This window comes from Ictalurus furcatus, chromosome 5, assembly GCF_023375685.1.
Source record: "Ictalurus furcatus strain D&B chromosome 5, Billie_1.0, whole genome shotgun sequence".
Taxonomy (NCBI): domain Eukaryota; kingdom Metazoa; phylum Chordata; class Actinopteri; order Siluriformes; family Ictaluridae; genus Ictalurus; species Ictalurus furcatus.
Window position 1 is genome coordinate 12,117,248 of NC_071259.1, and position 72,089 is coordinate 12,189,336.

The following is a 72,089-nucleotide window of genomic DNA, read 5'->3' on the forward strand; positions in this document are numbered from 1 at the left end:
TTGGGTATCATAGCCACACTGATTGATAATGACAATGTATTCATTTTAACTCAACCCAGATTTTCATTGGTGTTCCTCTCTGCCAGGTTACTGCCTGCACCAATGAATGCAGTAATTTAGAGAACATATAATATTTCAATCTAAAGCCTTGTATTTATGATTACACCACAATCATTAGACTTTGTTTAGTGCTCTACTTTTACTTTTACTTATATTCACCCTAACTCAATCCTAAAAAGCCCCCAACCAAATCCTTCCAACTGAAGACAGTAGGAGGCTCAGCTGTTTGCATAGCTGAATAGAAGTGCATGCTACCACGTTGGGGCCAGTGCAGAGAAGAGTCTGCTTGCTATTTCTAAAATCAAATTGGTTACTATATCTATATAATATATATAGTAACCAATAATATATAATATATAATCTACATATCGTATACATATTTTCCAAATTTGTAACAAATATAAACTCTAATAAATGTGATGAATGATTTGCTTTGATTTGATTCAGTACTGGTTTAATAATGATTCCTTTTTGATTTAGTACTTCCAAATGTCTACATTTCACTGCTTTGTTCACCTACATCAAAGTGCAGTGTCTTAAATTAAATATGGAGCAAAAGGGACAGGAGTAATGCAGTTACACATATCCTCTGTATGAAGTTACATATATTCTCTGTGACGAAGGCCTTGACATTCAATAGTGTCATGTATGAGGCTGAAACTCCAGAATTTGCAGACTACACCTCCTCAGCCTGTCGCCCACGACTTCATCATGACGTCCAGTTACATGACTTCCAATCAAGCATCTATGCTTCGCTATTTACAGTCACCTGATTGCTAATGACACTTACCTTTTTGCAGTCACATTACTCCCTTTAAATAACCCTGGACTGGCAGTGTTACTTTGTGAAGTCACAATCAAGCAGTCTCTATGGCAATACATTTGGATTACTGCATGACTTGTTGAGCTTTTGGCCATAACCTGCTTCATGTTTACCAAGTTATTCTTGTCTAATAGTTTATGCTTGCTTGATGAGCGCCTGTCCATTTACCTGCTTCATGTTTCTGACCATATGCTCAGGTCCTCCGGTACAGCTTTACAGATGGGAACAGATCTCTCATTGTTAGGGCACCCTGATGCAGGAAAATATATTCTTTGTAATTACTGTCATATTTGGTGGATCTTTATATATCTCTATATTTTTTCCCTTATGTGTCTTGATTCTTGACATTTGGGATTACAGTTATGCAGTCAAAAACACTACAAAAGGCTATACAGAATATCCTATGAGGGTGAGTCAAATAAAATTATTAAAGAGCAACATAAATTAGTGGCATCTAATCAAATAAAATTTCAAATCAAGGAACTTTTGCTGAGATTGCCCCAACAATCAGAACATGTAATAAATACTATACCCCCCCCCCCCCAAACTAATGTACTTTATTTACAGAGACCTCAGATGAGATTCCAAAGACCAGGTACAGTTGCCTTATATTGGAATATATCCTCTCCTGCCATGTTTAAACTTGCATATACCTGTGCTGTAAGTGGCTACTACTCAATTTATTGTTAATAATATCAGTGTTCAATATTTTAATACTTTTGTATTGCAGTATAATATAGAGAAAAAGAGTTAAATTTTTACTGCTGAAAAATAAAAAAATACTACCAATTATTTTTCACTATTAAATAAAAACCAATACTTTTTGTGCAGAAGACCCAAGATCACTCAGGCCTCCAAATATTTACAGTAAATGGTCTCGAACATCTAGTCTCAAAACTTCTTTGTAGTTCTTAATCTAAAAACAGAGTCATTACCTTTAGTAAATGTAGTACTGTAATAACATTTACAAGGGTGTGCATTTAAGTACTGAAATTATACTGGAAGTATAATACAGAATCACTACTTAATATACTTTCCATGTATTAGTTCCATACTTGCTTTTTACTAAATTAGACAATGTATTTGTAAGTAAACCTATTGCATGTTGTAAATTTACTTTTACTAATTACTACTAGTAAACTAGCCACATATACTGTACTTAGGCTTATTAATGAATATACCTTACTTGAAAAGGAGTGTTAGCTCACAGAAGCAAAAATACTGTATACACACTGCAGTCCATGTTTTCAGGACAAAAACAAAGACTGTGCTTTGCTATTCATGCATTCTGACATTTTACGTATTTTCCTTATTTCCTTAAGAAGTAGATTACTGAGAACGTTAATGAACTATAAGAGTCAGGAGAAACAGAGTTTATTCATTATACCAACAAACTTTGGTAATTTAGCAGTGTTCACATTGGGGAATGCATTTTGTCAATGTTTATGGGCAGGGTTTCTCAGCTTCCATTTTGACAATCAACTGAACTGCACAGCATTCCAACATTTCCTTGCTGCCAACACACCTGATCCAGCTGATGAAGGAAATCCTCACACCAGGTCAGTGAGTCCCCAGGACTGTTTGAGAAGCCCTGGTTTTGGGCTTATAACAAATAAATAGCACACATTTGCTGATGGACACATCTAAGCTGAAAAGGGGGATATATTTAATTGTTAAATGATATACATGTGAGCTGTGATAATAATGCCTGAACTACTTGATGTGGTTTTCTCCTTTTTAAATAAAGCTTTTCAATTACTTAAGTACCTTCAAGAGCATGGTTTAGTTAAATAAATAGAATGTTCTCCATTTGAACATGCACAGCTGATTTGTTCAGGAAACATATATTTACACAAGGATAGAGCTTTTGCTGTCTGTCTCTTACTGTCTTTCAATCTATAATGCGCTGAAGCACAACACACATACAGAGAGGTGACTACATCAAACACGCACACATTCATACACACACAGACACACCCTCTCTCTCTCAGCCCCCCCCCCCACACTCACTTAACACTATACATTCCTCTTCTGTCTACAAATTCTAACTCCACTTTCATAGCTAAAAACCTATTAAAGTGAGAAAAATGCAATGCTGAACATAACAAAAAAAATGAGAGTCCAAACATCACATTTAAACATCTCAACAACACAAGATTTTTTTTCAGCTATTTTCTATAGATTTTCTTTTTCAATGCCATGTTCACAAAGAATATGATTTCATGCATTGTGAGATTTATGTCTTGATCTTCAGCCTTCCTTGGCAGGATGCTGTGGACTGAGGTTTGTGGCTTCAGGGCTTTCAACTGTACATCTTTTGTACCATAGGTGGATGCTGACAATCCGTGCTACTTCTGTGAAAGTATTGTACAAACATATCTATAAAAAGTCTGTCAGCCTCAGAAAACCAGTTGTCCTGAGCTGCATTTTTCACTACTGAATATCAAGGACGCTTGTTTTCAAGTTCTATGATTTTCATATTCTTTTTTTTTTTTGGGCCCTTTATCCATAGTAGAGGTCTTTGCTGAGAGTTCTTGGTTCCGAGGCATGTAATAAAGGGAGCAGTGGGTTGCAGTAAGTGAACCCACATTTGGTTATCCCTGTCCATGCTGGCTTTCATGATGCAAAATAAGAGCTCTGCATGGAGTAAAGTCGGTCAATGGGGTTTCCCACACGTGCCTGCAGTGAGCCTGCTTCTGAAGAAGCCATGAAGCAGTCACTAAGGCTGGTCAAGGAGGTGTCGCTGTCGATGTCATGGAATATGGAGTCATTTCCTGTGGAAAATGACAAGAGATTAACTGATGGAGTTTAATAAATTCAAGTATGATTAAATGAAGCTCTAAACCTTTTCATGGTTAATTATCAACCTTTTCTCCCTATATTATTATCATAGACTTTCGTTGCCAGTTTATTTAATACAATTCTGTCACTAATTGTAAGTATGCCATTAAAACAACAAGCATTCAACTACTAATAAAATGTGTTTAAACAAAAAATAATCAAACAAATGCACAAGGTTATGTTGGCTTCTGTGCTAATCTTCTGTTTTTGCCATTTTACTTGTGGGCATAGTTAGGCTTAATACTCAGTTCCAATCTTAATGACACCATTACACAAGACAGTGACAGGTTGATGGGCTATGGTTTTTTAATGAGCTGGCAATAATGCCTGTTTCCTGTTGTTACACCATAAACCCTGAGCTGGAGTGTGATGAAACTGGGGATTGGGGCCCTGCCATTAAAGGGAATGGATGACAAGGCACCTGGGACCTCTTCATTGCCTATCTATGACCAAACATACATGAGCAACACTCATCATGGAGTTAATAATATTTAGCACATTGGCCATAAAAGTATTACAGGAACTTCTCTGTGGTATTATGAGCTTATGTATTATGTCCATGTTGACAAAAAATGCACACTAGTTTTACAATGCTTGTAATTCTCCAAAATATCAGTGTTTTTTATTGGATGATTTTTTGCAAATGGATCTATATATTTTTGGCCTGCCTGACTAGACTGTCACCCATCATGATTAACCAATGTTGACCACAGATTATAGTAGGATACAAAGTATAATAGGACACGTTATCCTCAAACACATGGTGATGGCTGAGATGATTGTTGATGTGGGAACTGGACAAGAAGGTCCATAGTAAGGAGCACAGATCATGCTGACTTCAATTAATTAGTTTTTTTTTTTTATAATTAACTGGCCCGTAACTGCATTTGTGTGAATTTATTGTAGTGGGGATTAGACTCGTATTTGTGTGCTATCATGGGTTTCTTGAAGTGGTATGTTAAGGTTGCTGGATTTCTATTATTTGTGGAGTTCATATTCCTGTTACAGAAAATGTCCATGCTATGGTTGCATTTTTAAGGGGTGTAGAGCAGATCCATGCTGAGCTATGGTCTAAATACATGGTGTACTACTAACCATATGGGTTCATGTGGTCACCAGGCATCTGAGGTGGGGTGAGGCCCTGCTGGAAGGCATCAGTGGTGTAGCCGTTTTCCATGGCAACCATCTGCTGCTGTGCAGAGGCCAATGGTGTGTAGGAGTTCATCATGTTCTCCATCCTATTGGACATCACCTCTGGAATCAGATAGGACAATAACATAAGCATGTGCTAAGAATGGTATTAGATTGATCAAAACCAAGAGGAAAACTGTTTATGTAGGTATACTTAAAAAACAAACAAAGAAAAAAAAACATGCCCAGTTACTGCAGATAATACAAAAAATGTTTGTCAGGAAAGAGATTTTCAACAGAATTAAGTATAATGATAGTATCTGCCCTCAAAATCAAGCTGAGCTCCATGAAACACTACCAAACAAGAAACATGATTGTGCTGGAGCACAACAAGATACTCCCATGAAAATCCAACTGAGAAATTCTCCATGAGTCCCTCCAAGAGTTAAGGGCTAAGAGTCTTGTGGCTTTAAACAAGAGCCTGCCATCTCAGATCTTTTATTTAGAGTGGTGAGCTCTTGCAAGAATGTCTGAAATTCATTTCTAAAGATCACCACAATGTTCCATTACATGTTTCTTGTTTCTGGTGCAAGGGTATTTGATGTTGGAAGTTTCCTGCATATCAGGATGTACATAGGAACAGTTTGCTGAGGGTAGTTTACATTGTACTGCAAGGCAGTGGTTTTAGGAGTACTATGAATGTTTTACTAAGCATTCTACTGTCCCAAATGACAAGATCAGCTCCCCCCAAAGCTACTTTTTCTGTTCATGTTCCACCGTGTCTCTAAGAAAACAGTACTACTGGATTTAGGAATTGCTTATTGAACAGTAAGAGAGATCACTGTCCACCCAAATTACATGAATGATCCAAGTGAAGTGACGACAGTCTGCAGAACTGCTGAATGACATATCTGTCAGAGTTTGGAAATGTGGAACTATGAACTTGTGTGAATGTGATGACTTTATATATATATATATATATATATATATATATATATATATATATATATATAAAAGCTGAGTTTGTGATAAAGCCTTATAACTGGATGCACCATGAGGATAGTCTAACATTGGTCTATAAAATAAAAGTATTATTACTCTTGGTTTATAGCTGAAGATGATTCAATGATCTCCGGATTATGAGTTTCCAGCGGAGAAGGTACAAGGGGGTCTGCTCAGCAGTTAAATGTCAATATTAGCTTTGGGATTTCCCCAAAGTAAAGAGAGAAAGAACTGTTCTCATGTTGTACAACAGAAATGCATGCTTCTTACCTTATCTTTATAGGGATCTTAAATCTAAATTTACTTTATGCTGATGCCTTTAATTATGTTTTGCTTTAGAGTAAAACAAGTTTGCCAACATGACCAGTGTTTACCACTTTAGTGTAATTAGTCACATGTATTTATGAAATGTCAATATCATAGCCCAGTAGTAACACTGACAACATTAAATTCACCACTAAAATCAGACTTTCTGTAATTCTGCAGACTTGGAGAAGCTGCTGGAATGATTGGATTTTAAGCTCTCCAAATTTACCAAATTGTTTTCTTGACAGGGAAGACTTCTTAACTGTGGTTAAGAAAAAAATAAGAAAGCAACAAATGCAATGGCTATTTTAACAACATAACCGTAAATACTTCATTCAGAATTAATACTCATTTGCACTGTGTTTGGAATAATATTCTTTATCTCTACTGAGTTCTTAAAGGATCTGATCAACTATCAAGGGGGTTTAAATGTACTGTACATGGTGGCACAAGGTAGTGTGCCACCATATTTCCAGCTTTTGGACTACTTAACGTGGAATAAATGAGTCAAAGGGGGACTTTTTGACCTGAAATAGCTTGCCATAGTAATGTGAGGACAGCAAGATGTGTAACAGTACTAAAGCAATCAGTGTCCAAATCAGAAATAGAGAATAGCTTGTCCTCTATGCTTGACCGATTAGAAACATGAGATAACAGTCTGTCAAAAAGGGGATGCAAGGTTGTTTTCAGTTGAGAGGGAAGAAGGTGGGTCAAGATGCAGGCAAATTTAATGTGCTTGTATTGTAAATGAATCTGCCACCTCCACGGACACTCCTGCATATCCCTGTTTGAACAGTTTTTTTCCCCCCTTGTGTGATTCTTAGCTGACAGAGCTCAGAATTTCCTCAGTTTGAGATTGGACACCACAAACATTGCATCAGGCAACACAAAATGAAAAGTCAGTAAGAATGACCAATTATGTAACCATACAGTATATTATGGCAGTGTATTGGTCTGAGATGCTGGTGGAGACATGAACAGTAACATACCAATGAAAACCACCCAATCATTTAGCTAGTAAGGTTGCACAAATCTTGAAACACTTGCATTAAAAAGCTGTGCTTTTGTTTTTTTCAGACAGACAAGTTTACAGTGAAGTTCATATTGGGACACTGTACCTTGGCCCAGCCTTTGGGAGTTTTGCTGCTCCTGTTGCTGCTGCTGTCTTCGGGCCAACTTCTTCATCTGAAAAAACACAGATAAAGGCACAATCAGAACACTTTGGGACATCCCGAACTCTGTCTTTTTCTCAATTCTAACTCAAAAAAATGTGATGCTCCTTGTTGTTCACCTCTACTTGAACTACACAGCCGTCTATCTGAATACATTATATTATCCTGGGGCTTTTGAAGATAGCATCAGAGCTAGAAGGTGGGTTTCAGACACTAACATAAGAATGCGATGGATGTGAGCGCATCACTCTTTCCCTTGCAGGGAGTTTTTTGTGGAATGCAGTGAGAGGTTAAGCCTGAGGCAGATTACGGCTGAGATTTGCTGTCTCTATCCCCACTAGCACTCTCCCTTTTGGCAGTGTCTGTGGAGGGCTTTGCTTTAGCACCGTGGTGTGAGGATTACTCGTAGATTGTGGTGTTATCTGTTCTCAGGCTATACATCACTCAGTTCATGTAGGTACATTGTGATGGATTGGCAGAGTTCATGCTATGAGGGCTCACCTTGGCTCTCTGGTTCTGGAACCACACTTGAACCACACGTACACTCAGGCCTGTTTCAGCAGCCAGGGTTTCTCTCACCTGCATATGAAGACATCAAAATGACTAAGCCTCAAATATCTATAAGGTTAAGGTAGCAATGTTAACCATCATGTTCTGTTCACCGTTTAACAATGGATATCCCACTGACTCTCGTTATCTTTTAAGCACTTGTAGCTATAATTACAAAAAAACTGTCATTTAAATATATACACATGTAGCTGTGTACAAGTACACTGATCCAAGACTTTTCTGCTACTTATTAGAATTTACCAAGTCCTCTGTAAGTACATTTCGATCAGTCATCACTCAGGCCCCCTACCAAGAGATTTATGATGGTGTATGCTATTGCTGCATTCTCTACTTTTAAATGAGTTTATAGCAGTATTGGCTTTAGATCAGTTAATATACAGACACAGTGCTTGGTTAAATCTACAATACTGATCATACTAGCCGCTGTTTTGAAAAGGTAATCGACATTAGTGTTATCACTAATGTTAGCCGGCTAGCTCATTGCTAACGCTACTTGCTATTGATGATGTACTGCAATTTCAAAATGCAAAATGTTGCATTAATGTTTGAAGTTCACAAAGTAGAACAGTATGAATAGAAACTCAGGCCTGTATACTAGCTTTTTTATAAGTTTTACATGCTCTGACAGAGCAAACAAAAGACACTCTTTTGTGGAGGCATTTAGGAGAACTCTATTTTATGTTCTCCATACGAAGTGTGGAAATGCCAGCACATAACACTATAATATTTAATTTGTGTAAGGAGCATATTGCCTAAAAATATTACATTTTTTGGGGCAAACATTAAAAAGGTCAAATGTTACATAAGTTGTAGCCATATATACAGCATTTCTGTCCCTTGACACTAAATTACAGTTTCTCACCTTCCGGCAGGGTTTGGAAGACACCTCAAATGAAGCCTTGAAGGCCCGTCTCTGCTGTGTGGTGAGGATGGTACGTGGTCGTTTGGGTCTCCTTGGATCCTTCCCATCATCCCCTTTGCCCGGGCCTCCAGAGCACTTCTCCGGCTTGATATCCAGCTCCTCATCCTCGCTCTTCTCTGGGGAGAGATCCGTCATTCACAGGAATCAGCACATTTCTCTGCAATTTTTCAGACAGGCTATTGATGAATAGATGTTTTTGTTCTGTTACATTTTCGGGAGATTCAGACACAGTACATCCATAATGAAAAGAGACACATGTGGTTTTAATACTTTTATCAATTTATTGCTGAACGAATAGGCCACATCCTCTCACAAGGCTACAGCCGCATTTTGCAAAGCACTATGAAGTATGCACATTTGTCACTGGACTGGACATTGTGTCATTTATAATTAATAACACGCAGCTTTGGCTGTTTTGCACTGAATAAATCTTTGATAAGACGCCTGTACATAAAGGATGCTATACTGTAAGGAGAATAAGTATGTGGAATTTGTGCACATATGGGAAAAGATGTGAAATAGATATGAAAACCACAAAGTCTATAGGATTCTAATCAATACCCATGACCACGCACACATTAGGCTTGTAAAAAGAAAATGCAAAATGGTGCAACAAAATGTAAAAGTGTTTTTAATATAGGCTAGAAAGAGGGATGTATTAATATTCTATTTGTTCTAGTTGTTGTGCAAAATGCATGGAATCAAAGTTAAACTTTGGTACCCAACTTTACTAGATGATAAAAATCTTTACCCCAGCATGATACCAAACATCCAATATTCCTTTTCACATTATTACTTTTAAAAAACATTATGAAATTATTCAATCAACTAATCACAGTGTCTCAATTAGATGGTGATAATACGTGTGATCCTCAGGCGGTCAATCAAAGCCTTCCCCTGTCATGGTAATCTCTTCCAGTAGGTCGTACTAATGTGCCATCTAAATGAAATGGCTCCTGGCTCTCCTACTGTAATTACAATAGCCAAGCGGGGGATTGGCTTTATTGTTTAGTGGCTGGAGATTTCATCTAATAAGACAAAGCAGCTTATGTGTGATAGAATAATAATTGTAATTAGAAAAGGGGCTAAACTCCATGACATGGCAGAGTTCAAAAGTTAAAAACCCATGTAATGGCTACAATCCCCGAGTGCCAGTTTTCTGAAATGAAGGGCTGCTGCAATTTGGTGCAGCGGCCCTTTAGTGGCCTCTGCGGCATCTGCAGCAAGTGCCAATTAGGCTAGCAAACACTTTGGCCCCTTTAAAGAAGTGTGCACATTTTAGTTTGGAACAGAGGACTGATAGGAAGCATAGGTCTGCTGCTGAACCTGAAGCCCTAAACCCCACCCCATCATTCATAGAGCTCCACTGCTCTAATTTTTTCCAGCAGCATGACATCAATATGCTTTAGCTTCTCTCTGTTACAGTTATGCCTTCATGGCTGCCAGATTATACATTCATGTTCGTCTTGCTATCTGTCTGTGAGAGTGTGCATAATATGTATGCACTGTTATGTCAGCAAGCAAAATGGCACTGGCACAATGTATTCAGATATACACAGTATTCTCTTCTGTTCTGTGAAGCATGATAATTCACCCCATTTTGTGTGAATATATGAATGGGATGATGATAAATATTAACCTTAAAGAGTTTTCTACAGCCTGCATTTTCTTGCTTACCTGAATCAGAGTCATCAGGGCTGACAGATCCAAGCAGGTCTTTCTCCTTTTCATAGTCACTCTTGCACAGCAGCTGGCCATCTTTCAGTACAAATTCGTCACCTTTGCGCAGCTGTCGGTCGCACACACAACAGCAGAAGCAGTTGAGGTGGTACACGCACTCTAATGCCCGCATTACAAACTCTGTGGGTGCTATCTTCTCCAGGCATCCACTGCATTTAGTAGCAAATAATCTGAGGAGACAGAAACCATGGGAGGAAGTCATGATAAACAACATGTAGTCCAATTAATCGATTTGTTCTTAAATATTGTTTGCCACTAGTGGAATTCAGGGAATGCTAGTTTGCAATGGTGAGGAATGTCTCTACAGGTGGTTGTCCGTCACAGTACTGTGATTAAGGGAGCAGTGGGTGTGTGGCTAGGACCCTGGGTGATCTCTTTTGACAGCGGCTCATCTGTTAAAGCACGCTAGATAACCTCTCAATGCCTCAGCAGAGCCCAATCAGAAGAAATGCATGCTTGTTTCCCCGCTCCAAATGCACCAGTAAACCTCAATCAGCACCATAAATCACCGGCTTTACCACATTCAGTGCAGTGATTAGATAGGCCATGCTGCCACTGAAACAATATGCCAAATAAGTTATGTCTTATAGGATCATGTGACCAGCTACTGAATGAGACTAAAATGATATCTTATACATACCAGAATCAACATTGTTTATACCTAAGTGCCTAAAAAGAATGCTGAGCTTTCTTTGATTGGACACCAAGTGAAATACTCATTTGACCACTGACTGATTATTAGTGAGTGGTTGACTTCAATCTTGTAATACATAGGCTATCAAACTGGCTACAATATGAATGTAACACTGGTTCAAATGACCACTTTATCTTTCCATAACTGCTCCAGCAGACTTATCTCCTATTGCTAGGTAAAGGGATCTTACCCATGCCCTTTGATCAAAAAGCACACAACGCTCATGTTTATCACAAACCACTGGAGAAACCCAGCTGTCGCCGAAGTCTTCATTTCCTCTGTGCTCAGATAATAACTTTTGTTACAGTCAAAGCTGAGACAGTCCATCCTTGTGCATAAGTCTGAAGGCATACAGCTAAAACAACCTGCTAAAGGAAGTGAATGAGTGTGATACTGTCCAGGCCATCATAGCTTATTTATTAGCTCCGGCGCCTTTGTTTGCTTGGACTGGTGGGACAGCTGCTGCACTGCTTGTCTATATCTATGCTATGCATCAGTGCCACTGTGCACTATGATAGAGAAAGAGAGAAAGCCAATCACCATCATCTGCTGATACTGGACAGGGTTGGCCGACAGTGATGAATATGGGTAAATATGAGGCCACATGAGGGGGCAGCAGTGGCAGCCTTTGTAATGGTAATAGCTTTGTAAAATGCTGATATAGATATTGATATTCCATGCATGGGGCACACTGGGTTTGGTGGGCAGATGTACTGATATTTACTGGGGTATTATTGTTGTGGTTTTTATCATGTTTGTCTTTTGTGACATTTGTGGTAATTACTCGAATGTGTACAGATAACCACTGTTTAAATGCAAAGTCCCCTATCATTCTCCGTGGCACCATTGTAAGTTATGTTAAATATTGGATGTGAATAATGTCTTTATTTACAGGGTACTTAATTCTCATAAATACCTGTGACAGCATTTAAAGCTTGTCAAGACAACAACAATATGAACATGGGCAAGGAATTAGGAAAGACGATAATCTTTGATTTATTCTTAAATGTTAAGAAGATTAAGGAGCTTTTACTCAACAAAGGACAATGTTAATACCTTTAAAAAAAAGTGGCACGTTCAGCAATTCTGCTCAATTCACAGAATATTGCACTACCTGGAGGCATATACCAAAATGAATGAGTAAGCACATGTGAGAGAGAGAGAGAGAGAGAGAGAGAGAGATAGGGGATTTAGATTTAATTATTCTTGTGGGTATTTTTTTTTTTTTTTAATTTTGCATTAGTTATATCTGTTAAAATTCATTTTTTCATATTATAATAAATTGTTTCTTCTCTCTTACCCATATTTTGGGCAAGCATGTATAATACCTGAAAAACAACCTTACTAATTGCCGCAAATTACTATTTAATTTAATAATGACACAAAATCAGCAAGCCAAACTAAATGATGGGGTGATTATAACAGGAATAACACACCCCATTACATTAATTTGTTGGTGACAGACTGAGCTTTTATCCCAAATATGAATTCTTCTATTTGATTTTAAATGAAGTATTTATGACTTCATTTGACTATTGCATGTTGGACCTGTCAGACTCATGGATGATGAATCTGTCATGGTCCCATCCACACGTCCAATTCAAATGTTTATTCAGTGATGCAAATCCTTGCCTGAGAGATCAAGCTTGGAAAACAGGTATGGAAAGCTGGAAATTACCATTTTGAGCTGCTGTGGCACTTCCTGGATTCGCTTGCTCACCTCTCCGCTCCATACTCTCGAGATACTTATTGTCCAAATGAAAACATTCTTTTTCATCCCTTTATTTTTGTCTCCTCCTCTCTTACCCTCCTGCACTAATCTTATAAGCCATTATTTTTCTATTTCCCCTCTCTGTCACTTTGCATTATTTTTGCTGCTGTAATTCCCATTCGTTCCTTCTGAAGTCTTCCTGTCCGGCTTTGTCCTGTGATCTAATCCTGACTTCTTTGGCTGTCATCAGCCCCGCCCCCCAAGTTCGACATTCTCAGCAGGACCTCAGATGGAATAGCCATGCATGATGCCCCTGCTATAGCAACCACACCCTGGCAGGAAGGCGATGGCTAACTTTTCGGATGGCTAGAGAAAGCCTTTCACAAGGCTGGCAGCAGAAGTAAATCCTTCTTGGAGGAACAAGAGGAATTAGCAGGGAGCAGTGGAGTAGGGATTTAACCCTACCCCTTTTTCCTTTTGAAAGGCACAGTCACTTCAACTCCCACTGCTATCCACAATCAAACAGGGCAACGGCAGGGGGTTGCAGAGAGAGAGAGAGAGAGAGAGAGAGAGAGAGAGAGAGAGAGAGAGAGAGCCAATGAATGACACAAGCATTGGATTGTGGAGGAGCCCCTAATCCCATTTTAATACCTTTCCAAGTTCAGCACCAAAAGAATGTCTTTAAAAACAACGCCACAGTGTGAGCAGACGAAGGCCAACCAGGGGGAGTCACCACTCTCAATCCCCCGTAACATTACCTGATTAACAGCCCAAGGCTTCAGTTAGCAATAGAGTAGAGCAATGCAAAGAGAGTCCAGACCTCCTGTTAGCATGGCTGCTATAAGCATAGCTGCAAAGCAAATGTCATAAACAATGGCATAAACAAGGTCAGTGTTGTCTCAGATGCTGTGCCTCGTCTGGAGAGGATTTCTGTCCTGTGGTTTAAGATGAAAGCCATAAGGGAGAGAAGAAAGACAGAACTCCAGTGGAGCTGCTGCTCTTTGGGCTGGACACAGGCCCACATCTGGGGCTTTTTAAGCTACTCTGCTCTACAAACTCAATAAGTGCATACACTGCTACTGGACATACAATGTAAGATCATCAAGAGTCATAGTTTCTCTTATTTTATTTTTATTTTTTTTTAAAGAAAAGTCTATCTACATGCTGAATTCAGTGAGCATTGTAGATATCAAATTGTAGTCATACAGTATGCAAACTATAAGCTCCAACAAAATCATAGAAATTACATCACAAATCTAAAAGAAAATAGTGAGGCAAAGTGTAGAGATGGATAGATAGAGGAAAGTGGACTAAGGCCCACCATTTTTTTTTACAATGGGGATGTCTGTTCCCCTAACAACACCTGAGCGCACAGATTAACAGATATGGTTCTCACATTTGGATCAACAGGCACAATTCAGGCAATGCAGCCCCAATATTGATTCAGACACTCTTAGTCCAGGACCCCATGAGTAGAATCAGAGATAATCCCCAGAATGCTCCCCAGGTGATCATTATCAATTTCCAGTCACTCAGACACACACACACAATAAATTGTCATTCAACTTATTTGTGCTCACATGCAGGGACTTACAACTTTTCCCAGATGAATGTTCTCTTGCCGCATCTATAAGCTGCAAGTGTACTGAAACTGCAAGTGTACAGAAAAAAAAGAGTAAACCACTATTTACTGTGGTCAAAATTAAAAGATAAATTATAAAATTATTTACATCTCTAAAATATTTATTTAATTACCTAGAATACTTGAATGCATTTTGTTTCCTGATTGCAATGTAGGATTTTTCTCATTTATTTATTTATTTAACTCATTTAATAGGCCTTGTTGGATGAAGATATTTCTGGAAGAAAAAAAGCAGCAAACTGGGAGTTGAATACTAAGCTCAATGGATCTTCAAGCCCTCTGTCTTGCCGAAACCTGGCTCTCACCTTCCAGTTCCTCTTTCTTCTCTCTTTTAAACCACAAAGCAGCCCGCTTACAGGAGTATGTGGTCTTCCCTTTGAACAGATTATAAGCAATTTAAAGTGTGACAACATCTTAAAGCTTTCACCACATGTTGCCAATGATTTCCCCACCACAAAAGACCTTCCTCTGTATGCCTTTGCCTTGGCGATAAGGATCACAGACCAGAGGGAGATAAAAAGACAAGCCTGGAGGAGGGGGAAAGAGGTGGAGGCAAGCCTGGATAATTGGCGTACATTTAGCAACACATGCTTTTCTCCCCACCTATTCTCCTCTCGCTTTCTGCTGAACATGCTGAACATGAACAAGGGGGAGGTCATAACAGTTTACAGCAGAATGACTTCTTATGTCACCACATCTCTATCAAAGACAGAGAAAGGATAAGGATTACCCAGGAGGACAGCTGTAAACGATCGCTTTGAACACCATTCCTCTGGCTTCACCACCCGAGCTCCCCTGGCTTGTGTATTCAGTGCATGCCAATCATAAAGACATAAGTGATCTGAATTTTGAGGCAGATCAAGGTGAAAATAATGCACCACCATTAAACTAATTCTGTGGTCTCAAAGCTGCTTGTACAGGAGTTTTAACAGTAATGTTGCTTGTGAGAATGCCAAGATGAACTTTGGAAATCCAGAAGCTTCCATGGTTTTTGATAAACAGTGATGTTCTTAGCTGTACATGAAAACAAGGGATAATACACAATAGCAAGTGATGGGTAAAAGTGCATGTTTTATTTTTATTTTATTTGTAATTTTATGATGTTTATTTAATTGTTGCCTGTTCAGATAAAATGACATTTTGAGATAAAGATGGTGCAGTTTTAGCTATGTACCATATATGGAAGATTATATGCAATAATTTGCTGTAATTGAAAATATTTATTTGAAAGCATGTTTTGAAAAAGAAATTCACATATTGCAATTTAACATGCTCTGCATTTTAATTGAAAAATAAAATTTTACTCACATGTTTAAAGTGGGAAGCTATACAAAGAAATGCCTCATCATGATTGACACTATATTTTAAATGTGTACACTACTTTTAATGAAATAAGTTAAAAATGGTGCAGAGAACTTTAAGAAGATATGAATGAATGGTTAATAATCTTCAACTGTTCAGTTGTATCCTGTCTCTAGTGTAAGTCACTTTGGATAAAAGTGTCAGCAAAATGAATAAATGTAAATAAGTAAAATATCTAACAAAAAATAATTAAATACCAGTATCACTAAATGTATTTCCATGAATAGTGACAATGAATTAGGCAATAGGGTGAGACAATGTATTAGGCACTAGGACAAGAGGGTGGCGGTGGAGGGCTGCAGGATGGACACGGGTACAGTGGCCATGAAGTGTAAAACACATTAACAAATCCGAAAACACATTAACAAATCCGAAAACAAATGAACAAATCCGAAAACAAATTAACAAATCTGAAAACACAATAACAAATCCGACTGTCATTTGCTGCAATTGTCAAGCAACTGTTTGATGACATACACAACAGTGCTTCACCATCGCACCTTCACTGACAGTAGGCTAATGGTTGAAAGGCAGGAATTTGGCCAGTAGTTGCTGCAAGAATTTTATAATTGACCAGTTGGTGAGCGAGAGGGCGGGAATTACAGAGAGGGGTTAAATCAATGCAAATATGCGCAAACATGATGCAGTATTAGACCATAACCACATCATAATGAAACTAAAGCCGTGTCATGGATATCAAACAATTGCAAACACAACACAGATTTATCCAAAAAATTTCGGTGTTAAATATAGGTGTGCAACAATTATTGGCACCCTTTTAGTCAATACTTTGTGCTACTTCCCTTTGCCAAGTTAACAGCTCTGAGTCTTCTCCTATAATGCCTGATGAGGTTGGAGAATACATGGCAAGGGATCTGAGACATTCCTTCATACAGAATCTCTCCAGATCCTTCAAATTTTGAGGTCCACGCTGGTGGACTCTCCTCTTCAGTTCACCCCACAGGTTTTCTATGGGTTTCAAATCAGGGGACTGTGATGGCCATGTCTGGACCTTGATTGTCAGTAAACCATTTTTGTGTTGATTGTGATGTATGTTTTGGATTATTAAACTGATGGAAGATCCCATTTTAAGCTTTCTGGCAGAGGCAGTCAGGTTTTCATTTAAATATCTGTTGATATTTCATAGAGTCCATGATACCATGTATCCTAACAAAATGTCCAGGTCCTCTGGCAGAAAAACAGTCCAAAAACATTAAAGAACCACCACCATATTTAACCGTGGGCATGAGGTACTTTTCCATATGGCTACCTCTCTGTCTGTGCCAAAACCACCTCTGGTGTTAATTACCAAAAAGCTCTATTTTGGTTTCATCTGACTATAGAACCCAATCCCATCTGAAGTTCCAGTAGTGTCTCGCAAACTGAAGATGCTTGAGTTTGTTTTTGACTGAGAGTAGAGGCTTTTTTCTTGAAACCCTTCCAAACAACTTGTGGTGATGTAGGTGACTTTGGATTGTAGTTTTGGAGACTTTCTGACCACAAGACGCAACTAATTTCTGCAATTCTCCATCTGTGATCTTGGAGATTTTTTGCCCACTTTAACCATCCTCTTCACAGTGCATTGAGACAATATAGACACACGTCCAATTCCAGGTTGATTCATAACATTTCCAGTTGACTGGAACTTCATAATTATTGCCCTGATGATGGAAATGGGCATTTTTAATGAGTGTGCTATTTTCTTATAGCCACTTCCCATTTTGTGAAGCTCAACAACCTTTTGCCGCACATCACAGCTATATTTCTTGGTCTTGTTATGAATGACTAAGGGAATTTGGCCTATGTGTTACCTCATATTTATACCATTGTGAAACAGGAAGTCATGATTGAACTGTTCCTAGTCACCCAGTTATACAAAAAAAATGTGAAATTTCAGTGGGAATATACTTCAAATATATTTTTCTCATATGAATTAATGGGGTGCCAATAATTGTTCTACACCTATATTTAACAAAGATATTTCTTTTGGATAAACCTGTGTTGTGTTTGCAATTGTTTGATATCCATGACAGCGGAATATTTTTGTGAGTTTTTTTTAACACAAGATCAAAAGGTTAAACAATAAAGACAATTTTTCACAGCCTTCTTTGCTCATATTTACCAAGGGTGCTAATATTAGTGGAGGGCACTGTACATTTACGGCATTTAGCAGATGCCCTTATCCAGAGCAACTTATTTATACATCTGAGTAGTTGAGAGTTAAGGGCCTTTCTCAAGGGCCCAACAGTGGCAGCTTGGTGGTTCTGTGATTTATACTCATGATCAGTAGGCCAATTTATTAACCGCTGAGCTACTTGTCTTATATTAACCACTGTGTCTTATTGCTCTCAACACCTATTCATTTTCTGTCATTCTAAATTAACAAATAGGAACGGTGTTAGTTATAACCAGCTCTGGCATACTTTAATACCTGTATTCTCTAATAATGTGGTCTCTACTGATTTACTGCATTGAGCATTTAGGCTTTAACTGTGAATAAAGCTTGTCGGTATATATACATATATATTACATTATGTAACATTATTTAGTAGGAATAATAAGACTAACCTCTGCCTGCACTCTAATGTTGAGACCCATTTTGAGAGGCCACATTATCAATGCAGTAGATCATAACTAAAGTCCTTAAAGTTTACAAACACTCTAAATAATGATATTTCATTAAAGTAAAAAGATACTATATTAATTAAAGCAAAAAAAAAAAAAACACCCACAACTTTGTTTAATAATCCATAAGGAAATTGGCCTCCATTAATGATTAGTATCAGCATTTCTCTTTGGTGTGGTGAGATTACAGTGTAAAGTAATGAAGCCAAATAAAGAGTTGCCATGTCTTCCCCATGGTCCCCAGGGCAAGCTCGAGTCAGCTCTAACAGCAACTTAATCGCCTCCCCCTCTTTACTAAATTAGCATAGTAATGAGCTTTAAATTGAAGCACTTTGTTTTTTAATTAAACTCCCAGCAGGTAAAAGTAAAATACATTAGAGAGGGGAATGTGCACAATCACTAATGGTCCAGAGTTGCCATCTCCATCAGAACAATCTTTGGGCTCTCTTGTGTCTCTCCAGAGGAACACTTAGCAAAGGTCTCAGTAGACACTTCCCATCCCTCACTTTGACACTCCTCATGTGTTTGAGAAATATCTACCAAATTATGTGCCCACAGTTTCCATAGATTGTGGGATGATGATTACATCCCTTGTGGCTCACAAAATGTGATCTAAGCCTCGACCAGTGTCTTGCCATGAGTCATCTCAGTGGAGAATGTTCTTCAATGATCTTTTTCACTGTGATGGATACAGTAGATTTGTCTCTACAGATCGACTCATTCTGTAGCACTATTGTCTTCTGTGTTCTAGTGTGCTTTTTTAATTTACATTAATGCAAGTAGCTTCATTGTCACATTATCATATTTGTTGACAACAAGCAATTTGTTACTTTTTATAAAGGTATAACAGTTTTTGCACTCAGTTTTATACATCTATGAATGATGTCTTATATTGCATATCACTTCATTTTCTGCTCAGTGTGTCATGTATGCCAGTTACATAAAAGTAATGATGTGCTGGGATTAATAATGCAGCTATTATACTGTAGAAGTTGTAGAAGTATGTTGCACTTTCATCTAATGAAACATAGGTAGAAAAGTCTATCTTTTGTCAGTGAATGCAAATGTGACCTCTGACAAGTCCATTGAGAGTTCAGGAAATTACAAAATGTTTGTACATTTGCATTGTTTGCCCTAAATCACAGCTTAGTACAATGCTACACTTTTGGTCCCATGGAACTGCTATTACTGTAATGACATATAGGTGATTATCATATCCTAAACATCCCCTATATCAACACTTTCTTCCAAGTAACTGAGCCAAGTGCAACAATGACAGGCACAGACATAAGTAGAGAAAAGTGATCATTTTACAAAATATGTCATAAAACAGATAACAGATGTCATAAAAGAACCACAATCTTTAAAATCATACAAAAATTTTGCATTAAAACAAATCCATTATTCAGGTCAGACACCGGTAAATGAGAGCTGAAATGACAACATTGAAGAATGAAAAGAACAACAGGGTGGCCTGTGGTGGAGATGAGCACACAGCTGAATGGAGAGATCAGACAGACAGGTACACATAATGTGTTTGATCAGCTGGACTTCTCCAGCAAGCATGCTCAATGCCGCACGACAGTTCCTACAGCCGAGGTGACAGTATTGAAAAGAAGAAAAAGAGAGAGAGAGAGAAAGAGGAGACTGTGTGGGTGTGAGGTGGTGATTGTGAAAGAATAACATGATTGCTGGAGAAGACTGATATCTAAATCTTTTTTTCATGGCACCCTTGGTTCAAATGATAATTCATTAAAATGTAAATTTATTAACCATACACCCATTTTCTAAGTACATAAGTGAAGGCAGTAGACATTCAAAGCTAATCAAGAACTAAATTTGTTTTCTTTCTTCTGATATTTTTCCCAATTCCTGGCATCTACTGTATATACTATAAGAATCAGTGACACGTTTACTCTGTAAGAGCTGAGTGTGCCTGCGTGTAAGAGGCAGAGGAGACTGAGTTATAGCGGCCTAACGTCAGCCTGCTCTGCTTCTCATCACCCTCCTCCGGTCCTGTAACACTAGCTTGCAGTAATGCCCATCTTCTCTACTGCCCTGCTGGAGACTAGACATCTTTACATGTGCTCTCCAAATAAGAGAGAGAGAGATGGAGGGAGGGTGAGAGGAAAAGGGTAATTATTTTTAGACTATATGGCCAAGTGTAAGTCACTAAAATAGCATAAGAAAACAAAAATTAAAAAAATTATCATAGGAATATAAAATTAAACAACAACAATTTTTAAAAGGCACATAGACACTGTGGAAAAAAAAAAACGGAAACACAACGAAAGACCCAGAAAATGCAACACTAAAAACTCACCAGTACTATACCTGTTTTATAATGCTAATAATTCTATAGTCCTTCCAGGCCAATATAAATGATATCCAAGAGGCTTATTCCTTTTGCTGGCAACTGAAGGTTCAAATGGCCCCTTTGAAATAGCTAGGGGTGATTATACTGAGTCTAATAACTATCAGATGTATGCTATGACCCATAACTTCCTAAAGATACTTAGGCTGATCAACAGGACACTGTTCAGATTTTCTGATCTCCATGTTACCTCATGTATCTGTCTGATGAGTACCATCACAAAGTGGTTTGGGGGAGAAATTGCAGATTTTCTTAATATACATACTAGGGGTCAAATATATCCATTATATATATATATATATATATATATATATATATATATATATATATATATATATATATATATATAGATGGATAGATAGATAGATAGATAGAGAGAGAGAGAAAGAGACATGAGAGGGATTTCTAGCACTGAGTTGGTTAAAAAGCAACATTTCAAGCAAGGAGCTTTATAATTACAATTGACCCCTGGAAGCCTTTGTCTGAAAACTAAAACAAACAGTAATATAAGGTGTTCTTCAGTGAGGGCTCTGCAAATATGCAAAGAAGAGATCCGGTGAAGAACATCACATGCAGGCTCCTTTTCACTGAGGCCTAATCTGTGTGCCTGCACAATATTAAGATGGCTTTGGGGCCACTTGTGACCCAGCTGTTCACTAATGAAAAATTCCTCAGCTCCATACAGGGGCCAGAGGAGACTGCCCCCTCTCCACCCGTGACCATGCCCTGTCCATCTTGAGAAGTTTACTCTGGATGAATAGATAGTGGATTACAGAGAAAAGAGACAGGAGAAGAGGTTGGAGAATAAGCTTCGCTGTGTTTGTGTGTGTGCCCCTGCTACCCCTCTTCCTCCCTGTCTATTGATATTTGAAAGAGGAGGAGTGTTTACCAAAGTTTTAATTAGAAGGGATGACCCCATCATTATTTGGATGCTATTGCACTAAGGCGGGGTTCTGTTTACCTGACAGAGATTAAGGCTAAGCTTAAAATCAAGAGCCTTTATGGAGCAGCAGCTTAAGCGATGTAAAGATGAATTCAGAATCATCTGTTAGGTCTGGCACTTTCTAATCTCCCTTCTTTGACTTGCTCACTAATCAAAAAGGGTAAAACATTTCCACACCTGTCAGATCAGAATGGAGATTTAAATTTAAATTATATTATATTTATAGGGAAGTGGTAGCTCAGCAGTTAAGATGGTTGACTTCTGCTCAACAGGTTGTGAGTTCAAATCCCTGCACTGCCAAGCTGCCACTGTTGGGCCCTTGAGAAAGGCCCTAAACTGCTCAGTTGTAAAAATGAGATAACTGTAAGTCACTCTGGATAAGAGCATCTGCCAAATTCTGTAAAGTAATTTATTGACCCATATATTACATTTTTAGTTAAATTCATTGGCCACCTATTTACCATCTCACATGTAATTACAAAGGGTGATTTGATGAATATGATGCCAGCAGTGATAAACCAAGCCCACAGGTAAAATGGGTTCTGTCTTTTTCCCATATTGTTTATTAAGTGATTTAAGGTTCCTATTTGTCTATATGACAAAGGTAAATTACATGCATATGTCCCTGCCCATCAAAAGTCCTGTTTCGTAAGTCTAACAGTTAGTATTCATTCAAATAACCTCAAATAAGCTGTAATATAAGCTTGACACAGTAGATGACTGCTAAAAAGAAAACAATAAAGTGTGAGAGAATATGCAGCTGTAAAAGTCAGTTTGCACTCTATCCCCATCATTCAGCTTGGTAATAGCAGCCCCATTTAGCATGGTATATTTCAATAAGCTTGACAAGCACATTCCAAACTGGTGGACCCCCTTCGTTAGCTGTCTGGCTAAGAAGTGGCAAATGCCCATTTAATAGACCTGTTTAAAGTCCGTAGCTAGCTGTGAAACGGCAGGCTCGATAGAGTTATAAAGTCAACAGCCGCACTCTTGACCCCTTGAAGAGCTGCTGAAGAGGCCCACGTAACTTCTCTGGGAAAAACAGAAGGTATGGAAGTATGGAGGTAGTGCGAAAGAGAGGCACATGGGGAAAGGGATCTGCAAGACTGAACCTTATGTACAGTATCCTCCAGAATTATTAGAACTCTTTATGAAAAACAGCAACAGGTAATATATAAAAAGAACACCACATGCAGTAAGTCTTCAATTGTTCCTGTGTTGATTTGTAAGTATGTTTTGCTCATCTTCTTGTTAAAGGCTCTATCTATAGGCAGAGCCTTTGCCAGAGGCTTTTGGACTGAAATATCCTGGATGGCAGAATTCATGATGTCATCCATCTTCATAAGAGCTCTTGAACCACCAGTCACAAAACAGCCCCAAAGCATCAATGATCCAACTCCGAATTTCACAGTGGTTATCAGATGTTTTTCGTAGTATCCAGTCCCCTTTTTTTTTTTCGCCAAACATGCTAATGAATCATCTAAACTTTGCAAGTCTAGAACTGCAACATTTGCACTTTTTTTGTCCTTTTGTTCCTCACTGTGTGGGGGAACAGTGTGTTCATGAGTCCAATTTTTGTTAGGTTAGAATAAAGGTAAATAGTTTCTTCTATTGTTTGAGTGTAATCTTTATTTTATAAATGTTTTGCTAAGTTTTATGAAGAATGCCAATAATTCTGGAATGCTGCTCTAAAACTATTACAGATCTATGTTCTTGGACTCTTTAAACAGGATGGGTTAAAACATAACTTAAATACTCCTCTTAAAAAGAGAGATTTGTGCGGAGCCTCGTTGCCATAGCAGCACCAGCAGGCAGGCTGGTGATGAATGAGCTGAAGAAGTAGTTTTCTCTGCAGTGTGGGGAGAGTACACATTGGCCTATGACGGATGTGCCAGACCTAGCAGGCACATATTGTCATGGTGGTGTCTGGGAGACTGGGATTCAACAGCCAGAGGCAAAAATTAGGAACATTTGCTCCAGGGCTAGAGGTTAAAGTTCACCAAGACCTCTCTTGATGAGACCAGATACATGGAACACTGATGCAATTAAAATATGATCCACTTAATGTTTGACCACTTCCTTATACCTTATACATGATAAAGGTAATCATGTAAGGTTGATAAAGGTAATCATGTAAGGTTGAGAAAGTTAAGCACAGTGGTTGATTCTGGTACTGGAGATACTCCTTGAGGGGAATGAAAGTAGGATACCTGTTAATGATATTTAAACTAGGCATTTCAAATCCATGCATTCTGTTTTCAATGTATGTTTTGCTCTTAATCATTCAGTTACAGAATACATAAGATTTTTTAAAATTCTCTCAAGTCATAGATGCTATGAAAAAGTCAGTGCATGAATGCACCGTAATGAAGTTATTTAGCTATTTAGATATTTACAATGTTTACAAGGTTTCTTGCCTATTCTATATTAAACTTGATCTAATACAAAGATCTTTATTAAGTGTAAAAAAAAAAAAATTATTTCACCCTGCCATGTTCCCTTGCTGGAAGCCACAAAAACGTTGCCATGAAGGGTGGGGGTGCAAGAGAGAAAATGAAAGACAAACAACCCTTATTTGTTCACAGGCTATTTTAGAACCCAAAGGTTAGGGATTACCACTAAGATTAACATACAGAAACTATATTTGAATTTGTGATCAGCAGCTCCCTTCAAAGAGCTCAGTAAAAGATTAGGTGCTGTTGTGCCGAAAAGCATCTTTTATTGTGCAATAGAGTTACAATAGCCAAACAAAGATGTCTGCAGAGTGTGGGGCTGTCGCAAAAATGTGGGCACTTCTCCATGGCAACAATGGCAAAAAAAATTAGAAGACTGACGCTGGAATGTGCAAAAGAGACGGGGACAACACCCCCACCCACCCCCACCCCCCAACCCCCTATATACACACACAGGAAGAACACTCCCCTACCGAGATCACACACTGTTTACACACTGCAGCCATTACTACCAAAATCTGCTTACTCAAAGACAACAAACATGGAAAACAAAAAAATTCTATATTTCTGTACATTGCTTAAGTAACAGGTACTAGTGACTGAGTGGGTCAAACACAACAGTTTACGTGAACAATACATGAACTATGAAGGCTGAGTGGCTGTTTTAGTGGAAATCTGGGCTGTTCTAGTCAGGCTCCCAACATTTAAGGGAACTGGCTATGTTCCATAGGGCAATATCTGATGTGGAGATGACTTTCAGATTCTCTGGTACTAGAAAGAGGGAACGCTGGAAACATGCTACAGTATGTGGGCCCAGTAACAATATAGCCACCCTGCAAAATTAGTACCAACATAACAGCAGCATTTCTAACAATCATTAATAATCTAAACATTGTTCTCTTTCTTTTGGCTTAAAGCACCGAATCCTGGAGGTCGGCTGCAACATTTTGTACTATGGATCATTTATGTTATATTTTAGTTATGATCTGTTTTAGAGACTGTAATATCCAGGAATGAGGCCTAAAACCACCAGAGATGTTTATGTTGTAACTTAAATACCAAGAAAATTTTATAGTTCATTCCTGTGTATAAAAGAAAAAAACCCTCCTTTTTGCTTAAAATCAAGCAGTACAATGCTTTTGAAGATTGTAACAATCTTTTGTTTGAAAAGAACTGTGTGTGCTGAGATCCTAGTGAAAAAAATGCCTCACAGTTGGCTCTGGTACGACGATGTGAAAGTCCCTGCTGGCACAAACTGGCAGTGGAGCAAGGACGCAGGGATATCACATGTCACATGGGACAGGGCACGTGCCAAGCCAAAAGACCACCCGTCCAGTCAGCTTCAAACCAGAGGCTCTCTCTTTCAGCCAGAAAGCCATCCATTCCACACGCATGCACGCACACACATGCACACACACACGGCCAAAAAGGAGAAGCTGCTGATTTGCTTATGGAATGCAATTGCAAATACAGTATGGTATATTTAGCTCATTTATATATCCCAATGTATGTAAAACCATGGAAAAATATTCTAAATCTACTTAACAGGCTTTAACAGTTAAAAACACAGCATCCTGACTGGCTAAAATAAAATCTGTTCATACATGCCATGTGCATCTGCAATCCACAATATACATAATTTAAATGTCAATAACTACACATTAGGTTAGAGTTACTATAAAATATATAATTCCATCCATCCGCTTACTCCTTTTCAGGGTCATGGGGAACCTGGAGCCTATCCCAGGGAGCATAGGGCACAAGGCAGGGTACACCCTGGACAGGGTGCCAGTCCATCACAGGGCACAATCACATACCCATTCATACACTACGGACACTTTAGACACACCAATCAGCCTACCATGCATGTCTTTAGACTGGGGGAGGAAACCCCCGCAGCACGGGGAGAACATGCAAACTCCGCACACACATGGCTCCGGAGGGGCTCGAACCCCGGACCCTGGAAGTGTGAGGCGAATGTGCTAACCACTAAGCCACCATGCACCCATAAAATATATCATTAAATATAAATTATTTTATTTTATAAATAAAAAGTCTCTCTTTTTCATATGATATATAGATACTCATGGGATTTTCACACAAACAGTCTCTAGTGCTTATACAGAATGGTGCCAAAAACATTAAACATCCAGTGAGCAGCAGTTCTGCAAGTAGAAAAGTCTTTTTGATGTGTGAGGTTAGAGGAGAGTGACAGAATTGTTTGAGCTGACAGGAAGGCTACAGTAACTCAAATAACCATTCTTTACAATGGTACCGAACTTTGAGATGGGTGATCTACAACAGCAGTAGACCACATCAGGTTGCACTCCTGTCAGACAAAAACAGGAATCTGAGGATACAGTGGGCACAGTCTTTCAGAAACTTTTGGAATGTTTTTCCAATCTTCAACTGTCCAGTTTTGGTGAGCCTGTGCCCATTCTCCTCTCACCTCTCTCATCTACATGTCAAGGCATATCCACCTTTAGAACTGCCACTTACTCACTGAATGTTTTTTTGTTTTTCACACCATTCTGTGTAAACTCTAGAGACTGTTGTGTGTGAGAATCCCAGGAGATCAGCAGTTTATGAAATGCTCAAACCAGCCTGTGTGGCCCATCTGGTACCAACAACCAACATCCCCATTCTGATGTTTGATGTGAGCATGAAGAATTACTGAAGCTTATGACCTGTATCTGCATAATTTTATGTATTGTGCTGCTGCCATATCATTAGATGATTGGATAATTGCATGAGTGTGCAGGTGAACAGGTGCTGTAATAAAGTGGTGAGTGTGTATTATTATAAAACAATATAATTGAGTCAAATAGCAAAAAAGTCAGTGTAAATTTTAGAAATACAGGTCAGTAACAACTGTGTACTTTAACTAGTGCTAGAGAATGGTGAAACAGAAACATCTATCCATCTTCTATACTACTTATCCTAAACAGGGTCACCTGGAGCCTAACCCAGGGAACTTGGGGCACAAGGCAAGGAGCACTCTGGATGCTAACCCATCACAGGGCACAATCACACACACACACACACACACACAAACACACACACACACACTATGGACAATTTGGAAATACCTATCAGCCTACAATGCATCTCTTTGGACTGGGGAAGGAAACCCCCAAAGCACAGGAAGAACATGCAAGCGCCTCATACCCAGGGGTAGGTGGGAATGCCTGGATGTGCAAGGCAAACATGCTAACCACTAAGCCACCTTGCAATATTCATTTGAATGTGACTATACATTTAATGTGCCTACTAACATTAGACTTATAAGCAGATATAACAGGTGCAAAATGGCCTGCCACTGGTGTGTTAGATGACAATTTTGGAGTAATTTCTTGGCTACAGCCTTGAAGTATGTACTATGACCTACATGCCACATAACATCATGACTCAACTCCTCCCTATGTTTTACACCCACATGTTAATTTGCCATTTCACAGCTGAGCACTGTGGACTCTATGTTGTTCTACCAGCTGGCTCAAGCACATTGTGCATGCAAGTCAATGTGTGTAAACACCCTTGTACTGATCAGATGTGCAGCCTTTATTGTTGCACACAGACAGCAAACTCCCTTCACTGCCTCTGATAGCTCTTTGACCGAGGGAGGGTGTATATATTGTGTTACTAGTCAGCCTTTGGGTGAGGGAGTGTGCATTGACAGAGCAATTTTACACACTCTGGCAGTGCATTGTGTGAACAGGAGTGGGCTTTTCTCTACACACACAGCCGGTGGAAAAGGCAGCTGCTTGTACAATGCGGAGGCAGCACTCCAGGACACACAATGAGTAATGACAAGGAGAATCAGGGGACAGGGAAAAACACCCCCCCCAACCCCCCCCCCCCACACACACACACAGATTTGGGCATGTAAACAGAAATATACACCAGAATAACATGGGAAAGAGTACTGACAGAACATAATATATGTCTCTGTATACCAACATACAGATGTCAAGTGTGTGTGGAATGTGGAATTCAGTGACAACTCTGCTAGCCAATGTGCAAACTAATGACATAATGTGATGAAGAAAGAAACAAAGACATCAGTAAAGGTGCAAGTATCTGAGTGGTGATGGGACTTTCCACACTTCCAAGGTTAAATGATGAAATGTTCAGATGACTGGCAAAATCTTTCCTACAGTTTCCTAAGTTAACAACAGAAAACAACATGCCTTGCTTACTGCTAGAAATTCAATATGACCTGGATGACTGAAATCCTTTGAAGGCCTTTATGAATTAAAATAATTGATGGATCCGCTCCAACAGAGAGGCTCACATAGGGCAGATGAGACCCTCAACACATCCCACCAGCCAACGTTCCTCCCCAGGGCTACCATCATCCCTTAAAAATCAACAGAAAGACAGCGCCTCAAGGCTACATCCCAAATCTCATACCCCACACCCTTCCCCAGGTGCATGTCAGCATGGACCAATGCACGAAGACACCACTGAAAGCACTCCCTCTGCCTCTCCCAATGCCATTCTCGCCCTAAGGCCAGTCTTTGATATTTCCTGCCACCATGCATTTTGTGGAGGGCCCATTAAAAAAAGTGCCATTATATCATCTCAATTTAGTGCGAGTAAACTTTGAGTAATACTGCGATGCCTTGCCTAATGATTTCTCCATTTTGCCCCCTTGCTTTCTGTCTCTGAGGCCAATAATCTCTACTGACAACAAATCACCACTTCACTCCACTTTCAATCACCCTCTCTACAATTCCCAGTCCCTAATTCACTTTAAGATACAATGTGGAGGACAAGAGCCATGTGTTTCAAAATAAACCATTATGATATAGCCCCTAAATGCTCTTGTGCTCTGTGGTGAAGAGGTATGAATTCAACCCAGAGCTCTCCTGTGCTCAAAGTTGTTCATGTAGTAAAATAATAAATAACCAAACAAAAACCCAATATTTTTAATGAAATATATGTGGTGGTGGTGGTGGTGGTGGTGGTGGTGGTGTGTGTGTGTGGTGGGGGGGATGTGGGGGGGGGGGGGGTGTTGGGGCTGAGAAATTGCACATAAAAACAGGTCTCTGACCAGGGCATGTCTTTTGTGTGTGAAGAACAAAAGCAGAAGTGTGACTTGTGACACAGTTCAGACTGGGCCTGAAAAGTGTGTGTGGAATACATAATTCGGTGACAGCTCTGCTAACTATAGGGAGAGCTAGTGACAAATCATGACAAACAATCAAACTAACTAACTAATAATTACATTAGGTACAATAATTATTGAATGTATTTTAATAATGCATTAAGCATATTTGAAAATGCATGAATAAGAAAATCCATTAAATGCAAAAGAGCATAACTGTGCTCACCAATCTTCTTAACAGGAAAAGGGTCACATTTAAAGAAGCGTTGTTTGCAAAAGGCACCAGTATTATGTCTTAATTAGAGTGGATTAGGAGCTAGCTTTAAGTGGAGGTCGTTTGCACTGTATATCTATGGTGTGGAATGCAATTATTGCCCATGTGCTTTATCTTGGGCCAAAAAGGGATGACACGGTGCTACAAACTAATGTGATAAAAGCTGCTGGTATCAAGCTGGTGTTCAAGGATTTTAAAGCTAACAGTTTATGACAAGCTAATAACATGGCATGCAAAAGTCAGGGCTGTAAATTGGTTAGTTAGGAGCATGATGGATGAGAAGCACACTAACCGTATTTTCAGTAGTGCCTCTTGATTTCCAGACCTGCGGATAATGAATTTAATTTAATTAGGCTCTTCCTCATCTAATTAAGAAGGTAAAAATCTGACCCTTTTGTAGTACCCCCCACCCCTCCCACAGACACATTGCAAAAAAAAAGGGGTGTGTGTGGGGGATTAAAACATTAAAAACAAACAAACAAACAAACAAACAAACAAATATATATATATATATATATATATATATATATATATATATATATATATATATATATATATACACACATTTTTTTCTGTGCTTGAATAGAACAAAAAAGGTTTGTATACAGGTTTATACATGTTAGATAAAGAACTAAATACCTAATTCCCTTGTTTGATCTATGAAGACATCCATCATCTTCGAACATATGCATCCAGTTGTTCTACTTCAGAAAACAATTCAAGTTCACATCACATCACAAGCCAACCTGTCAGCGCCAGGTATGCTGGCCTTATACTAATTGACCAGCATGCAAGAGGTTGACAAGGGAAAAGGCCCCAAAAAAAACCCCCCATAAACCACAAATGATAGATTTCAACTACTCCAGGAACTGGCCTTTCTAGGTTTGGAGACCCTGTGTTTTTACAAGGCTGTTTTTCTTTTCCTAACATTATTTATCTCCATTCATACTTGATTTGCTTGGGTTCTGTTGAGCTTCTCAAACTTTATGGTGAGATTCCTTTTTTAACCAGCTAGTGTTCTCTCCAAGGGTTTAAAAGCTGAGCACTTAAGGAACCTCTTCTAATGTCACTCAATCACTGATTACCCACTGCTGGAGTCCTGAGAAAACAAACTTTACCCCAATGCTACTTATGTTCAGTAAGTGCAACACTGCAGATCCAATTACCTGGAATACACTCTTTAGTTTATCTCTCTGCTGGTAATTATCTAAATTGCCGACATATCATTAAAGTATCGGGCTGTGTGTATTATTGTGTCAGTGTACGGTGTGTATTTGCTCGACCTCCTAATAGTGCCCAAAGGGAGGGAGCTGTTGGGGTGATTAGCCCTCTGCAGACTATATCAAAATGGCTTTATAACCGTTTTAAAGAATCTAGATGCAGCATTTGAACATATTGCTTATGCAACTCATGCCAAAAAATAAAATGGACTGTCTAGAGACATGGAATGTGTCTACCATTGCATTGCCTTGGATGGGTATTTGTTAGGAGATATCTTGCACCTACATGTACTTATTACATTAAAGAGTAATCTTAAGCAGAACATTTGTACCAGATTCTGCTTAACCTGACTGAACTATATGAACCTTGATTAAAATGTTATTCCTTTTCTATGTCAAAGTGCACCTTTGTGAAAATGTAAACTTGTATAGATATATACATTTCTAGATGTAGTATTCTGTTATTGTAAAGTCATCAGAGACTTGATTAAATAAAAATAAATAAATAAATAAATAAAATATTGTTATATTATATTATATTGTAACACTCATACTCACTGTAGCTGACCACTACTTGGCTCTGTATTTTAAAACTCTGGATATGAACTGGAATTACTGCAGTGCTCAGTGACAGCTAGCCCAAACAGTGCTATATATCATATGGAGATAAAAGCTCTTAAGAATTAAATCACCATGTATTGGCATTGAGCAGCATTCCCACTGTGAGGTTATTTTCTCTTTTTACATTGCAAAAACCCATGCCAATATTCTTCAAGAGGGAAATAGAATTAATAAATCAAACAGGACATCACCATATAAGAAATGTGATAGAAATTTGTCATTAATAAATGTTGAATGTTCTTTGTCATTAGCTTTGTAATTTATTTGGGAAACACAACAAAACAAGCCATCTTTCATCTTCCTTTCTCAGTTCTGTCATAATAATGGTCAGTGCTGAGAAACGGAAGCAATACTAAGATAATTAAGAGGACACATTTTTCAGAAAATGGGGCTCATGTTCACACTGAGGTGCAGGCAATAGTATTATTCTCTTATAGACAGACAGCTAGATTAGAGAGGGAGACAGCCAGACAGACAGAAATCAAGCTGTATTCCCCATGTCCATCATCTGGCTACAAAGCTCTCAGGTCAGTGAGGCTGATTTAATTTCCCCAGATCAAACCTCAAGAAAAGTGACAGAGGAGAGGGAGGGAATGATGGTGGGAGAGGGAGGAAAGGTTGGAGGAGCAGAGTGCTGAAAAGGAGGCACTGAATAATTATGAATCAAAGAAGCTTAAGCTTACAGGGAGTTAATTTGAAGAGCGACATTGATGAGTAGTGTGTGTGTGTGTGTGTGTGGGGGTGTGTGTGTGTGTGTGTGTGTGTGTGTGTGCGTGTGTGTGTGTGTGTGTGTGTGTGTGCATGAGAGAATGCGAGAGACAACTTATTTCCCAGGGGTCTCCCCAAAGCCATTGTGTGAGTATGAAGAGATCAGAGCAATATTCTCTCTGTTAGCAACCATATGACGTACTGACCCTGTCAGCCAGCCCCAGCACCCGCACCTGCCATCATCATTGCTAATTTGTTAAACAAATCAATAGAGCTCTATTGGCTCCCTCCCTTGCTACCACCCTCCTTCTCTTCCTTCCCTTCTCTCTATTCACAGATGTCAATATTGTGTGTCAGGAAGCAAGAGAAAGCAACTGTCTACAACAAACCACAGGCTAACAGTCATCAGAACAAATGAGAAAACATAAGTCATACAGAAGGTGAAACACATCAACATTTGCTGGTACTATGTGTGTGAGTATCACAATGAGAGTATATATTATTATAATAAAAAAATAAATTCTGGTTCCCTAGATGTTTTACACCAAAAAACACAATTCCAAATGTATTTGAGGACTAGGCTAACCTGGCATGGCTTACAGAAATATCATAGCATGCTGCACCCGAGTCAGAAAGTAATAAATCACAGGCTAAATCTTTTCCTTTCTCCACGACAGTTTCCCTCTCGCAAATGTAATCATATTCCTCAGATATAGCAGCGAGATCAAATTAGTGCTAAAAGTAGCTTTTGGGAGAGTGGGTGAGATGGAGAGAAAGGGGTAAACACTGGAATGGTAATGAACATGGATAGAGGCAGAGGGGAAAAGAGAGAACTAGAGAAAATGGACAGAATGCACCAGCATGACAGAATGGAAGAGTCAGACATGGGCAAATGGGAGGTTAAAAAAATCTAAGCAACAGATTCAGGTACAAAATACCAGCTATAATCTGAGAGGTTATAGAATATGAACAGAATACAAGGATCAGACAGAATCAAACATTGCTTGTTTCTCCTAATTCCACAGGCCTCAACTCTGGAACTCCAGAATGGAGCAAGAGAGCTTTTCTAATTTTGCTGGAAACCAAATCTCCCCAGCATGAGTGATTTCCCAGCGTGGTGTGTGTCACTGTGTGGAGATGAAGATGTGGGCATGGCAGTGGGCACCAGAGGCCCTGCTGGGAGACCCTCGAACCCACATCTGTTTCCATTTTGCCACCAGCCAGCAACCAAGAGCCTCTGATTCTCTTTGGTTTGCTTTAATTGTCATCCCTCATTATGCAGTCAAATGTGCTATGTCAGGACAGAAAATATTAAGTAAAATGAAATCTCTTAAGCAAAGGAAGAGACAGTGTATGAGGGAGCATGAAAGGTCAAAATCCAGTAAACATTTCCCTCCTCCCTTCTTACTGGCCTTCTCATTGCAGCTTGAATCCACAGTACTGCAATTAAAAAATGTAGAAATCTTTGCTTGAATATCTACCCAAATCAACACAGAATAAAGGTATAAGAAATAGTAAAAATTCTTCACCTTCAATCATTATTTAAAAAAACCACTCCATCAGTAATTACTATGCTGACACCTATTTATGATGCTTACTATATTTACTGTTTTTAAAAGAGAATGCCTGCTTTCGCCCAATCATAAACACTAATGTGTGAATATATGAATAAATAAATAGAAAAAAAAGACATCAGACTAAGGGTTGTTAATGGCTTTTTATTTTTTAAACACATAATGAGCTATATACAAATTAAAAATGTGTTTTTTAAATTTTATTATTTATATTATTTTAAAGCCACACATTTTAGAAAATAGGTGAAATCTGTATAATTGCCTACTTCACACAAGTGCATAGCAAATTATTTGAACAGGGTTATTTTAATTTTCTCTCAGGTATTCCTATTTTCATAGTCACTATAACATGAAAACTTTTGCACTTTTATTGTATAATCTTATGAAATAATTTACTTTATATATATATATATATATATATATATATATATATATATATATATATATATATATATATATATATATATATTAGGGATGCACCGAATGTTCGGCAACCGAAATCATTCGGCCGAAAATAGCAAAAAAAGCACTTTCGGTGTTCGAAATAAGTGAAAAGGCAGAATAAATTTGACCGAACAATGACGTGTTTGATGACGCGCCAAACAGCCTAGCAACCAGAGTGAGACGCGCGAATTTCACGACCTCCACTTCCGGCAACGCGCTTGGAGCGATGAGCGGGCGCGCGCATGCACGTGCTACGTGCACGAGCTCATGCTCTTCAGATGTTGACAACCGTGACATTGTTTACTGTGGACACATGCACGTTTGTTTTGTTTCTGTTCCGGAGTATTCTGTTACGTCGCGAGACGTAAGGGAGTAGAGTACGAAAGCAGGTAAAGACGTATTTATTTAAGGGAACATAACATTAACAACGTATCTAACTATACTATATCTACTATAATACTCCGCGAGGTGTACAGGGACGCGAGCGGTATATATCCCCAATATAATCAGCCGTATATAACCGAATAGAACCATTTTGCACTCTTGTCAATGCACTTTTTAATGCACTTTTTAGTTGTAGGCTACAGAGTGTTACATTCTCTCAGCAGTCAGTTATAGGCCTAAGAAAGGCTATTCAAGGGGGGCTCAAAGTTGACCACATAAAAATATTTTTATTTTACTCATTTATTTATTTAAATTATATTGTGCCTTGTTGGTAGCCTATGCCTGCTGGAATGAAAAAAAATGTTCAGTGTTAAATAAATATTTTGAAATAGTTTTTGTAATTTTTTTTTTAAAACAAGACAAAATAGTAAAAAGCACATTTTGACTATTTAATTTATGCAATGGTGAAAAAAAATGGCAAAATAAATGGAAAAAAGGCGAAAAAAAAAAAACGTGTTCGGTTTCGGCCTTCAGCTTTCGGCCAAGCTTTTCATTATATTCGGTTTCGGCTTCGGCCAAGAATTTTCATATTGGTGCATCCCTAATATATATATATATATATATATATATATATATATATATATATATATATATATATATATATATATAACAGAAAAGAAAAGAGGCATTGACAGGCAGTAATCCTACCACTATGTGGTGCCTTTGTTGTTTTGGCTGGTGCTATTTTGTGGTTTATTTTCTCTTTTCTTCCCCCTCTCATTATATTACAGTGTAATAAATGGCAGCCTCATGCAGCGGGGCATTGGAAAAGTCTATGAAAAATCCACAGTCATATAACACTTAAATGCAGCGTTCCTAATAAGTCTAAAGGTTGACTTTTACCTCAAGGTGTTAAAATAGCTATCAACAAAGAGGCTTTCAATTACACCTAGTTAATCCTTCAAGCAATGGCAGGTATATATCAGGTGAGAACAGGTTAAGTCACACACACGTCCACACAATGCTGACGGGCAATGACACTGCTGCTCTTTGATGTGTAGCTAACTTAAGAAACACACTTGTACTGCTGTGACGTGCCCGACATATCATCTCACACATGGTATGTGCACCGCCGGCCCCGCGCTGAACTCGAAACACACAGGCACATGCACATGCACAGACACATACACATATACATACACACACACACACACACACGTGCAAACACAGACACACACCAGTAAACCAACTCTTCACCCATTTTTAACAAACTGAGTTAGCTCATTTGGATAATTTCAAACACAGCGGTTAGAAATTTTGTGATGTATTAATAAATGATTAGTCTGAATATCGAACATCTGTAGAGAGCACAGTAAACTGCAGTACTTTTGTATACAAACTCTGTGAGATTTCAGATGAAATCTATATTGTTTTGAAATGGTGTGGAATTTTTCTCTTTCACTATTTCTGTAGATAGGAGCCAACACTTTTCTCTATTGTAGTTAGTTGCAAAGGGCCAACACTCCCCCCCCCCACACCAAATACACCTCCCACCCTCACCCCACCCCCTTTCCCTCCCTCCGTTGTTCAAGCATGCCATCAGATTAGCCTGATCTCTGGTTTCAGCGCTAATTGTGCTCATCCACTCAAGAAGCTGACAGACTCTCAAGTGAGGAAAGGCTCAGGCTTGGGTGGCTTGCCAGTCATCTATCATCAGCTAACAGATCCCTTACAAGAGCCCTGTACATCAGCCATATAAAACTACTACTGAATGAGCCTCTAATGTTAGCACTACTACCTGAGTAGCTACCATCACACAACCTGCATGGTTTAAATCACAATTAGGCTAGTGTCCTCAAACCATGCTTTTTTTTTTTAAAGCCAGTGTCTTCTGTTGCATCATTATTATATTGCACATACTGCTATAATTTTCCCAATTTTCCAGCTAAATTCTACCACCTAACTTAGTTACAAGACAATATCTTAAGTACATGCCAATAGAAGTTTGCATCCCATGAGACCAACCAAAAAAAAGGGAGTTGGTGGATTTTACTTCTATGTGGATTGTTAGATACGAAGCTAGTACAACAAATGCAGGGTATGCTGATTACCAAATGGGTTTATTGCACATGCCGTGGCACTGTAAAATTTATTTACCAAGTTCATTTATTCATCTTCATTAACTGCTTTTTCTTTAAATTATTAGGCTGTTTAACCTAAAAAGTAAAAGTAAAACTAACCAAATTTCTTTAAGAAAATATTGTGGGTGGGTACATACAAAAGTAAGTGCTAGAGCAATCAAGATGGGTCAGAATTCCTTTGGAAGCAGGCAGCAGTGGGAATAAAAAAAATCTTGTGCACATACCTCTTAATTGTGTATAAATTCTATAAAGTACTTCAATTGTCTCAGTCCTGTTAGTTTTGTCTTTACTCACCAAAATATTTGCTAAACATTACCTACATCATATCAGACAGAACACATTTTTATAGTAATGTCATATTTTACGATGACAAAAAACAGTGGTGACAATTTTTAATTAAAATTTGAATGACTGGATTTAAAGTGTGAGGAGAGACAATAAAAGCAGAGATGTGCCCATCCACTGACAGATTCCCATGTTTTTATTTAAGACCTGCTCCAGTGTGCTAACTGCATTAATGATGTTATAAAGAATTATGAGGTGAAATCAAATTTGCCTCGCCACTTGAGCACCACTAAAATGCCAAACAATAAACTACCAGATTGCAAATTAGATCAGTAAAAATATCAAACACATTGCGGTGGTGAAAAGAGGAGGGGGGGTTCCATAATTGCATTTAGTGTCTGGACCCTAGGGAACAGAGACACTAAAGATCATCAGGGCTCAGTGCTTGAACCTGCTATTGACAGTGCACTAAAAATCGACAGGCTAACTAAATAAACACTCCTGGCTCCATTAAATATTCAACAGTTCAGATTTGACTAAACTGTCTATGTTTTGCTTGTTTAGGTCCCCGTGGAGTCGCTACTCTTTCTACTGCACTCCAGGACACTTTCTCTCAACTCCTTCCACCCCTTTTTTGTCTCTCCTTACTGCCACAATACACACCCCCCAACCTCCATCCCCAACACACACATACACACACACATACACACACACACACATACACACACACACACACTCATCAACCCATCTTTTTTTCACCATCCTTGACTTTTGACAGCAATAAATCATGTGGAACCTGAGAGTCTGACTCTAAAGGGAAGGGACAGGGACAGGGCCTGCCGAAGAAAAGCAATACAACAGAGACAGCAAATGACCAATACTCATCACACTGGCACTAAGGCAAAGATCAGTGACATTAAATAAACATCCCCAATACCTTGTGCTGCAAAGATGGAAGATCAGTCACACAAACACACACATCCACACAACCTACCCAGCATGCTAGGTGCCTCGAGGAAACTGGATTGATGTGCGCATTGTAAAGCGCCAAGTCTTAGTTTGATGGATGTTTGTGGTGTTGCATTACCTGCTGATCATAGTGATGCCATAGTGCTTATATTAAATAAGCTATTGGCACCTATGCAGAACCAAGCTCAGTTTCACTAACCAATTTTACAAACAGCATGGCTAAAAACAGATCTAAGAACAGATCCCCCAAATTTGATTTAGACTCCTGAAATGCACCATACACATTAGACAGCCAGTTTAAATACATGGTTACTCCTTTCTGAAGATGGACTAAAAGAGAAAGCAAAAGTCTTGTGGCTCTCAGCTTCTGTGTCTTTGCTCACCTGCTTCCCCGTGAGGGGGTAACAGCCCTTATGCAAATGAGCAGTGACAAGGTTATTGTGGAATGAATATCAATCGAGTAATTACAGCACATGCAGCCCTCCTCTCCCCACCACTCCTGCCTGTCTTCATCTCTCATCCCAGCTGCAGATCTCCCTCGGGGCGAAAAAGATGGCCACCACTCTCTCTGGATCCAAAGCTAATAATGGAGGCTCTGGTGTGGGCACTGAGGGAGGCAGCCTGCGGGTCCAGAGACGCAGACGTGGCTAAACGCATCTAAGTATCCCACCAGAGTATCACAGCACAGGTCAAATGATTAATAAAGAGAGGGAGAGAGAATTTTGTTCTCCGAATTGACAACAAAAGTTGACAAAGCCAAAAGGAACCATAGCTCTTGCATAGGTTCAACTATATACCTCTTATCCGGTGTTAATCAAGGCAGATAATCACAGACCACAGATTAAATATTCATATTTCTATATGATGACCATGTAAAAACAACAGCACTTCATTATGTTTTTTTGGAAGTAATCCTGGTTCACTTTGCTTAAATAATCATATATATATATATATATATATATATATATATATATATATATATGTGTGTGTGTGTGTGTGTGTGTGTGTGTGTGTGTATATAATATATACTGTAGTCCTGCTTGCATAATCCCTCACTGCCCATCAATAAATCAAAATAGCTTTTAAAAATCATGTTCAAAAATTTTCTGGTGGTTGGCCAAATGCTTTTTGGATTGTCAGTGTCATCTAATTTATGCCCCGATTTGTCTGTTTGTGCTAAGAGAAAGCTCTTTTATAGTCATTAATCCTTGCAAAACAAAGCCAGTGAATGTTAAGAGAGGTAATCCGTCATCCTCACCATCTTCTTACAGGTGACAAATAGGTAGGGCAATAAGTTAAAATAAGAGAAGGAAAAAAGGAGAGGGAACACACTTAGCAGAATGTGCAAGAGAGAAAACAGTAGAAGGGGAAATATTTGCAACTTCAAAGCAGTTAGATTCTTCTGTAGCCCCCTTAGGCTGAGAACGGACATAGCTGGGTCTGGAATGTTCTGCCACTACACGGTAATGTGTGCATCATCTGTGTTGGGAGGATCCCACAAACACCTTCTCTGTAAAATGTCAGACTCTCAGATAACTCTAAATTAGTGTTTTGCATGACCTTAAAATCCAAATGATTGAAGTGCACTAATGGCTAAATGTGGTGTGAGGACATTGTGTGTGGAAATATGCAACACTGTATTATGCTATTTCCACACACAAAACTGTATGTGGAAATAAGTCATTGTAAGTTGCCGTTTTCATCAAGGAAGGAAAAATGCTGTAAAAAAATAATATGTGAGAGATAACCTCAGTATGGGATAGCAGGGGAGTGACAGCGGAGTCAATTCTGAATCCCAAACACTCACATAATCACACAACACTAGCAACATCCACACACCCCATAGATCAGTAAGAAAGAGAGCTGGCTTACTTCCCACACTTATCTCACAAGCAATAAATACCAATTAAAACGGAAAGAGTTTAAGTGATGGATTGAAATACAAGGTCAAAGATTTTAAAGGGCTCCTCACCTATCAATCAGCACCAGTCCAGTCCTCACTCACACTCATGCTCCATCTGACAACTGAAAGAAATCCCATTCAATCCTTATTCCAAATAAATTCTCATTATGTGGGCCTGTTGCATTGCTTAGGTTTGTGTGGCCTTAAAGCTCTAATAAATCAACAATAATTTCACATGCTTGTGTGTTATCACAGAAGTAATCATTTATGAATATTTCTATGATGAATCACATAAAATAATGTTTAATCGTGTTGTTTCTACAGAAAACTAGCAAGCAGAATGTACAGGCCTCGAATCTAAGAACTGCAACCCCTACAACACCCAGAATCCTGGTATTTAGACAACATAGCAGTGCAACCTCGGACAGCTCCAGATTTTTAAGCTAGTGCACATGCAGCCAAGGTGGGCCTAAGATCAATGACACAGGGCAGATCATTGCCTTAATCCTGCATGGTTGACAACATGTAGAGATAAAACACTGTTTGCCAAATGAAGTGTTGGAGATGGCATATGAATAGCAAGGCCTACTATTGCATGACTAATACGCAGCCCTCCTTTTGTTCTTTGTAAATTCTCCAGGGCTGGTCTAACAGTAATGCTGGGTCAGATGCTGCACATCTAGCCACCAAGTCCAGGGCCCGACTGGTGCTGCTGGCAGAGGACTATTATATGCATGATCTGCTGCTGCAGGTGCTAAATCCAGGTCAGGACTTTGTTTTTTCTCTAGTACACATAATGCATGTAGCAGATTATTACAAAAAGAATGACAAATAAATAGAGTGCAGTGGCAGAGAAAAGAAAAGAAAAAAACTGTAAAACAAGATCTTTGTCAACTCTTCAGGCCTACGAAGGGACAATATTATGAATTTAGGTAAAGGTACCCTGAAAAAGAATAGACATCGTTGCATTTTTACATTTAAACTATTTTTACAAGTCTCTTATTTTTCTGCATAACAAAAATACTGAATTTTAAAAGGCATGCAGTCCCTGATGAATGACCTGTGGAAGAATGCCAACATGATAAACATCATGAAGTAAAAAATAAATAAATAAATCAAGTGTTTAATTTTACTGTTTCCTTACATATCACTGTTTTAGTGACTCTTTGATCCTGTTGGCATTATTCATCTCCCACATAAATGGTTACTTACGTTTGACACTTTTAGTGCTTCTTGGGTTTCCTGCAAGACATCTGCATGGAAATCACGTATTGAATCACAATCAAATCATGCATTGGATAAATCGGTCAATTAGCTCTCCAGACCAGACTGCTACCAATTTGTTACCTGTTCCTGGAAAGATGATGAACACCTTCAATTTCAACTCACTATATTGGGAAAGTCCTGATTAAATTCTTTCTTCTATTTTCCATGTCTGTGCCATGTTTGATCAATACAACAGTAGTCAAAATGGCACCCCAGCATTCTAAAATGTCATCAGCATGGCAGAATTATCAAGTGCCATTGTGGAGTCAGCCCAACACCTGAATGTGTTTGAGAAACTGTGATTCCACTGGGGCTTTGAAATGTCAGCCGCTTCTGCAATTACTCACCAGCCTCTGGTGGTTTGCCACTGCAGGGCAACTTTCTCTTTGGAGGAAGACAGCTCAGACATGATAAACATGCTGAAGAATGTTTGCTCACTTCAGAGCAAGCTCTCTCTGACCTTCACAAAGTCAGCTCTCCACATGCTACATTATTCAGGTAACAATCATTACTCATTTCATCAGGTATTTACTTTGCAATTGGAAACATTTTGAGAATGCATATAGAATAATGGAAGTACAATAGTAAAGTGGAAGCAAAGTATATTCAACAGGAATGCTGCCCTAATAAGGGACACAAAGACAGAATTGTTTATCATTAAAGTATCCCAGTGAGTAATTCAAAGCAGACCCTGCACCCAAAACTTGTTATAAAAAACCGAAAGGCCTGCAGTGAAAACATATTCTCTCACACACATTTATGCACAGACGTACCCACACCCACCCTTTCTCCATATCATCAAACCACAGCATCCAGTCACGTTCTGCCATGTCCCCTCCATTTTCCCTGCATGCTCCTACATGCAGCATATACAGGGTACTGTGCATTACTTAAGACAAATGTTGTTGTTCCTTCCTGTTTTATTTATCTCATCAATAATCCTGATAAGTTAAAACATTTTTTGCTATCCTGTTTTAGAGCCACATGTTTTTTTGCTTACAAATATCAAAGACAAGGGGGTAAATAATTACTGTAAATAACAAAGGAGCAGAGATGGAAAAAATACAGCAAGAAATGCAACTTGAGACTCAAACGATCATTGATTGCAGGGGCAAAGTAAGAGTTTCCATTTGTGGTTGCCAAGGCACCGTTAAATGTTATGGGCACATCAGGGCCTGCTGGTCACTGCTGAGGGGAGAATGACATATAACAATAAGCAGAACCACTCTTGGACTGCACGGACCCCACGCTTCAAAAGACTTTGGTTCCTGCGCAGAAAAACATCAAACACCACAACATGGCAGAATTGCCGTCAGCATAATATCAGAGTTCTGCCTTTATAGCCAAAGAGAAGAGCTCAGGACCTTCTTCACTCCAAAAGGATGCAGAAACATCAAATAAAAAATTCTGCATATCCTCAAAGTTGTTTAAGGACTTGGAGATTGCCTGTAGCACTAGCACTCGATGGTCAGCTAATGACCATCACTAACAGGAGCTGGAATCTGTGATGTACCATTATATGCAAGTTAGTCTTCGTAGAACTACTAACTCACTTTTATAGCTTCCCTGAAGTATCTGAAAAAGAGGGGATTTTAAGCTAGACAAATCTATGAAAGATGATACGAATGTCATAGGAGCAATGTTCTGCCTACAGAAGCCACTTTCTCATGGCTCCTCATATTTTGGTATTTTTTCTACCATACAAAGTAATAGGAAGGGGAGAAAGTGATCATAGTGGTCAAACAGTAAAACATCAGCTAAACAAATACACAGGAAATGACACAATTATATTGTGCCTCTTTCCAATATATCATGCAAATTAGAATGAAATAAAAATGGAAGCTTTTTATTAAGATTATATACATTGCTAGACTAATATTTTCTTTGCAATGTTGTGGATTCATGATGGCAAACTTTGGACAATGATATTTTTCGTTAGACTTCATCTTACTGGACAACGAAACTTTCATTTTGTATAAAAACCAAAGTTCTCAGGAACAACAGAATACTAAAAAATTATGACATCACTGGCCATGATACAAGAGATACATGAGAGAGAGAGAGAGAGAGAGAGAGAGAGAGAGAGAGAGAGATTTTCAGTCTCACTTTCTCAGAGATGTGGTGAATTTAAAACCTAATGAAATAATGCACAGCAGTGCACGTAGTGAGTCTCTTTTCGAAAAATACATATGGAGAAAAAGAAAAACACATGGTACAAAACCTATATTTCATGCATGACTATGGAGAATGTTAATAAGGATTAGAAACATACTTCAGCTAATGTTCTTTTCCCTTGTGGGGCCAGAACAGATTTTTACTCAGGTTTCTAAAACAAAGACAACATCATAGGCGGAGCCAAATGGGTAGCACAGAGAGGCACCACCCCTCAAAAACTAACTGCTCCCCACCCCAAGTGAACCACCCATTCACATTCAAGCATATTTCTCCCCTTTTTCATGTAACTATTTAACAAGCATTACTATTACAATTTCTTAATTGACCATGCCAACTCATCATTTGTCACTGTGATTAAATGTATATGGCCAGAGTGTATATAGGTTTAGCACTGACCACCAACAGAAGGCAAATATGGTCCATGGTTGACTGACAAGAAGCTGCTTGGAGGTTGGGAAATGGCAACAGGAAAAAGCCATGAAAAGGATCTTGAGAGTGAAAGCACAAACCTCTATCCATGCCTTCATGCTCCATTTGATAGCACAACATTACAGCACTTAACACTATAAAGCGGGTTTATTTCTCCTTTGTTGGACGTGCTGTCATTATGGTGATTATGATATGTTTACCATCATATCTTTGAGGGATATGACTCATTACTGTGCATAGACCAGCTGGGCTTGAAAGCTTGATTGGTAAATGTGTGGAGAGAAGAGAGATAAATATTGTAAATGCTTTTGATGAAAGCCTGGACAATTTTTCACAGAAACTGAGAAAAATAAGATAGGCAGAAAGTGAAAGACATAGACTAACAGAAAAAGACATCCTAAATACATCTTAAATACTGGTTTATAAAACCATTAACAGACCCTACCAGCTGCTTTTTGTCTGCAAAACTTCTATGGCAACTTATTCACACATGGGAATGTTGTTATATATGACAAACAACTGAGTTAAGACTTCTGATGTGTTACTTTTTTGTTATTAAAAAACCAGCCAGGTATATAGAATTTTGGTGTAGGTGAACAAATACAAACTGATATGCAAGGCAGTATATTGTAAACATTCCTAAGAAAAAGCTTGTCAGAAAAAGGAAATAAACAACCAGCCAAATAAACATTTACATTACAACGATGTACTAAAAATGGAAAAGTTTTTCCTTTGCATTTAAAAAAAAAAGGTTCACATACAGACGACAACGTTGGCAAAACAATCCCCGTTCACACGGATTCGCGAAAATGACTAAAAACACTGTATTATGCCTGCCAGGTCAGTAGTTGGCAATGTCACTTTGTAAAGAAACACTACACACCTTCACACATAAGCATTCATGTAAAAGTGTCCACCATATTGATCTGGGCAAGACTGCCCTATAATAGATGTGGGTTAATAATTTGGCGTATATAACAAAAGCGTCTCCGCTGGTTGTAGTAGCGATGATGTAAATCTACACTTTGCTGGAAAAGTGTCAATAAACTCAAAATCTTGAGCATCACAAACACAGTCCTGTAGTCCGCCATTGTAGTTTTGAAAGTCTCACGCATTGTTTTGAAGTTCTCACACGTATGCCTATATACTGAACACGTAATGTGCGTGCACATGACGTCATTGTTTTCACAAATTGTTTTTTTACATTCTTTACGTTAGGTTTTTGTATGTTTACACGGAGACAATAACGGCATAGCTTTCAAAAACTTGCACTCTGAAACCCGTTTTCAAAAGTTTGCATTTTCAGTCCCCAAAATGATGTTGTGTAAACTAACAGCCAAAACGCATAAAAAGTTTTCCATTTTTAGTTGAAAACATTGTCATGTAAATGGCCCCAAGCAAAAAAGTAAGAGAACTTTCACACTAAGCACACTCACAAACTATGTGTAGAGTGAGAAAAACATGGTGCTAAGCAACGTTGTCAGCACGCTGCTTAGTGTGCAGATGGAGGTGTTTTTGAGACATGCGTGTAGCCGCAGGTGGCTTGGCATGGTGGCCTTTCCTCCACTGTGCACAGACAGAGAGACCAGAAAGGCGGACTGAGAGGAGCCTGCCACATGCTGTACTGTGCAGCCTGGGTCATGGCACCACCGCCATTCCAGCTGAGATCCGAGTGACACACACCATCTCTAGTTTCATGTTCAGGGTCTATGGGGGTCAAGATAGCTTTCCCCTGCTAACAGAACACTCCTCACGGCTGAAAACACACAGAGGCCCACCTCAGGAGAACGGGATGCTCACACACCCGACAGAAACAGCAGGACTGGACAGCCACTCTGTGGGGAGATGAATTGGTGTCTGCATATAGCACTCATTTAAATGTAAGGACTGCTTTATGCCTTTTTTGGTTATTTATATGCTAAGAAAGGTGAGGAATGATTATTAGGCTCTGATCATACAAAAGTGCAAAATCAAAAGCTGGAAGAACGCAACAAATTTATCAATGTAATCATCTGTTTTTTTGTTAGAATGCCAGTACTGCTTTTCACAATATTGCTATGAAATGGCAAACAACTCTACAAATAATACTCAGTTTTCCCTAGTGCTAGCATTTCTGATCCATCTGGCCAGCTAATGGTTAAGCTTATCAAAATTGGATCAGTTTGGGTCAATATATATATGGTATATCTAAAGCCAAAACAAAAAAGCGATATACATTTATAAATATATTTATATATTTATATCTATATATGTAATAAATATATTTATATAAAAACAAACTTGTGATGGTGGTCCTCTTTCTATTTGTAAAATATTCCACACTTCAGTGTTCATTATGTGTCATTTGTTTTGCAGCTGACTGAAAAAAAGTAGCACAAATGAATGAATGAATGAATGAATGAATGAATTAGCCTCACTGTCATTGATGCCCAAGTCTGTCAATATGGCATTCTAGAATTAATGAAGATCATTTTAAATTTATATTATCGATTTATTCAGATTTTGCTAAAGAAAAGAAGATAACTTTGCATTGCTTGCTAGGTGGAGGAATTTCCTCCAGCAAGCAGCTAGGAGGGATGAGGGAGTTTAGGGGAGAGGAGCAGAGAGGGAGAATGAGTGGGGGAAAAGGCCAATACTGATTGGTATCATCCTTTCAGGACTAGGATGTATCTCTTTCTTACTTTTCTTACTATCTTTCCTTATTTCTTTTCTTCTTTTTTGATTGTCCATATTTCTGGCATGAAAAAGATGGCGACTCTTTTTCGACTGGTAAAACAAGGATCTGAACTAAGGCTGACATCACACAGAACATAGCCAAAACAACCATCACTACAAAAACAAAATCCTTTAACTTGAGGAATTATTCCATTTACTTGGGAAATGAAAAATTCTATGCTCCTATCAGTCCTATGATCTCATTCTTGTATCAAATGATCTTTGACTGGCCTGTGTGTTTCATTCTTCCAAATTTCCAGCCAAGCACTTTTGTAAATCAAACATCTGTATAGTTGTAAAATTGCTTATCACTGGCATAAGGCCTCCTCTCTCCTCCCTCTGCAACTCATCCTCCTCTCATCTTCCCATCACTCTGCCTCCTGTTGACTCCTCCACTCCTCCTAACCACTCTATCTTCCAAATATTTCCCCTTCCTGCTTTTTGAAGCTGCCATGGGTCAGTCGATCCACAGTACAAATCATTTTAGTCACTCACAGGGGGGCACCCTGCCCTGCTGAGACTGGGAGACATTGAAACACAATACACTCCAGTTTTGCACTTGCATTTGTTTTTCCTAGTCCACTTTCAGATGGGCTGATCGGCAGCACATTCCCAAACCCCACAAAGAAATGAACCAGAGGGTTGGGGCTAGAAAATGTTGGAGGTTCTGGGGTTCTCACTGATCTAAATGTTGTTCTTTCAGTTTATTTAAACATCCCACCACCTCTATTACCACAGGCCATGGTAGAGGCATAGTTAGAGTTCTTGATGGCCTGCTGAGGTTGGGGCTTAGGATTTGCCCCCGGACGCACACACTCAGCATTCTTCTTTGGCTGGACAGAACATTTCCTGTTCTTGAGCCTTCCAGTCTCTTTCAGACATGAGTGATTCTATTAATAGGAAGTAGTACGTATTATTACATAAGTAGTATGTATCATAAGAGACCTTAGAAAATGAAACAAGGTGGGGACATCTGCTATATGCATGATTGTGAACCTTCAGAGCACCTACAAGATGTTAATCTCTGTCAAAAATACTTTCTTAACTTAAACTTTTTTTTTTATAGTACCTCTAGGAATTCAATGTCTACATTGATATTTGAAAATAAGCTTTGGCCAGATGAATTCAGGTCACTAGGCTCTTTCTGTGTTTCTTGCTTTAGGATGTACTCCAGTCTGCTGAAGAGAGGAGCTAAAACTGTCCAGCTGCTGTAATCTCATTGGTTTCAGTGCATCTGGTCCTCAGTATAACAGACTTCCAACCAGTTGAATGAGTAAATAAAGAGCTGTTGGGTGCTCCAGCTGGAGAAAGATTACTTCTAGCATAGAGAAAGTGTGCAGCATGGAAGACACTAAGCCCAAGATGAAAAGGGCTGCGTGTACACAGAAATGGGAAAAGAGGGGCATATTTATTCCAGTCTGGGCCACTGTTCTTCCCAGACCATTTAGATGTGGACAAACAAAAATACACACACATGCTGACACAGAGATAAAGACTCTCACTGTCTGAAAGAGATTCAAAATACAGACACTAAATATATGAATAATAATTTATGCTATTGTGTAGAACCCTTTCGAACACCACATGTTCTTTAAGTTCCTTATGTTCCGTAAGATCTTTAAATTACTCTCTACACACGAATAGACATTTGTGTGTGTGTGTGTGTGTGTGTGTGGGTGGGTGGGTGTATTTGTGTGTGGGAGTGTGGGTGTAGGTGTAGGTGTGTATGTCTAATAAGATCTCTCTCATGCTCACTTGGCTATGAGAGAGGGCTTAGAAGGCACAGCCATTGCAATGCTATTCCAGATCACTTTCCCGTTCCACCCTCTTCTTGCCTCTTTTCTCCCCTGACACGAATAAAGGGATTAGAGCAAACAGCTTCCGCCAGACCCTCCATTCAGGACAAAGCAAACGAGGGCTTAGTCAGTCAGCCTAGGATACACAAGCAGGTCTCTGCCACTCAGACCAGTCACTACTGCTGCAGAGAGTCTAATCTCATTATGATATGGAAAGGATAGAGAGAGAGAGAGAGAGAGAGAGAGAGAGAGAGAGAATAAAAAATGGGAAATCAGCCTTCGTCACCAAATTCATATCAACACCCCAGACATGCTCCAGACTGATGCTCTGTGTGTGTGTGTGTGTGTGTGTGTGTGTGTGTGTGTGTGTGTGTGAGTGTGTGTTTTGGCTCTTTTAACATGTGCCTCTGAGCAAGTGTGTGTGTTGGAGCTGTTATGTACTTTGTGAGGACGTGACAAGACAGTGTCAAAGTGAGCCCCGTGCTTGGAGCTACACCCAAACCCTGTGAGCAGCCATTGCATGTTCTGTTAGAATGTGTGAGTAGGGTGCTAAAGCAAGACCTGGCCAGGCCATGTGGCCTGGTGCAACTTGGTACCCATATGCAAGGTTTTTCTAGCATCCCTGTGAAAAATCAGAGTGCACAAGCAATGTACTGGAAGCCTGGGCATTAGTACTGCATCAGCCTGAACCACAGCAAGAGATGGAATGCTGGGTCTCACTTGTCAGACACCCTGTACATTCTACAGTACCATCTGAGAAAAACTTCTGGAAGGTAATCATGCCCATGATCATATGAGGGCAAGAACACAAGAATGCAAAAAAACTTTATCTATTAAGACTAGGCACATAAAACCTGCAATTAAACATTGCTCACCCTTCTACTGTTAACTGAGCAATAATCCATTTATCCATTCATGTATATAAACAAGGTGTTACTCATCTGTATATATTCAAATTTGTATTCATCTGTGCATACATTGAGGTGTCCATAGTGTACATATTACCATTATTATAATTATTATTTTACTACTTTAATTCTTATTTTTCTATTCTTATTGTATATATTTTTTAGATACTTTATTTCAATTCTATTCCTATTTAATGTGTATTCTTTCCTATCTGTTTTTTTGTGTAATTGAGCTGCTGTAACGAGGGAATTTCCCCAGTATGGGATCAATAAAGGTTATCTTATCTTATCTTATCTTATCTTCAACAATTTGTTTAGCATAACAACCATAGCAAAACACTGGAAATTGAAAAGCATTAGCATCAGGGACACACTCGCCTACAGTACATTTTCTACAATCTTACTTCTCAGTTGACCAATCAGTGGACTGCTTATGAAAAAAAAACTACTATACGATCCTACCATATGATATACCACAGAATAATAGTAAACCGGTGAAAAGTGGAAGTAGAGGATTTCCGTGCACCATTTCTCAGAGATTATGTCAATGGATATGAGACCATGTTTTAGGTGTACCACTAATTATTGTACAGATGTCCCAAGACATATTCAAGGATTTGCATTATAACAATGGTGTATCGGTCAATCAGTCAGTCAGTAAAAATAATGCTTTTTCTATGCTGCTAAGCTGTCCAGCAAAAGACTTTCAAAGCAATAATTATTCAATTTGTCAATTTCACGTCTTTTAAATCTTGAGGACAATTTGAAGTCAGCTATCCAAAATGGTATACTACGAGTAGTTTTATCAATATAATACAGATGAATGTGGATATGATTTATTGTAAAAACAAGTAGTGCTGAAAATTGTGAATGTACCAATCCTGCTGTTTAATGTGTTAACAGAATTGATTGACAAAATTAATGCAAACAGTGCACAAATTTAAATGTAAAACTATTCAATCAAAGAAGCCCAAGTGAAAAGTCTGTGACCAAGCCAAAAGATATAATCAAAATGGTATGCAAAATGCTAATACAAAAAAATACATTTTTACATATATTAAATGCTCTGTGGAGCAACCATAGTAATTTTTAGCACAATCTGTAAGGTATTTAGTAATAAAAGAGCTCTCATTTTTAAAAAGCTCTTCACTGCTTTAGACTACTACCATTAACCTTTCCCTCTCTTCTTTCTAGAAATGCCTCTCAGTATCAAATGCAAAAAAAAAAAACTATCACAACACAGTAACATAAACAGGTTTAAAAGCCATATAGGTGAAGATTTACAAGAAGACTCGTCAAGAGATGATTGCATTATTTTAATGCTGCTGAGAGAGACTGGACCGATGTTGACACAGAACAGTCAAGCTGAGCCTCAACCTGCAGCCCAGAGTAGAGCACTGAGCTGAGGCAAACTGCAGCAACATCAACATACTCATATCGCTTACATTATCTCTTTATTACTGATGTTTTGCTGTAAAAACTTAAAAGCAGTGTCCTTTCTTTGTCTTCCTTGCTGCTGTTCATGCATGTATAACTTTCCTGGCAGTTACTGGTTTTACTATAAACAGATCTGCTCCATTCACTAACTAATTCAGTAACAGCTTGTATTGGAAAATGCTCAAAAGTGCATAAAGGAATGACATATTATTAGACAGTAAGGGCATTGTGGGTAAAAGGCTAGTGTGTGTGTAGTTGGTTGTGTCCTGTTGGGAGGATCCAAGGATCCACAGCTCTGGTAATCCAACAAACACACAGCCAGCACCTAAATCCATCCTCGTCAGCGCTAACACTGTGTCCCATGCACCAACAGGGCTAATTAAAAACAACACATGGCAGGAGGACACCCCCTCAGCATTAAAATAAACCCATCAGCACACCAGGGAACAGCATTCACAGCTTCACCCTCTTAGAAAAAATGCTTGTGGACCTAACAAGTCCAGCCCAACCAATAGCAATAACAGTATCAGATAATACCATACTAAATATCAGTTTTATACATGTCTACAAATGAAAAATGAAATTATCATTGATGGAAGAAAGAGTCACAACTGTGTGTAAACTCAGTGTTGCTCCCTTTGCATATAATTTATGCAAACAGATATAAACCAACCATTTTTGCAGCACTGTGGTACAGGGAAAACCTGAATCACATAATACTGTATTAGTATTACTAGTAGTAGTAGTAGTAGTAGGCCTAGTAGTAGTAGTATTTTATTTATTTATTTATTTATTGTTGTTATGTTGTTTTATAAGGTGACTTGATATAAAAATTTATGTGTAGGAAAATAAACCACCCATGAAAAGTTTAATTCGAAATAATTAACAATTAATCCAATTAAGACATCGAATGGGGGAGGGTAGTCGCTGTCATTTTTGAGAATATATGCCGCTTTAACCGATCAGAGAAACACCTTTTATTTATAGGCTATTTAGACTGACATTCATGACTCATTGAGTTTTTCCCTTGCCCCTGGCTTACTCATTAGGGATAAATTCATACACGTAAAATCTCCATCCTGGATTTATATATTTCTTTAAAGCTGCTTTAGGACAATGCCCATTGTTAAAAGCGTTATACAAAAACTTGATTGAATTTAACATGTTTTGCTGTCGATGATATTAACTAAATAGTCCTAGGTCTATAGCCTACATTAACTTTAAATCGTCTGCACTTAACTTTAACAATGCGTTTGGACTTTATAGAAATAAGGATAATAATTGCCTTGTTCCTATTAGCGCGCGCTCATGGCGCAGGGGAGGAGTCAGTGTAATAGGTGATATTAGAATGTAACTATCATTTACAGTGCTAATTAATCATGCCGCTAATCATCACTGTCCCTTTCCTATGAAAAATTAGCCCAATTAGGCCTACTTAACTGGTGGCAAAACTAAGACTACATAAACAGCCTAAATAAATAATTGTTTAGCCTATATATATATATATATATATATATATATATATATATATATATATATATATATATATATATATATATTCCAAATTTCGTTTGGAAAATTCTAAAATGCGTGTCATTATTCCATTCCATTATTAGTCGTCTCTTAATAGCGATGAGCTGAGATGTTGGGCCGCAACCATAAATCCCGCCTGTGGAGCGCGGCGCTGCAAAGAGCAGTCTGAGAGGTGTGAATATGACCGTTTGCCCACTGTTGTGATTTATGGTGCTCATGATTACAGGGCATGAATCAGTTTGATGCTGGAATGTCATTAGGCAGCGTTCCAACCAAACGGCCAGGACGCTTCGCGCTGAGCCACGGGCGCTCTGCGGGATGACAAGCCTACAACCTAAATGAATGTAATAAAAGTCAAAAAGGTGCCAATTACATCTCAAAGTAGTCGGTAACTGCGGATAAAATAAACAAATACATTGCAGCTATGTGGAAGAGACTAGAGTGCATGTGTTCGTGAGTGATCCCACTGGTTCTGACATGGCGTGTCCTGTCGTGTGTATGTGTGTGTGTGTGTGTGTGTGTGTGAGAGAGAGAGAGAGAGAGAGAGAGATCATTATTATTATTCTGTCCTATTATTACCCAGCTGTCCTCAATAGCACTTGAAATTTGGGCCCATAAAGAGTTCACAGAATATATATATATATATATATATATATATATATATATATATATATATATATATAAACCCACACAGACAGTAGCGTACCACACATATACGCAAAACACACACACACACACACACACACAGACACATACCTTGCACCAGCAGCCTGCTTTAAAAATCCCTCGGGAGTTAAACTGGACGAGCCTCCGCACTGCTAGCATCACCAAGGCAATGGACAGCAAAGCTTCAGCTATGAAATTCCTCCTGTTACCGCTCGCTGCTCACGGCCATGTTAGCCATGCTGGAAGAATGATCCACTACAAAGTCATGCCATACATGTAGTCTATTGTTTATTGCCTGGTACTAAGGAGAGAGCTCCTCGTAATTCCGCTAAATGCGCAGCGATGTATTAAAACCTCTAACTCTATAACACTTAAACAAATACCATGGTTTTCTTCTTCATTACTCTTTCCCGCAAACTGTTCGGCATATTTTGCTTTATTACCTAGAGTATTGGCACTGCAAAACTGTTGCTTATTTTGGCGATATTATAACACAAAGCGATCTGAGCACACAGCTTACTACGCGATAGTAAACAAACAAACAAACAAACAACAACAACAACAACAACAAAAACAGCAAAATTACAGGCCTAGCACTTCAGTTGCGTAATATTTGACTACGTGGTAAGGTAGTTATTGCTATTGAAACTATAATTAATGCCAAAATGTCCGTGAGAGATGTGATGGGTTGGGTGGTAACGTGGACAATTAGCTTTGCTGTCCTAATATATTACTCTAAACACTGCTTTCACCAAACCTTATTATAGACAACGTGTGGGCGAAATGGTGGCTGTACTATTACTGAGATGAACACACCAACATGGAAGTTATGGTAAAGTGAATCACAAGATTTAGCTCATTTTAATCGTAAAGGTATAAATCTGTCAGGAATTATATTGCTCATAATTGTGATGAATTTGCAAAATACGCATGTAACAACAGGCCTAACAATAAAAAAATACAAATAAATATTTGGCTAAATTGGTGAAATTAGGTTTTCATTTATTATTATTATTATTATTATTATTATTATTATTATTATTATTATTATTTAGTCATCTTTATATTGTCTCAATTAATAATACACAGTCGAAAAGTGTTACAACATTTTACATATTCTACAACTCAAAATAATTTGTGGAGTAAAAAAACTTAGGAAGATAATGCATGCAAGACAACTTATTATTCAAAATGCAATTAAAATAGGCTTACAGAGTATTTCATTAAAATATTGATTATCTAAACGTTTAAAATGCTTATAGGAAAATTAAACAGCAAAAAGCACTATCTATATAATCCTAAAAGAAACGTAATTAAATAGTAATTAAAACTGAATTTAATTATAAACTAAAGCACATGAGTAAAACAGGTGTTTAAATTTAGAGATTATAAGTAAAATGTACATATAAATCTTGGACTGCATAAATTGGGCAGATGTAAGATTTCCTAATCATTAGGCCTGCATCAGGGAAAGAAACTATTTTGAGACATAAAATTAAATTAAATTAAATTAAATTAAATTAAAAGTAAATTACATAGGCATAGGAGTATTATAGCTATTTCCCCCTTTTGATATGATTAGATAGCATCAGGGTTATTTCAGAACGCCCTAATATGATTTTCTAAATTTTGGTTTCACGACTGAAAAACGTCGGAGAAAATTACTAAAATTGTCCCAGATTACACAAGTTCACTCGCGCTATCTAGCTACCTAGCCAAGAGCTCACCCTAACAATTTAAGGAACAATGGGATGGCTATACAAAATAGATAGAAAATAAACAGTATATATGGATTACTGTACGGAAAAAAAAAGGAAATCGTTGACCCGTTTATATAGGCCTATAAACCACGTAGGGCCTACTGTCATTTATATATATATATATATATATATATATATATATATATATATATATATATATATATATATATATATATATATAAAGATATTATTGGTTCTAAAATTATTATTATTATTATTATTGTTGTTGTTGTTGTTGTTGTTGTTGTTGTTGTTTTAAAAAACAGACAAAAAATAGTCGGTTTAAAATAGTCGCAAATTGTGTATAAACAATTTACCGTTAATGGCAATCTGCGGACAGACTGTTTACTGCTGATCAAGTGGTGAAATAATCGGTATTCGGTTAGTAAAAATAACTTCCACCTCCTGACCCGCAAACCTAGGCATACACTTTGAAATAAAAATGTTCAACTGTATTAATGAATTTACATTAAACTATATAAATTAAGTATATATGAAACTCACGTGCGACAATATTAACAAAAATTCTTAGAACAACAAGAACAAAAAAAACACTTCTTGGAAGCACTACAACGACCTTGACAGTAACCGTACTTCTAACTCAAGTACGCTCATTCAGCGTATTGAAATAATGGCCAAATTATCAGAAGCAAGAAAAAACGGCATCCAGTGAGATCAGTGTGTGAAACATTCGACTGAAACAAGCAAACAGAATCCACGATACTTCTGTTGCCCACTGAATGGTTGGAAGGGTGTTTTTCTTTAGAAATAATAAGCCATCTGCCCTTACTGTTGGTAGTCATGTTTGCAGTAGAGTTTTCTGTCTCGGAAGTAGCAGCTGGTGGTGAGCGGCTGCTGACACACGGCGCACTGCAAACACTCTTCGTGCCACGAGGACTCGTTGACGCGCATCAGGAAGCGGTCGGCTATGGGCCGCTGGCAACCCTCACACACCGCCTGCTGATGACACTCCGAGCCTGCACACAAAACACATCGCGCAATATTACTTATTTTTTTAAATCAAATAATCAATGCATCGATCACAGAAAAGGCACGCACATTTAGATCTGAAGGCCGACGTTGACTCATCGTTGCTCTCACGCTGCAAACGGGTTTTATTGTTCCAATAATAATCATTGTAAAATTAAGATGCTAATTGTAAGTAAATTATATTAACAAATGCTTGCTAAATTAAAAAAGATAATTCTGATTAAACAGGCCAAAACTAAAATAGCGCTTCAGATGTGCGCACCTTTTTTCTTTCTTTCTTTTTTCTTTTCTCTTTTTCTATGCATGTTGATATTACGACAAATAAATTAGTGGCCAACACGGCGTTTTAAGTTTAGGTAAATTTAATGAATCATAAATAAACACGGCATAATAATTATACAACATATAGGCTAGATATTATCCGCAATTTGTATGTTGTATTTACAGAATGCATAAGTTAAGGTAATGTTGCCATAAAATAAGAGTCATTTCACTAGCTTTAATATCCAGAAGAGAGGATGCAAGAAGGTGTTTGAACAGTCTCTGAGATAACTGCATAGCGAATAACTGGACAGTGTTAAATTACATAAGCATTTTGCATATTCTATAAAGCAGAACGTGTACTCACGCTCCACGGAGATGTTTAGTTTACATATAACAAGCTCCAAAGGCTTACCTAGCATAACTCCAAGAGTTGTTGGTCCCTTCCGGAGCGGATGGTCTTCAATTTTGATACCGTCCAACATACTTAAGCTCTGAGACTCTTTTCCCGCTGAGAAGCGCCTCTCCTCTACTTCAGGACCTGTTGCAATATCGGTAAAGAAAAATACATACATATACATACATATACACACATTATATATATATATATATATATATATATATATATATATATATATATATATATATATATATATATATATATATATAGTCATGTTTACCCTAACGTCACATTCCAATAAAAGGCCACAACATCAGTATCTCAACGCTATTGTGCATGTAGCTAAAATGGCCAACTTTTGAAAGTTCTCAGTGCAGTTAGCAACGTTAACATTACTGTTCTATCAAAACCTGTCTTTGGTTAAAACAACAACAACAACAACAACAAAGGCACGACGAGAGTACATCAAACCTGATAAATCCGCGCCGATAATCACCTGTTAATTAGGGCTGCTGGTGGTTAGACGCGCTTTTAGCACAAAGCTTGTATCCCTGCCGCGTTATGGCGAACTGCAATAGGAGGATCCTTTCGTTCTGTACAGCGCACGCAAAGTTGCTTCGACACACCGAAAATATGAAAGCAATGATAGAATGAGAGATAATATCTGAGAAAATATCCAAAGGAAATCTGTCTGAGATGTCACAGTGTGAACAGTGTGCCATTCAGGTCCCTAGCGCTGAGGAGAGCCCTAAACTGAGGTAGAAGTGAGGGAATACGCCCTCCCCTTAGTTGCCGCGTCACTCTCAGCCTATTTACTGCCGCCAGGACGCGATTGGTGCCGAGTGCCGAAACTAAAGCCGGTCCGCCTCCAAAAGCGCACCACCAGACCAAAGAGCCAGCAAAAGACGGGGAAAGACGCTAAAATGTGAAAGCAACGGATAGATAGATAGATAGATAGATAGATAGATAGATAGATAGATAGAAAAATCCTGGAATTACTGGAATCCTAGAAGAATTATGTAGGCAGAGAGAATGAGTCGAGTCGAACATTTATAGTTGAAATTTCTGGGAAATGGATTTTGACACATGCAGCAAAAACATGTACTGACGCCGTAACAGAATATATAACGACGGTTAGCATCAGTAACCGGAGCTATCTCTTCCCTTGTCAATTAAAACAATGAAAGGAACTTTGCACAAATATATGAAATCCAGTAGCGCAGAGAAATAATGATTATTATCAACTGCAACAACGATATTATTATTATTATTATTATTATTATTATTATTATTATTATTATTATTATTATCAATTCTATTTTTTGATATTATATTATTAACAACAACAACAACAACAACAACAACAACAATAATAATAATAATAATAATAATAATGCCGTTACTTGCTATTTAATCATAATCACATGGCCTAATCATAAAACTGGACCACTGTCTCTGTTGGTCATATTCTTGTGGGATTTTTCGAGGTGCGCCGAAGTTATTTTCTTTTTCCTATGTGAAAGCTTGCTTTGATATCAGGTAGTGGAGCATCGCACGGGCCGTTCGCCACTTTCAGCCTTTGTATGCGTTACGGAGCCTCGAACCTTCTGACCTTCTGTCTTAGATGCACCTGGCGATCAAGACTGATAAACGTCGCGCGCAGAGTGAGGGTGGGGGTATGTATTTAAAAGACAGTATGTGCCCTGTCTTGAAATACAACTAAATAATTTTTAAAAAAATAACACATAAATAAAGAATAAATACATACATCCTTAAAATTTTAAATAATATAAAATAAATCGTGAGCATTTCCCTCCGAAATTATTACTGGAAATACAGCCAATTCTCATTAAAATAAGGTTTCATTTAAAGACGGAAAAGTCTCACTGCAATTTTAATAACAAAGTATGCTATTAATAGTTACTATAGAAAAGGAATGCAAATAATATATATCATAATTACAAGAAACATCCTCGCTTGTAAAATTAGTATAAAACATTGTTTTAAGGGCTTTTATTAATCTCATATGGTTTTGCGATTCACTAGCTTAGATTTATTTATTTATTTATTTATGTCGGCCTATCATTGATTGATTGATTGATTGATTCATTAATTCATTCATCTATTCATCTCTACCCCACCACAAAAAGCTCAATTCAAATGCCAGAACTAAAATATGTTAAACCGTTATATGCAACACTGTCTTGTCCTTGAAAATGCTATGCCCTATAAAAAATGTACAATTCACTGCGCTTTTCCCCCACAAACTTCCATGCTAAAAATATCCGTATCACTCTCTACCCATCATACTCTTTATCAATTTATCGCATAATTTAGCTTATCCATCACACTATTCCATCACGAATGACTTTCTGTTCCACACCGTACACTCCACACTCAGCTCAGTGCACTATACTGTCTCACTCTATCAGTTACACTCGAGAATCACGCACTCCTCCAATCTCAGTGTGCTCTCACACATGTCACAGGCTATCCATTGCACTCCTCCTAGTCTGCTTTCAATGCAAAGTCTTTGTCATACTTCGTTTTCCCCTGCATTCTGAACCTGCAAAACTGCTATGTTAGGGGGGAAAAAAGGATCCAGGTTCCTTCCTAACGTTACGTGGTATTATTTATCGCAGGGTTCAAATCCAGTGGAAAAAAATGTCCAAGTATACGCAAGAAAATTTAGCATCAAACGAAAACCAACCTGTCGTCACATGAAATGATATCCTCAGACTGACCATTGTTTAAATTATTCGCTTGGCTTAAAGGACGTAAATGCGGATGTGTCGTTTATTAGGATAACATGTATTTTTTGGAACTTCATGCAGGCGTTTAGTGTGATTTCCTCCAGACAAATGAAACAGGTATCCTGTTCTTTCGAAACATTTATTTGCTTACAGACAAGATTCAGAAACAATCGTTGCAGTTTATATAGTTTATATTGCAATTGCATTTAATGCAATATACATGTGTAGAAATACTGTAAATATATTTTCCTGCCTTATTTAAGGAGTTATCAAAATGACTGCAACAATTATACCAATAAATTCACGAAATAAATTACACAATAAGTAAATATTACGATCTGCTAAACATCATTCGGCCTAATTAGTAAATGTCTCTTTTAATAGTTTCACATACAGGTTGTCTAGAACACAGCAACAACGTCAAATTATTATTATTATTATTATTATTATTATTATTATTATTATTATTAATACTACTACTACTACTAATAATAATAATATATTAAACACTTCTAACATTTCAGAACCATAAGAGAAATAGTCGGGGCCTGGTCATAGCCTACAAGAAAACCTACAGCATTTACAACGTGACTATTTGTTACATACATGACACTAGCATATCAGAAGATAGAGAGATCGGTTACCTTGCTGTCATAAGTTCACTGGGTGTCCTTTGTAGCGCGTGTGAAGAACCCCGGAGCCGCTCCATTGTCAAAAGCCGCTGAAGCTGTCTGGTCTGTTCAATACGCCCCCTGGCGTTTAAAACATACCATGTTAACGGTTGCGAAGTAGCGGAGCAATGCAGAAGCCAACACTCAGACATACTCTCTAGTAGATATTCGTGTATGTGGCTCGTGTATCCGTAACCAGAGTTAATACGTATGCCTATGCATCATGGCTCAAATGATACTCCAATTAGCCTCCGTGTTCATGAACCACTGCACCAAAGAATTCGGTGCAGATTTCCAATGTCCTGCTATAGTTAAACCCGTGCCAGGAAAGAAATATAAAGACAAGTCGAAAAACATATTGTCACAACCCGTACCAAATTACGTCCGACACCATCAGCAATGTGACTTGCATGTAGCAGCACGGCCAAATGCCCGTGCTTTGGAACACAGTCAATGGTTTACGAAGTGTTTCATAAAGACAGGCTTCACTGGATCAGCAGAAAAACAATCAAAGCAACGCCTCACAATGGCTTGGGTTTCGTGACATTTTGGCCTCACAGTCAGTATCCCAAAACCCTGGAAATATGGGCGCTCTCATTTTGATCGACTAGGCCTAGTATAAACTAAGCACACTGAAACTTCATACAACCAGCAAGTCAGAGAATGACATTATTAATATCCCTTTCTCTTGTGCGCCCTCCTCACTACAAAATGAGGCACCTAAACTGCAGGTGTGTGGCACGTGCGCCACTGACACCAGCGCACACACGCACACACACGGGGAGATAGGGGTGTAGAGGGAGGGGATGGAAGGGCAAATTTACACTCAATATAGACTTAAATTTGACCAGCTTTAATACAGCATGGTGGTTTCGTAAAAGAAACTGGATTACTGAGCCGCAAGGTAAGAACAACATTATGCATGTAGACTGGCACTGAATGATTTCCAACATGGTATCAAGATTGAAAATGTGTAACAATTCGCACGACTCATTGGGTCGTTAGGGGCGGGGTTTCTCTTCGTACCTTTTCTTACCATTTTATACGCGATTGATCCAGTTTAGGATGCGATCGTGTTCATGTCTGTTCAAAATAACTAAGGTTCCAGAAATTAAATTTCGTTATAAAGTTAAATCGGCTAATAATGCTTTTATACAGAAACATAAAAAAATAAATACACCACTCTATATATGGTACGTATAGGTTATGCATAATTTAACGAGTATATATATTTGTTTGTTTGTTTGTTTGTTTTTTTCCCCTCTTCGTCTTCTGCTATTTATTATTTCAGTATATATATATATATATATATATATATATATATATATATATATATATATATATATATATATATATATTTATTAATGGACGCTTTCACACACTGTCCTCAATGTTTATTTCATCTATCTAGCTATAAAATTAAGCATTACTTGCTTGCATATTATAAAGAAGATTATAATCTTCTAGGCTATGTAAAAAGGGTGGTATATATTTCCTATTATTAGGTTTGCACGATGCTATGACGTTTTCTTTAACATTTACACTAGTACAGGTGAAATAGAACTTGCTGCATATTAAGACAACTATTGGACTATTCCTTTTGCTAAATTATTATCTTATTATAATATTATATTATATATAAATTATAGCTTCACTACTTATGCTTATTATTTTGCAATTATGTTATATAGACTTAGAAAATAAATAATACTTGCGTCACTTTTCAAAGCCGTGTTAGAGGTTACACACTCAAACTAGGTGAGCATTTATTTATCGTTTTAGTTGGTTCAAGTTAATCCGTTTTCCGACTTTTTATATTTATATCTACATATAGGCTATACTTATATTTATACTTATATCTTTACATACTTAGATCTATATTGTTTCGTTGTCTGCCTGCTTATTTGGTTATTATAGTGTATTCACCCTCATTTACAATACTGGTGCGTTTCTAAATGGAAACTAGAATTGAAAAGTAGTATAAAGTAAAAACCTTTTAATAAATCCAGAATGCAAAGGAGTGGCTCGCGCAGACGTACAGTAATTTACAATGGCACTAACTTTGATGTCTGAATGGACTTTGATCTTTTAATGAGTGTTCCTCTGAAGCTCTGCACTCGTTCAACTACTTCAAAAACATGGAATAAAAAGGTGCCATCTAGCATGACTAGATCGTGCAACATGTCTGTCTGGGAATGTTTTCGGCATAATTTATAAAGTCCACCAGTGATGATCATGAAGGACAAGAAATCTTCAACAACAACAACAACAACAACAACAACAACGACAACAACAATAATAAACATTATAACCCTGCTATTATTATTATTATTATTATTATTATTATTATTATTATTGTTGTTGTTGTTGTTGTTATTATTATTATTATTATTATTATTATTATTATTATTATTATTATTGTTGTTGTTGTTATTATTATTATTATTATAAATTCTCCTCTCCCATGTATCTACCTTTTTTTTTTGGTAAATGTCGCCCCCTTGTGAGAAAGCAATTTTATACTTCTCCTCAGCCCCGTTATTCATGCGTCGCTTAACAAAGCCATGTGAAAATGACGTATGCCATGTTTACTAATCGTGATCAACTAATTCGGTTCTTTGACTGAATTTTCACACAGCTGAGAACTTAATTGAGTTGTTGAAATAACTTCGCACTCCCGTTTTGCTTGGGAATGGCTGTTATACAGAAACTCAATCAATACCTATGTTTACATGCACGTCAAATTCCATTTAAGGTGTATATTCTGGTTGCAGTCATAACCCGAATACGATTTTTATATGTGTACAGCCATCAGAATATTCCTGTATACAGGTGCATATTAAAAAATTAGAATGTAGAGGAAAAGTTAAATTTTTCCCGTAATTAAATTCAAAAAGTGGAATTTTTATATATTCTAGATTCATTACAAATAAAGTGAAATATTTCAAGCCTTTTTCTGTTTTACTCTTGATGATTATAGCTTACAGCTCATGGAAATAAAAAATCAAGTACACTGTAAAATCGGATAGTTCATTTAACTCAAAAAATTTGAGGAAACTAATTACCTCAAAATTTTTAAGTTGATAAATCACTTACTTTAATCCAAATACACTTAAATATAACAAAAAAATTAACTCAAACTTGTTATATTTAAGTGTATTTGGCTTAAAGAATTTGATTTATCAACTTAAAAATTTTGAGGTAATTAGTTCCCTCAAATTTTTTGAGTTAAATTAACTTATCTGGTTTTACAGTGTATCTCAAAATATTAGAATAAAGAATATATAATACAGAAATATCAACCTTCTGAAAAGTATGTTAATTTATGCACCCAATACTTGGTCGGGGCTCCTTTTGCATGGATTACTGCATCAATGCGGCGTGGCATGGAGGCATTCAGCCTGTGGCACTGCTGAGGTGAAATGGAACCCCAGGTTGCTTTGATAGCAGCCTTCAGCTCGTCTGTATTGTTGGCTCTGGTGTCCCTCATAGATTCTCTATGGGTTTCAGGTCAGGCAAGTTGGCTGGCCAATCAAGCACAGTAATACTATGGTCAGCAAACCAGTTAGTAGTAGTTTTGGCACTGTGGGCAGGTGCCAAGTCCTGCTGGAAAAGGAAGTCAGCACCTCCATAAAGCTTGTCAGCAGATGGAAGCATGAAGTGCTCTAAAATCTCCTGGTAGACGGCTGCATTGACTCTCGACTTGAGAAAACACAGTGGACCAACACCCGCAGATGACATGACACCGCAAATCATCATTGACTGTGGAAATTTCACACTGGACTTTAAGCAACTTGGATTCTGTGCCTCTGCACTCTTCCTCCAGACTCTGGGACCTTGATTTCCAAATGAAATGCAAAATTTACTTTCATCTGAAAAATGGACTTTGGACCACTGAGTGGTGTTTTTAATAAAATGGTGTTTTGAGTTAATTAGCTGATTAGAGCTCTTCCCAGGTCAACATGCTGTATTATAAATTCTTTATTGTAATATTTTTGAGATACTGGATTTTTCTAGTATCTCATTTCCATGAGTTGTAAACCATAATCATCAAGATCAAAACAAAATAAAGGCTTGAAATATTTCAATTCATGTGTAATTAATCTAGAATATATCTAGAATAAAGTTTCATGTTTTGAATAAAATTACGGAAAAAATAAACTTTTCCACGATATTCAAATTTTTTAGATGCATCTGTACATGGCTGTTATAAGTATGCTGGTCTTCGCATTTGCTTTTCCTTTCTCGCTGTTAATTCCTGGGTGATTCAAGATGCTACCATTGCTACTCCCAATTCCTTGCAGCGTGTGCATGCACATATATCCATATCTATCTATCTATCTATCTATCTATCTATCTATCTATCTATCTATCTATCTAAACATTTTAAATGTTAAATTTATTTCCTGAAATGAAACTGCATTACGTACACTACATTTAATGCCAAGAAAAATCCAATCTACAAGCTTGAATTATGTCAGTGTGTTCTTAGTATTAAATTAACTTTCTATTTACTTATATAGCACAATGGCATATGGATAGTGTCACAGCCTCCCAGCTTGAAAGTTTTCATTTCAAATCTGAGCATGGGTGTCTGTGTGGAGTGTTTTTTTTTTTTTTAAGGCTTTAAAATATACATGATAAAATGACAAGAAGACATGCATGCTGGCATATGCCTTACAGATGAGGAAAATGAAGAGGAATATGGCGAATTTTGCCTGTTGAATTAGGAGAGAGGAGAAAAGGACTTTATCAGGATGGCTCGGAAACATGAGGGCAAATTATAGGGAATGATTTTGCCTAACCTTTAAAAAAAATGTATTTATTTATTTATTTATTTATTGGAAAAGTGACTTTTGTTGGTTGTTGGGCTTTTGTTACAAACACAAAGATTCTATGCCATTTCTTGGGTTTGTCATAGTTTTACTTGAAGAAAACTTTATTTCTGTAATCCACTTAATAAGTAAAATAATAAAAAAAAAACATTGAAAAAGAAAACACATATCTTGTCCATGTGTCTGTGTTACTGGGGTCTAGAATTGCTAAATTGTATAGATCCTTTAGAGAAATCAGTGAAGTCTATTCACATTTCCTAATTTTACTGGCTAAGTATCTAACCTTGTTCAGAGGGCAATATAATTGGCATTCAAATAGATGGCCTGGTAAATCGAAGCTTTACCAGTGAAAGTTGGTGCCTTGCCTTTTGTTGAAGCTTTTCACATTTCAGCTGGAGCTGCTCTTTTTTTATCTGCAACCTTTTTCCAGAGCACTTAACTTTTCACTACACCCACAGGTGTTTTTGGTGTGCCCTGCATGCGGAGCCCTTTGATGGGGCCCTGCAGAGGAAGACCCAGGAGATGACCCAGGACTAGTGCAAGGTGAAGGGTGCACAGGGGATGTTGGTTGTGGAGGGGTAAATGGGAACTCATTTAAGCATACATCTACCCTCCCATCTCTTCAGTATTCTTAGTACTCCCCACACTTTTTATATGACTTTTGAAAAGTCATGCCATTTTTTTTTCATGACCTCATTGCCAGATCTTTAAATGAACTGCAAACACTTAGGGTCTTTGCAGTAACCTCCCATTTCTTCTTTTTCTGTAGTTGTTGAACTCCCCAGAGCTTTGAAAAAAGCGTGTCTTTTGATTAATAATATTAATTATTACTTTATATAATAATTATTATTTTCAAAGTATGGCATAATAATGAGGAAGTGTATGTAAATCAGTGTTTTGGTTTTTCGACTGCCAATTCTTTTCCAGAGCTGGTGCAAGAAAGAATTACTTAAAACTCAACATTTTAGAGATAATGGAGGCTTTTAGGAAACACCATCAAAACAGGCTCGTACATAATGGAAGTTGTTCTTTAAGTTGTTCGTAAAACGCTAAGATCTATTGTTATCGGGAAAAGCACCCCTGTTGTCTGAGACCTGCTTGGAAGAACAGACAAATCCAGGATCATGTCAAATCCACAAAAAAGGTCCTCAGGTTCTTTGAATTACTATAGAGGGAAAATAAATTACATAGCCTAATTGTTTCTTCACATGGACGACTAGATCTTCTAAAATAAAATAAATAAATAAAACAAAATTGTTTTTTGAAAGAAAAAGTAATATTCTTAAAAATATTCTTAAAATTCCACAGAGATCTATTTATCTGTCTACAGAGGCGCTTGAAAGTTTCTGAACCCTTTAGAATTGTCTATATTTCTGCATAAATATGACCTAAAACATCATCAGATTTTTACACAAGTTCTAAAAGTAGACAACGAGAACCCAATTAAACAATGAGACAAAAATATTATACTTGGTCATTTATTTATTGAGGAAAATGATCCAATATTAAATACGAGTGAGTGGCAAAAGTATGTGAACCTTTGCTTTCAGTATTGGGTGTGACCCGCTTGTGCAGCAATAAGTGCAACTAAATGTTTCTGGAAACTGTTGATCAGTCCTGCACATCGACTTGGAGGAATTTTAGCCCATTCCTCAGTACAGAACAGCTTCCACTCTATGAAGTTTCTTTAATGAACTGTTTGTTTGAGGTCCTCCCATGGCATTTCTATTGGATTAAGGACAGGACTTTGACTTGGCCATTCCAAAATATTAACTTTATTCTTATTTAACCATTCTTTGGTAGAACAACTTGTGTGCTTAGGGTTGCTGACCTGCTGCATGTCCCACTTTCTCTTGAGATTAAGTCCATGAACTTGAATTTCCTTTACAATCCGCTGGTATACTTCAGAATTCATTGGTCCATCAATGATGGCAAGTCATCCTGGCCCAGATGCAGCAAAACAGGACCAAACCATGATACTACCACCACCATTCACAGATAGAATAAGGTTTTTATGCTAGAATGCAGTGTTTTCCTTTCTCCAGAAATACTGCTTCTCATTTAAACCAAAAATTTTTAAAATTCTATTTTGGTCTCATCTGTCCACAAAACATTTTTCCAATAGTCTCCTGGCTTGTTCATGTGATCTTTAGCAAATGCAGACAGGCAGTAATGTTCTTTATGGAGAGCAGTGACTTTCTCCTTGCAACCCTGCCATGCACACCATTGTTGTTCAGTGTTCTCCTGATGGTGGACTCATGAACATTAACATTAGCCAATGTGAGAGAGGCCTTTAGTTGCTTAGAAGCTTACCCTGAGTTCCTTTGTGACCTATTACATGTCCTGCTCTTGGAGTGATATTTGATTGTCCACCACTCCTGGGGAGGGTAACAATGGTCTTGGATTTCCTCCATTTCTACACAATTTGTCTGACTGTGGATTGGTGGAGTCTAAACTCTTTAGAGATGGTTTTGTAAACTCTTCCAGCCTGATGAGCATCAACAACTCTTTTTCTGAAGTCCTCAGAAATCTTCTTTATTCATGATACAATTCCTCAAACATGTGTTGTGAAGATCAGACTTTGATAGATCCCTGTTTTTAAATAAAACAGGGTGCTCACTCACACCTGGTTGTCATCACACTGATTGAAAACACCTGACACTAATTTCACCTTCAAATTAATTGTTAATCCTAGAGGTTCATATACTTTTACCACTTACTGATATTTAATATTGGATTATTTTCCTCAATAAATATGAGGTCACTTTCAGAAGTGACCAAGTATAATATTTTTGTCTCATTTGTTTAATTGCGTAACATAGACTATTATAGTGAATTACAATTTTTCATTCAAAACTATTTCTCACTTAATATGTACAATATAATATGTTTGTAAGCACTTTTCTGAGACAACAATGGAATGCTATAGAATATTTTTGCATATTATACATTTTCTGTGAAATTATTAGCCTTTTTCACATACTTGACCCATTATTACTCTTGTTAGTTTATTATTTGCAATTATTTATTTGTTTGTTTGTTTGTTTGTTTGTTTGTTTGTCCCACATTTAAATATATACCTCACATTATTGTTCTCTTATTCAAATAGTGCTGATTGAAATCAGACTTTGTAGATCCTGTAGTATATGTACATGCCTTCCTAGATACTTTAGTGAACTAATACAGTACGCTAATGGCTGCATACAGATGGCCAGAGATATGAGACCTTTGACCAAACTGTGAAAAATGCAGTGAAAAATAACAGAAAATTGACAGAATAGCCTTATCTTAAGGTTACCTATACATGCTTCTTCATGTCTGTACTTTCTGATAGCACTTCATGTTGATAAACTGTAAGTATGGCTTCTGTAGCGCTCAAAACACACAATTATCTTGAAACAACATCAAATGTTACTCTTTCAAAAATGTACTTTTTGGTCATGCATTGCTTGTGTTACCATTTAATGATGACCTTTGTACTATAATGCTTTTGGGAACATGGCAATCCAGTTATAACACAATTATTGACATCGGTCATTAGAGAAAGAATGCATAAACAATTTTACATTCAATGTCAGATCCTAATAGTATGTATTTAAATAGTAATGATAATATAATTGCTGTACAAATGTGACATGTTATTTCAAACAGTAGTATGTGGTATGGGATTAAAGATTCCCATATTGAAGATATTGTTATCTGCTGTTACTGTAGTATAAGTGTTGTGAAAATAAAAGCTAAAATAAAAACTCCTTGCTCTGTCAGATTTTTTGAAAAGCTGTGGAGTAGCACAATATACTGAGCAGTATTTATGCTTCCTTTCGGCCAGGATTCCAAAGCCTTCAGAGGGTCAGAAAGGCAATTTGAAGCAATGCATTTCAGATTTGTTACTCACTTAAACTGAAATGTTGAGTCTCAGGCAGTCTCTTTTCAAACACATTTATCTCATCACAAAGCAGTAGTACAGTTAACTGTCAGTTCCAGAGTAGCATAGCAAAATATTAAATAATTCTGGTTTCTTAATATAGTTTGCAATGTTTTTGAAATGTTAAAACATAATTTAGACAATAGCTTTTAAATAAATGTTTCCAGTCATATGGTGTAATTGTGTGTTATTTTTCTAAGATGAAAACACAGCAAAAACATAAATGGTGCTCTGGAACCACAGAGACACTTAAAGCACCATTGTAGGTAAACATATTTATGCCATGCAGCATCTGATCAAGTCTGGAAAATCCAAACATCTCTAACTAAAAAGAGCTCATTCAAATATCCTAAAAGTTTCTCTCAGCCTCATATTCTTTGTACAATTTTTTAAAAAGACTGATTATATTTAAAGTATTTATTTGAAATACTGTGCAACAGACTTAGCCACCCCATTTTATATATATATATATATATATATATATATATATATATATATATATATATATATATATATATATATAAATACAAATTTAGTCTTAGAAGTTGGAAAAAATACTTTATATTTCCAAACATTACTTTTCTAACAAATAATTAAATGTTACAGAAAAAAACATTTGTTAGTAAGGAAACTAACATGTAATAGACCACTATTCAGAAAAAAAGAACTCTGTCAGGTTTTACCTGCAAAATCAGAAGCAAGTCTGACAGTCAAATTTTCCAGAAGAAAATATTCTTGAAGATGCATGGTAAAAAGTAATTTCTATACAAAACTGCAAAAAATGTACCAGAGACTACTGTATTTTACTGTACTAATGTATTTTTAAAAGGCAAATGGTTGTCACACCAAATACTGACTTTGTTTAGTTTACTATTTTAGTAGTACTTTAGTTTTGTTCACTTTATAAATCCCAGAATCATGTTTTTGATAAGCCAACGGGCCATGGGAAAAGTTCTATGGCTGGTTATCTGCTACATCAGTCAATTGATGAAAAGTGGATTCAGGTGGTTTCTTGACAAAATATACCAGACTTCTACAAGTTGACCTGACTCCTGGAATTAATCAGTGAATAAAGGACAGAAACAATTATTTGTTTTATAACCATCATGGGATCCCAAATGATGCAGTGATAAAGTATTTGGCTTGTGGTTGGGGGTCAGATATGTGAATTGTGATCAAGCAAGCAAGGATAAAACAAGGATGGGGTGTAACAGTGGAGTGGAGATCTAGCTAGATATTGTTAATGTTATTTTTCAGCGGGTAAGTCTAAAAAGTTGGAGAGAGTAGGGACTTTTCTTACACTGTTTACTGTTTCTTACATTTCTTGGGCATGATATATTACTCTTAAGAAAGAATAAATGTCATACCAAATGAAAGAATGAACTCTCAGGCACATATCTTAAATAAGATGTTAAGTTATTTAAGTATGGAGTTAAGTAGAGGGTGTTATAGAACACATTTCCAAACCAACTGAATCAAGAAACTAGTGGGGCCAGGTCTGAAAGTGTGTGTGTGTGTGTGTGTGTGTGTGTGTGTGTGTGTGTGTGTAAATACTGCCAAATGCACATACACTCACTGAGCACTTTATTAGGAACACTATACTAATACTTGGAAGGGCCTCCCTTTGCTCTCAAAACAGCCTCAATGCTTCATGGTATGGATTCCACAAGTTGTTGAAAATGTTTCTTTGAGAATCCGGTCCATGTTGACATGATTGCATCATGCAATTCCTGCTGATTTTTCAGGTGCACTTTCAAGCTGCAAATCTCCCTTTCTTTTTTTTCCAGTTTCATTTTTATTGAACATTTCTGCTGTACATTTCTGCTGAACATTTCTGCTGAACTAAACATTTCTGCTGAACTAAACATTTCTGCTGAACTAATAACATTTCTGCTGAACATTTCTGCTGAACATTTCTGTTGAACATTTCTGTTGAACTAAACATTTCTGCTGGACATATCTGCTGAACAGTTCTGCTGAACTAAACATTTCTGCTGAACATTTCTGCTGAACTAAACATTTCTGCTGAACTAAACATTTCTGCTGAACATTTCTGCTGAACTAAACATTTCTGCTGAACATATCTGTTGAACATTTCTGCTGAACTGAACATTTCTGCTGAACAGTTCTGTTGAACATTTCTGCTGAACATCTTTGCTGGACATTTCTGCTGTACATTTCTGCTGAACATTTCTGCTGGACATTTCTGCTGAACTAAACATTTCTGCTGAACATTTCTATTGAACATTTCTGCTGAACATTTCTGCTGAACATTTCTGCTGGACATTTCTGCTGGACATTTCTGCTGGACATTTCTGCTGAACGTTTCTGCTGAACTAAACATTTCTGCTGAACATTTCTATTGAACATTTCTGCTGAACATTTCTGCAAATCTCCCTTTCTAACACATCACAGAGGTGTTCTATTGGATTCAGATCCGGTGACTGGAAAGGCAAATGAAGAACACTGAACTCATTGTCATGTTCATGAAACCAGTTTGAGATGACTTTTGCTTTGTGACATGGTACATTATCATGTTGGATGTAGTCATTAGAAGATAGGTAAATTGTGGCCATGAAGGGACGCACCATCTGTGTGCCTCAGCAGAAATCAAGATTCATTAGACTAGGCTAAGTTTTTTTTTCCACTGCAGCTTCAGCTTTCAGTTCTTGGCTGACAAAAGTGGAACCAAGTGTTGTCTTCTGCTGTTGCAGCCCATATACCTCAAGGTTTGTCGTGTTGTGCATTGTGAGATGCAATCTGAGTTACTGTAGCCTTTCTGTCAGCTCAAATTCTCTGTTGCCATTCACTGTTGACTTCTCTTATCAACAAGGCATTTCCGTCTGCAGAACTGCTACTCACTGGATGTTTTTTTTCTTTATTGCACCATTCTGAGTAAACTCTAGAGACTGTTCTGTTTGAAAATAGGAGATCAGCAGCATTTGTAGAAATATTAAAACTAGCCTGTCTGGCACCATCATTCAAAATCACCGAGATCACATTTTCCCCTATTCTGATGGCTGATGTGAACTTTACCCAAAGCTGCTGGCCCATATCTGCATGATTTTATGCATTGCACTTCTGCCACAAGACTGGATGATTAGATAATTGCATGAATGAGTAGGTGTACAGGTGTTCCTAATAAAGTGCTCTGTGACTGTCTGTATGCATACACTTAGTAAATATATAATGTCAGATACAAATGCTGCATATGATATCTAATTATGATATAATATTATATTTGAATAAAAAAAATGAATCAATTTACAATAAAATGCTACACTATTATCAAAAACTCAGTAGCTACACAATATCATAATGTTCTAAGTGTCAATTTATACACCAGGGCAAGCTGCAACACAGTGACAATTTGCTGTAAAACCTTTGCCCCAAACTGAGGTGTGCTATTGGTGGCTATGTCACAAAGCTAACTTAACACAGGACTGCTGCTAAAGTCTCATACTTTATTCTCTCCTCTACTCATTGTAAAAATAAAAAAAAATTACATGCATACTTTTATTACATTAAATGTGAAGTGCCATTTATTTTACTTGTTCTCACCTCA

The 72,089-nt window shown here is 37.7% G+C and overlaps 1 protein-coding gene and 1 long non-coding RNA gene across 8 annotated transcripts; one reads left to right on the forward strand and one right to left on the reverse strand.

The window, feature by feature from the left end:
- Nucleotides 1-3,377: 3,377 nt before the first annotated feature.
- lmx1bb (LIM homeobox transcription factor 1, beta b) lies at nt 3,378-57,541 on the reverse strand. The gene is made up of 9 exons (XM_053624776.1): nt 56,837-57,541; nt 56,356-56,481; nt 55,480-55,666; nt 10,505-10,737; nt 8,768-8,943; nt 7,837-7,914; nt 7,282-7,348; nt 4,820-4,978; nt 3,378-3,657 (listed from the first exon to the last, which is right to left on the reverse strand). The coding sequence occupies exons 2-9, from the start codon at nt 56,423-56,425 to the stop codon at nt 3,500-3,502; spliced, it is 1,128 nt and encodes a 375-aa protein (XP_053480751.1). The 5' UTR covers nt 56,426-56,481; nt 56,837-57,541; the 3' UTR covers nt 3,378-3,499.
- LOC128607688 (uncharacterized) lies at nt 34,446-48,295 on the forward strand. 7 transcript variants are annotated; one of them, XR_008385936.1, is made up of 6 exons: nt 34,446-34,711; nt 35,498-35,692; nt 37,697-38,789; nt 40,329-40,467; nt 40,645-40,768; nt 41,467-42,692. It is a non-coding gene; the product is annotated as an uncharacterized LOC128607688 (long non-coding RNA). The 7 variants fall into 7 exon arrangements; XR_008385941.1 differs by lacking the exons at nt 35,498-35,692; nt 37,697-38,789 and adding an exon at nt 47,752-48,295 and having other exon boundaries at nt 41,467-41,768; XR_008385939.1 differs by lacking the exon at nt 37,697-38,789.
- Nucleotides 57,542-72,089: the final 14,548 nt, after the last annotated feature.

Coding starts and splice junctions, on each gene's coding strand:
- lmx1bb (XM_053624776.1), bottom strand. CDS start 56,425: ATGTTGGACGGTATCAAAATTGAAGACCATCCGCTCCGGAAGGGACCA. Junction 10,738..55,479: donor TGCAAACATGACTACCAACA/GTAAGGGCAGAT, acceptor CTGTCTCCTCAG/ATTATTTGCTACTAAATGCA. Junction 7,915..8,767: donor CTTCCAAACCCTGCCGGAAG/GTGAGAAACTGT, acceptor CTTCATATGCAG/GTGAGAGAAACCCTGGCTGC.